The 54,198-nt window shown below is 43.4% G+C and overlaps 1 protein-coding gene across 1 annotated transcript; it reads right to left on the minus strand.

The window, feature by feature from the left end:
• Positions 1 to 5,928: 5,928 nt before the first annotated feature.
• LACTB2 (lactamase beta 2) lies at positions 5,929 to 41,130 on the minus strand. The gene is made up of 7 exons (XM_082257289.1): positions 40,962 to 41,130; positions 35,249 to 35,412; positions 31,823 to 31,949; positions 22,455 to 22,633; positions 18,952 to 19,100; positions 13,066 to 13,147; positions 5,929 to 6,421 (listed from the first exon to the last, which is right to left on the minus strand). Exons 1-7 carry the CDS (start codon positions 41,084 to 41,086, stop codon positions 6,378 to 6,380), a joined length of 870 nt encoding a protein of 289 aa, XP_082113415.1. The 5' UTR covers positions 41,087 to 41,130; the 3' UTR covers positions 5,929 to 6,377.
• Between the last annotated feature and the right edge of the window lie 13,068 nt (positions 41,131 to 54,198).

A 54,198-nucleotide genomic window follows, 5' to 3' on the forward strand; every position in this document is an offset into this window, starting at 1 on the left:
TATTTGTGAATGTTGAGATGTTATATTGGTTTCACTGGTAAAAAAAAAATAATTGAAATGGGTATACTGTATATTTGATTTTTGTTAAGTTGCCTAATAATTATGCACATTAATAGTCACCTGCACACACAGATATCCCCCTAAAATAACTAAAACTAAAAACAAACTAAAAACTACTTCCAAAAATAGTCAGCTTTGATATTAATGAGTTTTTTGGGTTCATTGAGAACATGGTTGTTGTTCAATAATAAAATGAGTCCTCAAAAATACTCATTTGCCTAATAATTCTGCACTCCCTGTATAGAAGACAATGGCTCCAGGGGAGGGATTCCCCTATCAACACTGTCTGTGTTGATGGGGGAAATCAAGCAAATTTCTTTCCTGCAACCACAAAATTTGTTCCATCTATGGCCAGCCTTAAAGGTTGTATTATGCTGGATGGAGACAAAGGTCGATAGCAGCAAGGGTCCATCCTAATCTTTTACACATCTGTGCCATATTTACTTCTGCATGTTGTATTAAGATAAGAGCCACTTCTTTGTTTCCACATCACACAGTTTCAAGGTGGATACGTCTACTTCAAGGAAAGGGGAAACATTTTTTTATAACATTTTATAAAAGATTTTTCTTCCTTATAAGGTCGTGTGACACCCCCCCCCCCCATCTCCAAATGTAAATGAGTAAAGTATGGATATATCACTAAACACAAATAGGTAAAAACTTACCTTACCAGTAGTTCGCCCAATATGCTCAGCAGTTCTTGAAGTTCAGATCCAATGGTCTTTGTCATTTCTTTTCACTGTATTTAGTTAAAGCGGTAGTATACTCCGCCATTAAACTTTTACCTACAGGTAAAACTATAATAAGGCTTACCTGTAGGTAAAATAAATATCTCCTAAACCTGCACGGTTTAGGAGATATTCGTCCTGCATTAAGCCGCTGACACAAGCGGCGAATGCGCTCTGAAGGTCCAGTGGACCTTCAGAGCTCTTTGCCAGCTCCTTGCCGTAAGGTTAACTCCTGCGCGCAGGGGAGTGACATCATCGCAGCTCCGGCCACTCACAGAACCAGAGCCGCCAAATCCAGAAGAGACGCAGAGGGAACATGACAGCTCCCTCAACGCTGTCCGGTGCGACCGTGTCGGGGCTTCATTTTAAGGTAAGTATTTCATAATAAGCTAGTATGCGATGCATACTAGCTCATTATGCCTTTGCTCTGCAGGTTATTTTTGTTTTGTTTTTTTGTTGTGAGGATACAACTGCTTTAAGTGCATTCCCCCTGCATGAAAAAAAAACCTGATATTCCAAGGCTACTAGTACCAAAGCAAGAAGACCATGACTTGCCCTGTCCCTGTGTCCTTTCAGCAACCCTCTTTCTATGGGTAGACCAAACTGTGTGCTTGTTGCTCCGGGCTGATATACAGTATTTGTCCTGCATACCCCCTTGAATTTTAATAAAAAAAAAAAAAAATACATTTTGAACCTTTTTATTGCTTTACACCGTTATTTCCCTTATAGACCAGAGCAATGCTTACATTCCTGCTAAAAGAATGTTTATTCTCCAATTACTTTTTTATTACTTGAGATAACAAAGTAATACAATAATGCAATCCAAAAAACCCCCAAAAAACTTAAAAACTCCCTTTTTACATGTCAGGTTGCTTTAAAGTGGTTGTAAACCTCAGACATGAAATATGAAGAACGCATATCCCTCTAGAGTGTGTACTTGTATCAATTAAGAGCACTAGGGCAGTTACTTACCAAAACTGGAGAGTGCAAAATCTGGTGCCGCTCTTCACAGAAACCAATCAGCTTCTAGGTTTTGCCAAAGCTTAATTGAACAGGCTGAAGTTAGAAGCTGACTGGCTACCATGCACAGCTGTACCAGATTCTGAGTGCTCCAGTTTTATTAAATCTCCCCCTAATGCCGATGTTTACTCCCACTAATACCAGGAAAATGTCCATTCCTCCTGGCCATATTCTGGCCCCCCTAAAGTCTGAACTGGACCTTTGTATAAAAGGTTTGGAGACCACTGGTGTAAAAGATAGAAGGTGTGATTGCCACAATTGCTTGTGTATGTGTATATAGGAGTATCAGGTGAGTGGTGTGGCCAGGGCTGCTGTTAGAAATCGTGGGGCCCGTACAGCCTTCCTTATGGGGCCCCCCAACCCTGACTCCACAATCTCTCCCCCCCCCTCCGAGGTGAAGTAGAACGGCGACACTAAGGCTACATTCACACCTGAGCGTAGCGTTTTCGCGCATTTTTTTAACCGCAATTTACAGGCGTTTTTACAGGCGTTTTTTGTGCAGGCGTTTTTAGATTGAACAGAAACCAATGGAAAACGCCTGTAATCTGCCCAAAAAGAAGCTCATGTACTTTTTTGAGCGTTGGGCGTTTTGCTTACAGCGTCAAAACGCTCAGATGTGAACAGGGGCCATTGAAATGAATAGGATTTGTCTTGTTGGTCGTTTTGAGAGCTGATCCTAGAGCAGAAAAACTCCCCAAAAACGCCCCAAAACGCCTAGATGTGAACGGAGCCTAACTTTATCCACCTACATCCTAAAAATTTAAGTCCCTCCTCTGCTCCCAGAAGACCTCTCTGTTGATGTCATGGGGCCCAGGGAAATGTAGTTTAAGTTCTGGTAAGCATGTAGGAGCGGGGGGGGGGGGGGGGTGGTCTAGTAAAATCAATTTATTCATTTAAGCAGACATGAACAATAAAGCTGCCCTTGGCCCCCCTGTTTAGCTGATAAGGCCTGGGCCCAGTACAACAGGATCAGTTGTACAGCTTTACAAGAGGCCCTGGGTGTGGAGATAGCATCCCTTCCTAGGTGTGTGCTGACATATAAATAATTAGGGTGGAGTGCAAAAAAAAAAGTTTAGGTTTTAGATATAGTTTAGAAGTAAATTCCAGGGCAGATATAAAAAAAAAAAAACAAAAAAAAAACCCAATTTAATCCATACGGGTTCATTAAAAATGATCAAAATGTGTTGCATAATGCTGCAACAGTACCTTAACTGACTTGATAGACTCCTGTAATCCCCTGCGCCACACTTAACAAATCATGCTCTACTTCACAGCATAGTACTGTTCATGTAGCAAGAGGAGAGAGCAAAATGATAACCTCATAAATGTGGTGCTGTTACTGTACATGATTGACTGGAGTGGGTCTTAGATTGGGCTTTTGATGAACTCTAACTATACAGTCTGTGAGGAGTAAGCAGTATGCAGTCTGAGTAGAGAGGGGTATGACAAATCTGGCTGAGCTTTTTGGCAAGGGTGTCCGATTCACTAGCCTAGCTGAGCAAAGCAACACATCCTATGGCGGGTAAAACAATACACAAGATCTAAGTATTTCATCAGAGTTCATCTAAAAAAAGAAAAAGTGTATGCGGGGTAATATTTGCTGCACTACAGCCATGACATAACATGTCTCAGGCAGGCCATACATGGTTCGAATCTTGGCCGCTTGAGCGGAAACCGGTCGAGATTCGAACCATGTATGGGCAGGCTGAACAATCGATCAACTTGGGTACAAACCAGCTTGCCGAGTTTTACCTGTGATCATCGCTAGTGGGTGCTGTAGCCACTAGCAATAATCACCGTCTTTTCCCGGCGGGGACAGCTTCCCCTGTTGCGAGAATACAATGGCTCGGCAAAATGGATTCCCACATCAACAGTGTGTGTGTGTTGATGGAGGAATTGAACAAACAGGTTGCAGGAAAGAAATTTGCTCCGTGTATGGCCAGCCTTACTCAAATCATGAAATCTGGGAGTAGCTGCCTGCTCCTCTTTGCTTATAACTTCTTAGATCACTAAAGCCTTGTATTTTTTTTTTTTTTTTTACGTCACTCGCCTGTGACTGACTTGCGAGCCTATCGCGGGCGGGCGCGCGCCCGCCGAGGCTCGTTCACAGGCAAGTCAGTGCGTGTGACCGGCGGACTCGATGTCCTCCAGTCACACTGCGATCGCTCCTGTGAAGGGAGAAAGACAGAGCAGCTTGTGTAAACAAGCTGCCTGTCAGTTCTCCCTGTGTAAAAGTGAAGATCTGTCCGTTCTGCTATGTAGAACGGTTGATCTTTGCTTTTACACCAATAGGAATGTCCCTACACAGTTAGAATCACGCCCCTAGGACACACTTAACCCCTCCCTGTCCAATAAAGTTAACCCCTTCCCTGCCAGTGTCATTTTTGCAGTAACAGTGCATATGTATAGCACTGATTACTGCAGTAATGTCACTGGTAACCCCAAAAGTGTCAAAAATGTCAGTCAAGGGTCCGATCTGTCCGCCGCAATGTCGCAGTACCGAAAAAAAAATCGCAGATCGCCGCCATTACGCGTTAAAAAAAAAAACACCAAAAATGACAAAAATCTTTCCCTTTGTTAGTAAACGCGATAACTTTTGCGCAAACCAATCAAAATACGCTTTTTGCGATTTTTTTTTACCAAACATAGGTAGCATAAAACAAATTGGCCGAAAAATGTTAAAAAATTTTGATTTTTACTTTTTTTTTGGGGAATTTCATATAAAAAAATGTGAAAAATATTGTTATTTTTGCAAAATTTACGCTCTTTTTTTGTTTATAGCGCGTGATCAAAAAATCGCACAGGTGATCAAATACCACCAAAAGAAAGCTCTGTTTGTGGGAAAAAAAGGACGTCAAATTCGTTTAGGTACAGCGTCGCACGACCGCGCAATTGTCCGTTAAAGTCACGCAGTAAAAAATCGCAAAAAAACCCCTGGTCCTTTAGCAGCCAAATCCTCCGGGGCTTAAGTGGTTAACAGAAGTCAACAAAAGTCGGAGTGAAATCGGAAAGAACTGCAGGAACCTTTTTCAAAGTCACAGTTTATGAGTAGCGCCAATTTGAACAGTTCTATTGCAGGCAATGAGCTGTGATTTGTCATGCAATTTGGAACTGTCAAATTCCATGATAAATCACACCGGCTGGAACAGGGGCTTACTGCCTGCTGCTTTAGCCAGCCGCAGTGATCACATAGAAAAAAATAAATAAAAAATCAGAGAGGCTGGTTGTACTGAAATCGATCCAGCCTGTCTTGTTTTTCATGCAACCACTGTCAGCAGCTATAGCCCATCGACACTGACTGTGTTGACGGGAGAATCAAGTGATTGAGAGCCAAATTGTATAATCTATGGCCTGCTTAACCAACGTGTTATTTTCATTTTCAATAACCGATTACTCTGAATTCATCAATTTGGGAATACGCTTTCAGTTGATCTTATTGCCTAGAAAACATCAAAGAAATGTTTTTCTTTTGTATAGTCCCCATTTTTTTGCCATAGCTATACATTTATTTCAGTAAGCTCAAAACGGCAACCACATCAATTTCAAGATAAGAGTTCAATTTATTAAAGAAAGGCAAATTCTATTTTTCCAATAACCAATGTAATTTACAACTTAATATGTTGCTATGACTGTATGAAAATGAAAGCCAAACAAACACAGCTTGTTTCGAAATGGTAAAATATGTAAATAGCAGCAACATACCTAAATATACACAATGCTCATATTGAGCGGCTTAAACAAGGCCGCAAAATGACTCACTAGAGCTCTAAAAGCATGGCGTTGTGTTTACTTCCACTGGTAGTCAGTAGAGGTAAGAGCAAGATACATACTAGTAAAGCTGCACATACATGAATCATTTTTTTTTCTTTTCCTGATCAGCCAGTAGGCTGATGAAAAAAAAAAATGGATTCCCCTAGCCACACATTAAGAGGGGGGTTAAGGGATCCTCCCTGCTGCTCTATTGTATGATTGCAAGAAAATATTCCAACAGCCCAGATTGACTTCTCTCCAATGGGAAGACCCTGCTAAACTAGCCCAATTTCTTTGGCCACCCTAGGTAGAATGGCAGGTGGCACCACGCTAAAAAAAGGCAAGCTTTAGAAAGGGCATTGACCTTTTATATCCTAAATGTTCCTTTTTTCATGCCAGCAAGATGGTACTGTATGTGGAGGATACTTGCGCCCTCATGCTGGTGCCAGCAGCTTTACCTAGGTGCACAAGCACATTTGTACATACCTTCTAATGGTGGTTGGTGGTTTAAAACCAATGAAGACAGAAAACCAGGATGTACAACCCGTGGGCAATGTTATGTCAGGTAGGACCTTTTAGGGTAAATGGCTTTACATTATAGATATTTTTTTAATTAATCGAGTAAGACGATGCTTATATTAGTATTAAAAAGAGACACCAATTAAAAATGCATCTGATCAAATTACACAGCTGCGAGTGTAATGATTTGGAGTTGGTTTGGATGGTTCTGATGCGAGGCATCTTATTCACTTATCCTCGATCCTCCCATGCAGTGAATTCCTTGTTCAGATTCAACAAAATAGATTCCATGATTCACAATCACAAGCGACTTTTCCACTGGACATTAGGACCCTCGTCTTGTACTGCAATTAAACACATATGAGCATTATTAAGATATCTGCAGCATACAGCGCAATTCAAAAAAGAATCTCATTGGAATAATCAGCTGGTGCTTTAAAGCATGGGTGTCCAACCTTTTGGCCTCTCTGGGCCACATTGAGTGTAGAGAAATTTTCTCGGGCCTCAAATATATACTATAGTTAAGGTATGTAATAAAATGCCGCCGCACCCCCCGCACTAATTTAACACAACTAGAGGATGATGAAATGAAATGGAATCAGTATACAGAGGTTTACTCCTTCTGAGAGACAATAATGGAACACTCTAACCACCATGACCACTTCAATGATTTGAAGTGGTCATAGTGGTAGGAGTCAGAAACACTGCACATGCTCGCCTCCCCCCCCTCCCCTCAGCCTCTGCCTAACGTTAGTTGGAGGCTGCTGTGGCTGTGTCCCCGACCCGACTTCCTTCCTCCCCAGCAAAAAAAAAATTGTCAGGGGGCAGTGGGCCGCATTGCCTGCGGTTCTGGGCCACATGCGGCCCTCGGGCCGTAGGTTGGACATGCCTGCTTTAAAGTGTAGCCCTAAACTGTTTTATGTTTAATACCAAAACAGAGAAGTTCGGAAAGGTAGCAAAGTGTGGGGCCAGGGTGGGATTTTAAGGGTACCGTTGTATAACTAATAAGAGAGATGTATCTACAAAAATAACTAAAAAGTATATAATTTTATTATATCACATTCGATCACATGGTAGACATTTTACTTACATGAGTATACAAGAAGAATGATCTACACTGGCATGTAGGCCAAGGCATATATGTGATACTTCCAGTGGTGGAACTGATGGTTAATGGCAAACGGAGCATAGGCGTCGGTCACCAAAAATTGTCCCCCGGGCGGGCAGGGATGACCAAATGGCAAAAAAGCCTAGACAGTGGAAGATATAGAGAATGCTGGTATATAGAATATTGTACTTATTCAAAGGCTGCAGAAATATATACTGCAGATTATACCCACAATGTAATAGCAGAAACACCTATATAATATTTCTGCTATTACATTGTGGGTGGCTACACAATGTTTTAATAAATGGAAAATTAACATTTTTGTATTGATATGTGCAAATAACCTTGTATATATATATATATATATATATATATATATATATATGTAACCATGTACACATTGGTATGCATTCCAATTTAGGCATCTGATCTCCCATTGGTGGCGTGGACCGTTCGGCGCTGGCTATTTCGGTTATCTGTGATGTCCCACGGGCGGGCAGGAGATGTACAGAGGTTCTTGATGTGCATTGATAACACATAGTCCCTTTGTCTACACGGAGTAATCCGCTTCCTAACGCCATTCCATCTGCACCCGTTCAGTGTTGCTCCTTGGCGTCCCAGGTTGCGTGGCAACCTACGGAGGGGCGGCCCTTTGTGTCTTTGACAGCTGGGCGCCGAGTCTACCGACGCGCGTGCGCTGTTGTACATCTGACTCCGTGACGTCACCGAGGCGCGCGTCGCCTGTGTGTGACGGCGGAGTTGATGATCTATTTAAGACAGGTACGGTAGCCAGCTAGTGTGCAGACGATGGAGCTCCGACATATGGATCACTAAACGGTAATAACGCTTCAGCCTCTTTATCATCCACTATCTTTTTTACCTTGCACATTCTGAATATAGCCACGTACCCTCCCTCTTGGAGATTAGGTATGGGCATTAAGCTGTACTTACATAGCATTCTGTGACCATGTATGGATTCAGAGCATGTTTAGAACTAGCCTGCCCAAGCCCTCTTTTGTTTATTTGCTACTTTCTTTTTTGAACACATTACAGAGCGGTACCAGCTGATTTGGAGACTGAAATCTGATGTCTCGCTTGATGTGCGATATCATTTCTGTGCCTCTCTGATCGCATGTTTTTTCCACCCTTTCTCCATCGTCTGACCGTCACACAAGCCCTGGCATAGAGTTTGGTAGGTTTTCATATACTCTATTGATGTCATTTTTGGTGAGCATTCCCCCCCCCCCCCCCTCCTGTTTATAAAGATTGGAGGCGCTTAAATTTATATCTCTAAATTTTTCAACACCAATCTCTATTTATATTCAATGATCTGAGTAATGTGACCAATATAATCTGCAGTATATATTTCTGCAGCCTTTGAATGAATACAATACTCTATATACCAGCATTCTCTATATCTTCCACTGTCTAGGCTTTTTTGCCATTTGGTCACCCCTGCCCGCCCGGGGGACAATTTTTGGTGACCGACGCCTATGCTCCGTTTGCCATTAACCATCAGTTCCACCACTGGAAGTATCACATATATGCCTTGGCCTACATGCCAGTGTAGATCATTCTTCTTGTATACTCATGTAAGTAAAATGTCTACCATGTGATCGAATAAATGACGTACCAGTGTCAGAAGTAGGAGGGGCTTATCGCCAACTGCTCCATACTTGACACACACCGATATTCGAAACAGCAAAACGAACATGTATATGTATATAAGCTCTTATATATGTATGATAATCACGTATCTATTTTTGTCATTCTTTAGTGGCTTTTTATCAAGTTACATCCCTTGTACCCCTGAAGAAGCGGTATTACCGCGAAACATGTCGGGTAGTGGTAATTGGACCGACTAGAGGGACACACACCAGTTCTGGCACCTCCAGACTGACTGTGACCTCTGACTAGTCCTGTCCACAATCTCAAGGAAATTATCTCTGACAATATTTTATTAATTCTGTTGTTACTATGATGATGTTTCATGTTATCTTGTAACAGTAATGTCCTTGTATTTGTATTTTTCTCATTCTATGTGATATAATAAAATTATATACTTTTTAGTTATTTTTGTAGATACATCTCTCTTATTAGTTATACAACGGTACCCTTAAAATCCCACCCTGGCCCCACACTTTGCTACCTTTCCGAATTTGACTAGGGATGAGGTACCTTAATACCTAATATCTAATCCAATGGGCTAACTTCTGCAAAACAGAGAAGTGTTAATTGGCATAATTCATTCACATAATCATATATATCATGGCACTGGATTTTTTTTTTTAGCCTCCAAGTATCCTTTTGCTGCAACGCTCGTGTGGTCACATGATCTTTCCCTGTTCTTTGGCATCTGCAGGGAAAGATCCTTGGGAGGGGTTACTATTACTCTGCTGAAGTATGCTATCTACAGTATGAGTGTGTGTTTGGCCAGCCCTGTTTGGTCACAAGACTATAAAAAAAAAAAAAAAAAAAAAACAGTTTCAGAATAGCAATTCAAATTAGATTATACATTTCAAACAACTGTTTTACTGCTCACAATAAATATTTATTGAACAAATGTACATTTTTGTGCATTAATATGGTGAAGACAGAATCAAAGATGACTGACACTAGTTTTCATTTTGTTCAGATGGCATTTGCATTCAAAGTTTTTTTTTTTTTTAGTTCACAGGTATTAGCAATTACATTAGATATATTTAATACTGATTTATATTAAAACTTTTTTGTTTAAAGAGTTTTTGTGAGTTTTCTAGTGAATGTAATCAATCAGCATACTATATCCCACCCCATAGTGTTTACTAATAGGAGAACATGGAGGAGGGAGGGAGTGTCATTTACCAAAGTGTATACGCCCACATGTGTGACTCTGTAGTCATGTGGCTGCACAGATTAAAAAAAAAAAAAGAAGAGGAAATGAAGAGCTTATAAGGGAGCTGAAACAGAGCATGCTCCATAGAGGACACCAGCTGGTCTACACAATGTCAACGTGCAGGGGGGACACAAAGGTGGTAGAAGGGACAGCTGTAAGGCATAAATCAACCAAGTATATTTCACTCTATTCTGTATTCTAAGAATTTTTCATAGTCTGGGTTTAATGACACTTTAAATGTTTCACTGCCAGAAATGAGTGTGGGGCTACCTAAAATACACAAAAAAGAATATCATTTTTGCAATGAATTCATGGTGGTGAAGCTGGATCAATGTACAAAATGTCTGTGTCCATAAAATTAAAAAGCTTTGTTTGTTTCTAACAGAACATAGAAGTTTCTAAAGAACAGAGAGGTTGCAAATACACTCAATAGGTATCTTACTTCATCATCACTGTATTTGCCACCTCTCTGTTTTTACATGCCATCGGAGGTTAAGAATACTTGGTAATTTTATGAGCACAGGAACACCCAAGTTCAAAGTTATCCCAAGCAAGTGTAGTGTAGCATCTCACAGCATTGATTAGACAGTGGACAAGGACAGTAGATCTATTTATATATCACAGCTCCTGTTACCAATGTATGCATTTGGATGACTAAGTCGCCAATGCATCTGACCGGTCTCCAGCATGGAAAAATAGAATTTGCTATTACTGCAAATGATTGAGACCAAATGTAGAGATAAAGAGGAATTTCTTGTAAATTGATTTTTCAGTTGAGATTTCTGATCTCATCTGTTCTGCAGTTTTAGCTATTTAGATCACAGGCCTTTATATATGTCGAAGGCAGCTCTATAGTTCTGTGTCTGTGTAAGCGGAACTAAAGTTTTATTTTTAAAGGTTGTGAGCAGGCTCCCTATTGTAGAACAGACATGCAGTGTCTCTTCTGCATTAAATAAACCTACCTGCCTGCTCGCAGTCTTCCTTGGAACGTACGAGTAAGGCAAGTACAGCTCAGTTTACATTCCGCCATGAATCCTGTATGGCGGGATGACTGAATCCCTGCGCATGTGCAAACGGCCACAGCCCATCGTCCGGACTAAGCTAGGTGGAAGATGGCGATGAGGGACGTCAGACCTTTGAATGAAAGGTAAGTTCGTTTAGCTTAAAAACTAAAATTCCAAGAATATTCCTGACAAAGCATACCTGAATTCTAGCTCTTTAGCCCTTTCATGACCAGAGAATGTGTCTCAGCCAATCAGGACAGAGAGTCCCAGACAACCTAGGGTCTCGTGCAACATCGCTGGCTTGAGATGGGGCTCAGGTAAATATTAGGGTGGCTGAGGGGGGGGGGGGGTGCTGCACGCAGAAGGTTTTTTATCTTATTGCATTAAGATAAATAAAAAAAAAACTTCTGCCTTTAGAACCCCTTTAAGTGGTGTCTTTTTTTTTAATGCCGTTTGATCGACTGTTTAGGAAAAGTGATCTATGAAACTCTATAGCCGTCCGATCACTTATATGGTAGTAAGAAGAGCCCAAATAGGGTGTTTGTTCTGTTTAAAATACTCCCAGAAAGTTTCACTTTAAGTCCCTCTATGTTTTCTAGCATGCTGAAATAAAGGTTCATTACATGCTACAGATTTTTGTCACACAACGATACTTGTTTTTACTGTTCACTACATGAGCATGTGGAGATAATTGCTCAAAACCGCCATAGGTCAGCCTGTTACTAATCAGAGAAGTTAAAATTCAATTTCCCAATGTATGAAAGTGCTTAATCTTTTGGATCTTTCATCAAGCTTAGTCTAACAGACACATATGATAGGAGATTTACTAAAACTTGTGCACACAGAATCTAGTGCAGCTATGCACAGAAACCAATCAGCTTCCAGGTTTTATTGTCAAAGCTGAAAGTGATTGTAAAGGCAGAAGGTTTTTTTTTTTTTTTTTATCTTAATGCATTCTATGCATTAAGATAAAAAAAAAACCTTCTGTGTGCAGCAGCCCCCAGAAAACTTACCTAAGCCCCGTATCGATCCAGCGAAATTGCACAAGAGACTCGGCTTTCCAGGATTCTCCCTCCTCAATGGCTAAGACAGCAGCGAAGTGCCATTGGCTCCCGCTGCTGTCAATCAAAGTCAGTGAGCCTATGAGGAGAGAATGTCTGAATAGACACACAGAGCAGTGGTTGGCTCGGGTGCCCCCATGGCAAGCTGCTTACTGTGGGGGCACTCAACAGGAGGAAGGGGCCAGGCGTTCCAAAGAGGGACCCCAGAAAAAGGGGATGGGGGTTGCGCTGTACAAAACTACTGCACAGAGCAGGCAAGGATAACATGTTTGTAATTTTCAACAAAAAACAAGACGTATCACTTTAATTCAGGGGTCCTCAAACTATGGCCCTCCAGTTGTTCAGGAACTACAATTCCCATCATGCCTAGTCATGTCTGTGAATGTCAGAGTTTTACAATGCCTCATGGGATGTGTAGTTCCGCAACAGCTGGAGGGCCGTAGTTTGACGATCCCTGCTTTAATTGAACAAGCTGAAGTTAGAAGCCGATTGGTTACTATGCACAACTCACCAGATTCTGTGTTCCCCGGGTTTAGTAAATGTCCCCCATAGTGTTGTATGACCAATTATATAATGCCATTCTCTAGGACATTGCTAAAAAATACTTGGAACTACCTAAACAAGAGAGTGGGTGTGCCTGACCAGGTCTGTTAGATTACAAAGGAGACTGGGCCATGCAATTCAAACTCTGGTACCCATTTCTGAGACTGCAACTGAAAGATTACTGATATGCATTCGTGAATAATAGTTTCCTATGACTACAATATATTCAGTATTGCGCCCAATACTATTAATAGCAATGTCTGACATACACATCCAAAACTATCATGTTTTACAGCACACAACCAACAACCTTCTGCTTAATTTGCATTCCCCTAGGTTACTGGAGTCTAAATATCAAACAATAGATTTTCCCACACAAGGCACATAATAAACTCACCTATTTTTCCTTCTCGCTTTAGTTTCTGTAGATGATGAGTAAGGTTGATTTCTGCAGCTGCATGTAAATATTCTGGAGTATCCTGTGGGAAACATGTCAGCTTTGTTAAACTTTTTGTTACAAAAAAGCATAAACCAGCAAACTGCCAGAAAATATATGAGAGCAAGAAATTGTTTAGTGGCAGACTGTCTGTACAAACATAAGCGGAGTGTGCCCCCTAGTGGTTTCATTGAGTTGATGCATACAGCAACTGATTACAGCATACTGAAGAATAAAAGGAAACAATAGGGTAGGATTAAGGGGTGCTTCTAATATAGTCTACTAAAAATCATGGAGAGGTAAAGGCAACTTCTTCTGAGGAAATATAGATGCTGCTATTGTTAAAATGTTACTGTCATGCTCCTACAGTTTCTTAAAAGAGGAACTTCATTTAGAAAGGGAAGTTATGCTTTTCTCTCCCCCTCCCCCCTTCCACTTTTGGAAGTTGATTTTATTTTTTCCAGGGAGTGGTACCTAGTTTTGTCAGGTATCCACTCCCACATCCTCTCAGCTCACCTGGGCGATCCAAGCGGAAGTTTGCCCCCTCCACCTCCCACAACCTTTCAGGACACCTCAAAAGGTACCAGGGGCTGCGGGTCCATTGAGAACATGCAGTGATACTTGCACATGCACACAGGGAAGCTGGCTGTGAGTTATGAGGAAGTTACATCCAAGATAGAGGTGCCGTGGACCCGAAGACCGGCGAGGAATGGTCCCGGGTGAGGACAGTGCTGGATTCCTGGATAGGTAAGTCAGGGCTTGACAAATTTGCTTTAAGCACTTAAGCCCCGGAAGATTTTATCCCCTTCCTGACCAGGGCCTATTTTGCGATTCGGCACTGCGTGACTTTAACGGACAATTGCGCGGTCGTGCAATGCTGTACCTAAACGAATTTGGCGTCCTTTTTTTCCCACAAACAGAGCTTTCTTTTGGTGGTATTTGATCACCTGTGCGATTTTTTGATCATGCGCTATAAACAAAAAAAAAGCATAAATTTTGCAAAAATAACAATATTTTTCACATTTTTTTTATATGAAATTCCCCCCAAAAAATGTAAAAATCAAAGTTTTTTAACATTTTAGGCCAATTTTTTTTTACCATATGTTTGGCAAAAAAAATCTCAAAAAGCGTATTTTGATTGGTTTGCGCAAAAGTTATTGCGTCTACTAACAAAGGGAAAGATTTTTGTCATTTTTTTTTTTTTAACGTGTAATGGCGGGTCCGCCGGGCACACGTGACCGAGCGGGAGCGCGCATCCGGCGGCGCGCGCTCGCTCCCAAAACCCTTACAGGCTAGCGACGTAGCCCTACGTCGCTCTGCCTGTGAGGGGCTGACTGCAAACGTAAATAGTCGCGCAGCAGTCGGCAAGTAGTTAAATCTAGGAGCCATCTAAAAACATTAGGAGCCAGTTTTTTTTAACTAACACAGCTTTATTTTCAATGACAAAAATAACAGATCCTAAATCTACACATAACAAATTCTAGAACCAAACATCATTTAACTTATGCAGATAATGAATATATTCTGATGTGGCACACCAGAGGTTTTGTGCAATTTATCAGTTTTCTGTTTAGAGTATAAAATGGCAGAATCAAATAAATGCTATAAGTTACTTATACTTACTCTGCCGGTCCCATGAGGCAGGAAATTATAAATCATTTATGGCTTTTATTTTATTTACAGTGCCTTGAATAAGTATTCACACCCCTTGAAATTTTCCACATTTTGTCACGTTACAACCAAAAATGTAAATGTATTTTATTGGGATTTTTATGTGATAGACCAACACAAAGTGACATATCATTGTGAAGTGGAAGAAAAATTGTAAATTGTTTTCAACAATTTTTTACAAATAAATATCTGAAAAGTGTGGCGTGCATTTGTATTCAGCCCCCTTTACTCTGATATCCCTAGCTAAAATCTAGTGGAACCAATTGCCTTCAGAAGTCACCCAATTAGTAAATAAGAGTCCACCTGTGTGCAATTTAATCTCAGTATAATTACAGCTGTTCTGTGAAGCCCTCAGAGGTTTGTTAGAGAACCTTACTGAACAAACAGCATCATGAAGGCCACAGAACACGACAGTCAGGTCAGGGATACAAATGTGGAGAAGTTTAAAGCAGGTTTAGGTTATAAAAAAAAAATATCACAAGCTTTGAACATCTCACGGATTACTGTTCAATCCATCATCTAAAAATGGAAAGAGTATGGCACAACTGCAAACCTACCAAGACATGGCCGTCAGAGAAGCAGCCAAGAGGCCCATGGTAGCTCTGGAGGAACTGCAGAGATCTACAGCTCAGGTGGGAGAATCTGTCCACAGGACAACTATTAGTCGTGCACTCCACAAATCTGGCCTTTATGGAAGAGTGGCAAGAAGAAAGCCATTTTTTGAAAGAAAGAAAGTCCCGTTTGCAGTTTGCAAGAAGCCATGTGGGGGACACAGCAAATATGTGGTAGAAGGTGTTTTGGTCAGAGGAGACCAAAATTTAACTTTTTGGCCTAAAGGCAAAACGCTATGTGTGGTGAAAAACTAACACTGCATAGCACCCTGAACACACCATCCCCACCATGAAACATAGTGGTGGCAGCATCATGTTGTGGGGATGCTTTTCTTCAGCAGGGACAGGGAACTTAGTCATAGTTGCTGGGAAGCTGGATGGAGCCAAATACAGGACAATCTTAGAAGGAAACCTGTTAGAGTCTGCAAAAGACTTGAGACTGGGGCAGAGGTTCACCTTCCAGCAGGACAACAACCCTAAACATACAGCAAGAGCTACAATGGCATGGTTTAGATTAAAGCATTTTCATGTGTTAAAATGGCCTAGTCAAAGTCCAGACCTAAATCCAATTGAGAATATGTAGCAAGACTTGGAAATTGCTGTTCACAGACGCTCTCCATCCAATCTGACAGAGCGTGAGCTATTTTGCAAAGAAGAATGGGCAAAAATGTAGCTCTCTAGATGTGCAAAGCTGGTAGAGACATACCCAAAAAGACTTGCAGCTGTAATTGCAGTGAAAGGTGGTTCTACAAAGTATTGACTCAGGGGGACTGAATACAAATGCACGCTACACTTTTCAGATACTTGTTTGTAAAAAGTTTTGAAAACCAATTATCCTTTTCCTTCCACTTCACAATTATGTGCCACTTTGTGTTGGCCTATCACATAACATTCCAATAAATTACATTTTTGTTTTTGGCTGTAACATGACAAAATGTGGAAAATTTTAAGGGGTATGAATACTTTTTCAAGGCACTGTAATTTATTTAAAAAATCAAACAGCTGTCTCATTCAGTTATAATACTACTGAAAGAGACAGCTTTCTCACTAGGTAAATTCAAGGGATGCATGTCCCTTTAACCACCTCCCACCCGCCGTATTGACAAATGACGGGCGGGCGGCGGCTCTCTTGTTCTGGGACAACGTCACATGTCCCTATATGTCGCTCTTTCCCTGGGACATGGCGCATCACTGATCTCAAGAAAGAGCCGATGACAAGGCTCTTTACCCATGTGATCAGCTGTGTCCAATTACAGCTGATCACATGTAAACAAGGAAATGCCGGTTTTTTGGCATTCCTTTCCTGAAACTGACAGCGTGTGAGGAGAAGAGAGCTGTTTAGTGACATTTCCTCACACAGGGGATATCTGCACAGATTATCAGTGCCCTAATTATCAGTACAGCCCCAACAGTGCCCACCAAAGATGCCAATCAGTGCTGCCTATCAGTGCCCATCAGTGCTGCCTATCAGTGCCTCCTCAGGAGTGCAGTCTATCCATGCCCATTAGTGCAGCCTCATCAGCACACATCAGTGAAGGAAAAATATTACTTATTTACAATATTTTAAAGACGGAAAACTAAATAAAACTTTTTTTTTTTTTTTTCAAAATTTTCAGCCTTTTTTTTAGCAAAAAAAACAAACAAACAAAAAAAAACCCAGTGGTGATTGAGTGCCGGTTTACACTTGTGCGATGCGGGAAGGCTGCTAATATGCAGCGTGATCCCGCATCGCATCCGCACATCTGGCAGTTCACACTGCAATATGCGATACGCAGGGGGTGTCAATTAAATGTTGACATCTCCAGTTTGATCGCATATCGCAGTGCGATCTGACAGTTCGCACCGAATCGCATCGCACAAGTGTGAACCACTGTGCAATCCGATTCTGATGCGGCTGAAAAAATGCCTCCTGTGCATCTTTGGTGCGGATACAGTGCGAATTCAGCCATACATAGTGTATGGCTGAACTCGCATCCGCACATGAGATGGCATGTAATGAAGAAGCAGTGCGCTACGAATTACATGCGATCTCGCAAGCCGCACAAATGTGAACTGGCACTAAATACCACCAAAAGAAAGCTCTGCCTGACAAAAATTGGGTACAGCGTTGAATTATCATTCAAATTTCGACAGTGCTGAAAGCTGAAAATTGGCCTGGGTAGGAAGGAGGCCAAAGTGCTCAAGTAGGCAAGTAGTTCAGCCTGGGTTCACATATTTTCAATGTCAGAACTCGCATTGGATTAGCACGAAAAAGGTGCAGGAACCTTTTTTTTCCCCGCATTGGAATCAGATGCCTATGTGATCCAATTCCTGCCCGAATTCACAGTTCGCACTGCAATCTACGAACGGACTTGGGGGGTGTCATTAACTTTGTGTTGACACCTACAGCGTTTCGCAAAGGGCAGTGTGAACTGCCTGCGGGGGAGATGCGGTGCGGGAACCCGCACTAGAATCACGCTGCTTCCCGCATCGCATATGTGTGAACCCAGGCTTAAACTTTCAAAGTGTGAAGATTTAACCCTTGAAGTTGTTGGGGCTAAAATTCTTTAGTGTGTGTGTTGTAATCACATGTAACACACTGTATGAGCTAATCTCTGTTCATCTCTCTGATTGTCTCCAGCACCGCTTACGGGGACTAACAGGGGGGAGGGGATGCGAACCACGATGTACATGGAATAGCTAATGCCGAATGAAAAGAGGAGCATGGGGGAACCTTTCCGCACAGCACCAGCTGATCTAATGGGGAAAGGGGCCGAGAATACACGGAGGTGCTGGTATGTTTTTTTGTTTTTAGATGTTAAAACTAAATCAGCTGCCCTGCACCCAGAGCTGCATGTCCTAGCGCGTTGGGCTATAGGAATTGCTCACGCCTGCTGCCAACAGTAAATGGGCTGACAAAAGCCCAGGTGCCAGGATGCAACTTCTATTCACCATGGTGACCTGGCGCTTTGGATTTGTCGAAGCCCTAGGGTAAGTTCATGTTTAATAAAGGTCAGCAGCGACAGTATTTGTAGCTGTTAACTTTGAATTTTTTTTTCTAGAGTGAACCTCCTCTTTAAGTACATTCGGAGTTCAAAAAGGATGCAGATCAGGAGTTCGGACTTCACTGAAATTAAATATCACTCAAAACAAATGTGCATCAATCTTTGTCAGAAAAAAAAACAACAACACTTGACTGTAATGCTGGCCATACATGGCTTAAAGTTTGGCTGATACCTGCTGAATAGCCTTGTCTGCACCTCCCGACTTGACAAACTTTGATCTGAAAATCGCATGAGCTGGGCAAAAAACTCTCAGTGACTGCAGCTAATCAGCTGCAGTCACTTTCAGGAATTCTGAGCAGCACCTGTCAGAATACAATAGCTGGCAGAGGGGATATTCCTTCATGCATGCTGTTTTAGCATGGATGGGGAAATGTATTTCTCTCCTTCAGCCCTTGATGTTGAAGGAGAGAGATTTTAACGTGTGGCCAGACGTACAATGGTTTGACAATCTGCTTTCGCTATACCATTTAATACCATTTAGCCCTTTCTTTTTGTAGAAGAGCTCTTCTTTGTCATCTTACCTTGTACACAATTTTAACAAGTTCCATGGCAGTCAGGGATTTCCCAGAGTTCTCTTGCAAAACCTGCAAAATTTGTTGTTCTCGAGCCTGTCTGTGAGTAATATACTCCCGAATTTTGGCTCTTGCCTCTTGAATCACAGGACCATGACCTGCAAGTGAAGAAACATGGTGTCCACCCATGATCCAAATATCATATAACAATAATGTGCTAAAGACTAATTCAACATAAGTAAAAGTGTTACTCTGCATTTATGTACTGGACAAAATATTTTTTACAAGGAAGTGAAAGCTGAACTCTAAGCAGATATAAAAGACCAATAACAGACGCTGTAATGTATTAAAAATTAATGTGCTGCCCAGAATCTTGTGTTTGCTTCACACCCTACCTGTGCATAATCCTCTGTCGTATTTCCATTCACTTAGGACTGAGTTTAGCCACTTTATTTGGCAAGATAAATCACCTCGCATTAGTAAAGCCATGCTGACAAGATCTAAAGACAGAGGTGGGGTGAGCTTATCAGACCCTGCTACGTATTGTACAGCCTCTCAAATGACATGAGTTAATAACTGGCACAAACATGGAGCATTCAAACTATGGGTCTCACTGGAACAAGACATTTTGCCGGGTCCCTGTTGGGACTTCCATGATCTTGTCAGCTCCCCACTTTCTCTCTTCAGAAACATCCCGACAGGACCTACATTGCGGGAAATGTCCAGGTATTTTAATATAGTAGGTAGCAGCGGCTTTCCTTCGCCACTTACCCCGGTACTGACTCACCCAACGTTTCTCCCTGGTCTTACTGATAAGAGTGTTTTAGGCTTGGGCTGCTAACAGCCTCACTTTTGCAAGGGACTTTGTAACGGGGACAGTGTGGGCTGATTTTTCTCACTTATCGGCAGCTTGTGAGGCCCCCGATATTAGGCCACTGGCTACAACTGTCCCACTTTTTGCATTCCCTTCCTGTGCCACAACGTTTCCTCAGAGACATAACGCCCTTTGAGAAGACTTGCACGACTGGGAGTCTGTTGTGGCGGACGTTGTCAATTTCTTGCAAACAGCTTTTGATTGCTCATTCTCAAGGTGACCCTGGGTTCCTGTGTAAATGGGAGAATGATTTAGGGACTACTTTTTCAGAACAGCTAAAATTTGGAATAAATACCTAGGAATTTCTTATAAAAGATTATTACCAGGTGGTATAGAACACCAGCTAAACTGGCTAAACTCTTCCCTCACCATTCCACACTTTGCTGGCAATGTGGAACTGAGGTTGGGACATTCTTGCATGTCTTTTGGGATTGCCCGACCTTACAAACTTTCTGGTAACCGGTCTTAGAGATTATACATCACACGACAGGCCTCTTTTTGCCGGATGATTTCGTGGCTATCTTTCTTCATTTAACCACCATGTCTCGTAAATGCTACAAGAAATCTTTTATTTTGCAGCTATTAAATGAAGCTATTTTCCCCAATGTTTGGAAAAGCAGTTCTCCTCCGACTATAGGAAAGTAGTTTGCCAGAGTAAATGATATCCAGAAAATGGGAGGACCTTACGGTGGCCCTTGGGGACAGGACAATTGAAATGAACCAGAAATTGTTTTACCTGAATGACTTTAGGTACTCTTCCAGATACAATTAATGGCTGTGAGTTCCTGACGGTTGTTTGCTTGGATGATAATCCTCTTACATTTTTATCCCTTATGTGTCGGTGTTGTAATTAGAAGCCTTATGAGACAGTACCTTGAACCTTGATGGATCCCTTCTTATTGACATCTCACCTTTTCTTCTTCTTCTACCCTTTCCTCCATATTATTCTGGTCTCTTCCCCCCCACCCACCTTTTTTTTCCCCCCGTCCTTTGACAAACTGAGTCGCCTGGGCAGTGGACCAGAACCCCAAGACTAGTCTATACTGAAGACTCTTCTATACTAGGATCTATTCTTTCAGCTACGCTGGGGTATCCTACCAATAATAGGTTTTCTTGTTTACCAAATAAAAATCGTGAGACACCTACACACTGGAAATATATCTTTGTTTCTCTATTTGTACTTTATAATGTATTTGGAAGCTCAGATTGCATTAAGTTATGTAAGCCAACAGATGCCTTCTAACCTGCACAATCGTGCTTCTTGCTCTGTTCTTCCTGAATAATTTGATATATACACTGTTTTTCTGCAAAGCATATGAGGTCTGCTACTTTCTTTAAATAAAGAATGTTCAAAAAAATAAAAAATAAAAAAGACAAAATAAATGCAGTTCCGTATTCATTATCACAGGAATTTCAGGTATGGATATTTTATATATAGTTATATTGGTCCAGCTTGTATCAATGTAACTATGCACATACCACACCTTGGCGATGCCCCTGGAAACTAGTAATCACTGAAGTAGACACAGCTACTCCAGTGATCTCCACTTGCTTTTGTTTTTTCCTTGTTGTCTCATTGGCGAGAATGCCTTTTACTTCCTTTCCCACAGACACAGCAGGAAGTAAGAAGAAATCCCTCCAACATTAGAAAACTTTGTCTCAGACCGCTGTTACCAGAACAAGTGTCCCCATCAACTTCAGTCATAAGAACAAATGGTCACCAGGGCACAAAAAGGGTGAACCTCTCCATTGCAGACACAGACAGCAGTAAAAACCTAAAATGTGCTCTAGCACTTCCCTGCTCTATCCACAAACTTAAAGCGGAGCTCCATCTGAAAGTGAAAGCTCCGCTTATCTGTCCCCCCCCCCCTCCGGTGCCATATTTGGCACCTTTCGGGGTGGAGCTGTGTTTTTGACAAGTACCCGTCCCCACTTTCAGGAGACCTTGCCGTGGCGAGATCACTGGGAAGTTCGGACCCCTCTCCTCCTTCCCCTGCCACCAGGCCATTCAGAAAGCAAAGTGGGCGTTGCGCATGTGCAGTAGGGAACGAGATGGTAAGCCGCAAGGCTTCACTGCCAGTTTCTCCTAGAAGCAATGGCGGCGGCAGCACCCGAGAGCAGATGTAAAATTTGACTGGGGTGCCGAAAATTGCGGCATCCCTGGACAGGTAAGTGTCCTAATATTAGAAGTCAGCAACTACAGTATTTGTAGCTGCTGACTTAATTTTTTTCTGAAGGAGGCTGGAGCTCCTCTTTAAAGAAAAAGTTTTGGCTTTCCATATACTTTAATGATTGAATATACAGTTGGCTTGTGTAGAATGCTGTCCAATCAAGAATTAAATATAATTTTGCATGCACATAGAATTGTAAAAAGTAGCTACTCATAGAATCCAGTCAGTCAGAAAATCTTGCTGGCTGTACTCGTCACATTTTGTAATATCCCAACTAATGCTATAGATCAGTGATGGCGAACCTTGGCACCCCAGATGTTTTGGAACTACATTTCCCATGATGCTCAGCTACACCACAGAGTGCATGAGCCTCATGGGAAATGTAGTTCCAAAACATCTGGAGTGCCAAGGTTCACCATCACTGCGTATAGATGATTATATGCTTTACATACTACTAGATGTTATACCTGGGTATATCTTGTCAGCCTTGACATCTAATAACCTTTCTAAAGACTTCATGTAATCATACAGCTCCTCAAATACTGCTGTTCCTTCTCCAAGAATACAGTCCCCACTGAAGATTGCATTTTCTTCCAATAACACCAGTGCCATGTGATCATCTGTATGTCCAGGTGTGTACAGGACTCTATAGGAAAGGAAACAAATCACATCCCTTTAGAATCTGATGTGTAAGTATATACAGTGCTCAGCATAAATGAGTACACACCTTTTGAAAAGTAAGATTTTAATCAATATCCCAACACAAGAACAATTTCCAAAAGCTTGTCAAAATCGAGTTTTAAAGAACATTTGTTTAGCTCATTACATGAAAGAAAGGTTAAAATAACTTAGATTACAAAATCTTCAGTTTTATTCAAATTAGTTGTTGCAAAAAATGAATGCACCCCACAACAAACTACTACATTTAGTATTTTGTATAACCTCTATGATTTGTAAGGACAGCACCAAGTCTTCTAGGCGTGGAATTAACAAGTTGGCGACATTGCAACATCTATCTTTTTTCCATTCTTCAAGAACAACTTCTTTAGAGCCTGAATGCTGGATGGAGAGTGATGCTCAACTTGTCTCTTCAGAATTCCCCATAGGTGTTCAGATCAGGAGACTTACAGTACTTGGCCACTGAATCACTTTCATCCTGTTCTTCTTCAGATATGCAACAGTGGCCTTAGATGTGTGTTTTGGATCATTGTCATGTTGGAAATGTGCACAACGACCAAGGGCACATGGTAGCATCTTCTCTTTCAATAAAGAGCAGAACATCCGTGAATTCATGATACCATTAATAAAATGCAGCTCCCTGACACCAGCAGCACTCTTGCAGCCCCACAGAAGGACACTGCCACCACCATGTTTCTTTGTAGGCACCATGCATTTTTCTTTGTACTCCTCATGTTTGCGACACCATACAGTTCTGAAGCAATCAGTTCCAAAAACATTTATCCTCTGCAGTGTACACCGTATTGTGTTACTGGAAGTTTGGCTTTCTACTTCTTTAGCTAACTGCAGTGAACTTGCATTGTGATTTTCTTCAACCCTTCTCATCATCGATTTTGTCGAGGTGTTAACTTCTGTGGATGGCCTGGACATTTCTGTGAGATGGTTGCAGTTCCATCTTTGTTACATTTTTGTATCACTTTTGTTACAGTATTCTGACTGATAAGTAAAGCTTTGCAGATTTTCTTTTAATCTTCACCTTATTTGTGTAAAGAAATTATCTTCTTTCTCTGTGTAGATAAGCGAGTTTGGGGTGGGAGGAACTTGACTGGCCTGCACAGAGTCCTGATCTCAACCCGATAGAACCCCTTTGGGATGAATTAGAGAGCAGACTGCAAGCCAGGCCTTCTTGTCCAACATCAGTGCCTGACCTCACAATTGTGCTTCTGGAAGAATGGTCAAACATTCCCACAGACACACTCCTAAACCCAGACTTGTATAAAGTACTCAAAATTTCTACTTGAGTAAAAGTACAAGTGCTCGATCAAAAAGTGACTTGAGTAGAAGTGGAAGTGCTCGCAGAAAAAGTTACTTAAGTAGAAGTACTAAAGTATTCAACATTTTTTTTACTTAAGTATTGCAAGTAGTTTTTTCAAAAAATTTGCTACTTAAGTACTAAAAGTAAAAAGTACCAGTAGTTTTGAAAAAAGATTTCTACTCAAGTACTGAAAGTAGAAGTACAAGTACTGTGTTATGCAGTTATTAACCACTTAAGCCCCGGAGGATTTGGCTGCTAAAGGACCAGGGGTTTTTTTGCGCTTTTTTACTGCGTGACTTTAACGGACAATTGCGCGGTCGTGCGACGCTGTACCTAAACGAATTTGACGCCCTTTTTTTCCCACAAACAGAGCTTTCTTTTGGTGGTATTTGATCACCTGTGCGATTTTTTGATCACGCGCTATAAACAAAAAAAGAGCGTAAATTTTGCAAAAATAACAATATTTTTCACATTTTTTTATATGAAATTCCCCAAAAAAAAAAGTAAAAATCAAAATTTTTTAACATTTTTCGGCCAATTTGTTTTATGCTACCTATGTTTGGTAAAAAAAAATCGCAAAAAGCGTATTTTGATTGGTTTGCGCAAAAGTTATCGCGTTTACTAACAAAGGGAAAGATTTTTGTCATTTTTGTTTTTTTTTTTTTAACGCGTAATGGCGGCGATCTGCGATTTTTTTTTCGGTACTGCGACATTGCGGCGGACAGATCGGACCCTTGACTGACATTTTTGACACTTTTGGGGTTACCAGTGACATTACTGCAGTAATCAGTGCTATACATATGCACTGTTACTGCAAAAATGACACTGGCAGGGAAGGGGTTAACTTTATTGGACAGGGAGGGGTTAAGTGTGTCCTAGGGGCGTGATTCTAACTGTGTAGGGACATTCCTATTGGTGTAAAAGCAAAGATCAACCGTTCTACATAGTAGAACGGGCAGATCTCCACTTTTACACAGGGAGAACTGACAGGCAGCTTGTTTACACAAGCTGCTCTGTCTTTCTCCCTTCACAGGAGCGATCGCAGTGTGACTGGCGGACATCGAGTCCGCCGGTCACACGCACTGACTTGCCTGTGAACGAGCCGCGGCGGGCGCGCGCCCGCCCGCGATAGGCTCGCAAGTCAGTGACAGGCGAGTGACGTACCGATACGTCACTCTGCCTGGCCGGGGCTGACCGCCGCAGTATATAGTCGTGCGGCGGTCGGCAACCGGTTAAAGAAAGAAGTCAAAAGTTTGAACATCATATTGTTTTTTATTATTTCAAATTATTTATTCAAATGATTAACCTGTGTTTGTTAGTAGTTTCTTGATGCACTTTAAGCGCTGTAGCACCATTTATTTGTTTGTTTCATATTTTCTTTTTATTGGAAAGATTTGGTATAGCAGCTTTTATTATACACAGCCTTTATTTTCGTATGCGCTGATTTACAAATGACATTATACACATTTTTTTTGAGCTTTATGCAACCTGCCATCTACTGTTCTGGCAGTGGTAATTTTTTTAAAAGTAACGAGTAACTATGCAGCACAAAAAAAAAATACTTGAGTAGAAGTATCGAAATCATCGAAAAAATGTAGTGAAGTAAAAGTAGAAGTAGGAGAAAAAAATTCTACTCTAGGAAAGTACAGATACCGAATTTCGGTACTTAAGTACAGTACTTAAGTAGTTCTACTTCGTTACTATACATCTCTGCCTAAACCTCATGGACAACCTTTGAAGAAAGTTTGAGAAGATTTGAAGCTGTTATAGCCACAAGGGATTGGCTGAACTGACTGAATATTAATCCCTACGGACTAAGACTGGGAAGCCATTAAAGTTCATGTGCGTGCAAAGGCAGGTGTTCCAAAACTTTTGAAAATATAGAAGGTATGTGTGTGTATATATATATACACACACACATACACACACACACACAGTATACTGTATATGCTATTTGTATTAGACATTTCTATTGCATAGTGCAGCTCTCCTCTGTCTGCCCCATATTGGCAACATCCAATAAAGTATGCCACAAGCAATGGTGTATTTGCCATTTTGCACAGCAGAGTAGGGACTGGCCAGAGAGGGGGTATACTTTGACGCAGTTGGCCAGCTTGAACATGTATTGCAATATTTAGAAACCAAAAAATCCCTGTTTTCATGCAAAAGTTTGCTTGAAATATATGTGTACAGCAGTGCGCAGAGTGTTAATTCTAAATTTTAAAGGAAAACCAATTAATTTTAGCATACTGAATAAAGTAGTAAAATAATGAAATTTTATACAATAAATCGCCCTCTTCTTATCTCTTAATAAGCTTGACTGTAAAACTGAATTTCCGACTGGTTGACACTGGTAATGGTGTTTTACACATAATCACCCTTTGCATGGCAGCACTGAGTAGACCTAATTATGAAAGGAATGGAATTTATAAGACACTCCAGTGAAACAATAAAAGTATCTTCAGATGCAGTAACAACTTAAGGCCATTTTCACACATACGGATTGTTTGTTCATTTTTCATCCATCCGTTGACGGATGAAAAATGGATATGAATACATTCCAAATCCAATGGAAAAACAGATGTAAATGGATGATCATTCATTTACATTCGTTTTCATCTGCTTCCATCAACATCTATTTTTTTGAACATATCAAATCCCTATTTTTCATCCGTTAAAAAAATGGATCGGACGAAAAACGGATGACAAAGAATGAAAAACTGATGTTGACTGAAAAAAACTGATGACAAAAAAACATTTTTCAGTTTGTCAGTTCTTCAGGCGGATCTGAACGGATGCCCCATGCATCTCCATGGGGCAGCAGATGTCAGCGGACACCCGCTGCCATCCGATCCGGTCCGTCAAATCTGGACGGATGGAAACTCTATTTTTCATCCGTCCAGCGGATCGGATGAGAACGGACAGGTGATCCGTTCTCATCCGATTCCCCCATAGAGGAGAGCGGGGATCTGACACTTCCGTCTCTGCACACAGAGCGGAGACTGAGCTGTCACCCCCCTGCTCAGCTGGGGATCAGCGGATCGATCCCCCGCTGAGCAGCACGGCTCCATCGACGGAACGGAGCCATGTGAAAGGGGCCTTAAAGTTTTTTTCATCCAGGTGATGTCAGTGTGGCCACCCACAGCTCAATAGTTAAGCCGTGCATGGCCAGCTCAAGATTCCCATTTTCTATTGCTACAATTATACCTCCAAATATGTGCCTGATCTTTACTTTACCTATGCGTGTTACTAATGTTAAAAGCAAAATATTTTTTTTACCCTCTCTTCCGCAGCATATGCACCCCTGACGCTCCATTCAGCACTGGCAGCTGAAAGAAAATATCTGGTAATTCTGGGTATGAAGGGTCAATCAATGCTTTCACAATCTACACAGAGCCTAGAATTCACTCCCTTGAGCTTAGTTATTAGTGTGGGTAAGGTTTAGAAAAATTATCATGAGGAAACGAGTTTGGAGAATCAAAAATTGGAGTAAAGATTGGATGAAATTTGCACGTTTTAAAAGAATTAGCCTACATAGTGATTCCAGCTGTTACAGATGCATTCACCTACATAGCACCCTGGTGGATCTCCTGTGGTGCTGCCCCAAACTTCACAGGTATTGGGAAGGTTTGGTTTTGACTTTTAATGGGGTCTTTGGTGCAAACCTGGTGGCTGATCCTCAGACATGTATCCTGGGATATTCTGATTGTCTTCCCCTGATGAAAAACACATTTTTTTCCCATTTTTGGCCCATAAAATAATAGCTTTAAAATGGATTTCCTCAATCCCTCTCCCAATGGACAAGTAGATTTGTAAACAGAACAGAACAGATGCATACTTACTATCTTTACAATACCAATTTGACAATATATGGTCTTTTGATGAATTAAAGTGTTACTAAACCCACAACAGTAAAATCAGTCTGTATATGCAGTAAAGCATGCTTGTTATACTCACTGTGGAAACTAAGGTGTTAATCATTTGCAATGTGACGGCTGTTTGATCCTGTCTTCTCTGATCTTCCCCCTTTTTCCACTGTCCCCAATCTATCTTCTGATAAGACAGAGCCTTTGGAGTCACTCTGCATGTTCCCAGTTTGGTGTGTACTGCTAAAGACCTTTTTTTTCTCTTGGGAGGATGCATGTGATGAGCACTGGGCCAATCAGCACTGTCCAAACAAAGGGTCAGGGGTCCTGCAGACTTTTAGGACAGTCAGAATAGAATAAAAACTCCTCCTACAAGCTTTAACCAGACACTGATATAAGTCCACAAGACTGCTATAACCTGCTGATGAGAAAAGGTATTTAGCAGTTTATATTTACTGAAATAATTGCATTTCCATGTTCTGTGTAATGTAGGAGACCAGATATACTGAATGCAGGCTCCTGGGTTTAGTAACACTTTAACTGCTTTGTTTAACCACTTCCTGCCCACCCTATAGGCAAATGACGGCGGGAAGATGGTTACATTATCCTGACCAGACGTCATTTGACGGCGGCAGGATAATGCGCGCAGAGCGGCGATCGGTGATGTGGCGTGCCACTCTGACACACTGCATTTCCGATCTCGGTAAAGAGCCTACTGACGTAGGCTCTTTACCATGTGACCAGCTGTGTCCAATCACAGCTGGTCACATAGTACACAGGAAGAGCCGTTGATCGGCTTTCCTCAGTTCGTGCCTGACAGGCACGAGTAGAGGAGAGCTGATCTGCGACTCTCCTGACAGGGGGGCGTCTGCACTGGTAATCAGAGAATTGATTACCAGTGCAGACCTTTGGGGGGGGGGGGGGGATGCCACTAGAGCCACCAGGGATGCCCACCCATGACCCCAGGGATGCCCACCATGGCCACCAGGGATTGCATTTAGGGCTCAGGGAGCCCGCCAGTGCCCTCCCCATCAGTGCTGCCTGCCAGTGCCCTCCCTATCAATGCTGCCCACCAGTGCCCATCATTTCCATCTATCATTGCAGCCCACCAGTGCCGCCTATCCGTGCTGATCAATGCTGTCTATCAGTGCCCGTCAGTGCCGCCTATCAGTGCCCAGCAGTGCCGCCTATCAGTGCCACCCCATCAGTGCCACCCCATCAGTGCCACCCCATCAGTGCCACCCCATCAGTGCCACCCCATCAGTGCGGTCTCATCAGTGCAGGAAAATAACGTATCTATTTACAAAATTGTATAACAAACAAAAAACGTTTTTTTTTTCAAATTTTTCGTTCTTTTTTTATTTATTTAGCAAAAAAGAAAAAACCTTGCGGTGATCAAATACCACCAAAAGAAAGCTCTATTTGTGGGAAAAAAACCCATAAATTTGGTTTAGGTACAGTGTTGCATGAACGCAAATCGTCATTCAAAATGCAACAGCGCTTAAAGCTGAAAATTGGCCTGGCCAGGAAGGGGGAGAAAGTCCCCAGTATTGAAGTGGTTAACAAGCCCCTTCTTGCTCTATTATGTTTGTAATATTTGTGAGTACTTGCTGTCACATCTTTTGTCAATTATGGAGCTGCACTTCTATTTTCTTGTTAAAGCGGAGTTCCGGGCACAGATGTCATTTTTTACTAAACATATCCCCGGGACAGTCAGGGCTAGCACATTCCACAATGGCTAGCCTCTCATCTGTCCCGGTTCGCACTTACCTTTTAGAAGAAATACTTACTTATAAAATTTCTTCCACAGCGTTTCCATCTCTCTTGTGGGCAGCTGAAGCCGGCGCGGTCCTCTGTGTCTTCTTCCACGTCTTCTTGTCCCACAATGCGCCTGCACCGGCCCCTCTCGTCACTTCCGGTGCGGCGCCGCATTCCTCCACAGCTTCTGGGCATGCCCAGAAGCTGTTTAGCAGGGGAATGCGGCGTCGCCCGGAAATGACGAGCGGGGCTGGTGCCGTCGCATTGATTCCTGGGAGCTGTGACGTTCAGCTCCCAGGAATCATAGCGAGACAGGAAGTGACGGGGTGAGCCGCGGCTCCGAGGGAGGAAGTACTCTGAGGTGAGTATCTTCAATCTTCAATTACAAGGTAAGTAAACAAAAAAAAAAAAAAAAATAACTATCCAATTCCTTTTCAGGTGAGGTCTACCTAGCGGAGGGGCACAAAAAAAAAAATATCGTTTTTGTGCTCGGAACTCCGCTTTAATGGTTTGCAAACTGTATTTCTTGCCCAGACATGCTTGCAGGGTTGTTTCTATGTTAGTTTGTCTGTAAAATTAAAAAAAATATATGTATTGCAGGAAGAAAAGTTAAAATCATAACTAAACCCATCGATTTTAGTTTTCGAAAACCGTTACATTCCCTCCACGTGTTGGGAATGTAACTGTCACATTGGTTGTGCTCTCAACCAAACTGTCAAACCATCCAATGGCTGGTGTCACATCTGATCACATGTGCAGCATCATGGCGGCTGAAGATCAAACAGAGGCCAAAATAGCATAGGAGGGTTTCGTTCCATTTTAACAATAATTGAGACACTGATTACACGATCCTCCTGCAGCAACCGATGAAGGCCTAAAAACATCTGATCAAACATATCAAAGAACAAAGCGAGAAGTTCTTCTTGAACACCAGAAAGACATAGATTATGACCATTACAAGGGATAGATACATCAAAACAGCAACTAACGGTGAGGAGATAGAATGTATGCAGAATTTAATTTTCCTGGACTGAAGATTGACCGAAATAGTCTTTGTAGTCTAGAAATAAAGCATTGTATTGCACCAGAGTTGCACAACAATGATGAGCATGAACTGAATATGGAAAAAAATTAAATTCGCAACCAAATGCAACCGCCATTGTTTTCCTCATACCAACCTACATTTGTTAAAGTTAGATCATGAAAAACCAGATATAGGGAAAATTGAGGTGTTTCAGCTATGATATGCAGTAAAAGAAAATAAAGGGCAGCGCTATAAAATTACAAGTAGTGCATAAAATCATTCACATTAAAATGTATAAAATGCACAATAAAAAGCATGTGGACCATAAATCATAAAGTCCTTAAAAGCTGATTTCCAAAGTGAAAAGCAGGAATAAGTAAAACAACACTGCAAACGTGACTCCTCCACCACAGATAATACAGCCTCTCACCTCCTGTATTTGACCACTAGGGGTCACAACACTTTGTATCAGTAAGCATCAATATGGAGAAAGCCAGAAGATCTGAATATCCAGGACCCAACAGGTTCTCAGAAACTCATGTATGGCAATCCGGAAAAGATAAATAAAACGATCTAATGCTCTCCGCTTCATAAAGGACATTTATTAAAGTAAAAATAAAGCATCACACTCACAAGCAAAGCACTGTCACAGTGCCAGACGAAAGCGAAAGTGCAGACATGTGTTCCAGGATCTCAGAGAGCTGCGGGTGACGTCAGACTCCTTCCCAGCTATGATGTTGGAAAAATCCTCTGAGCATTCCCTGTACAGCAGAGATGTTGTACTGGATGGCACTATTACAAAATTTGGGCTCCCCTATTTCAAACATGTCATGAGATTGAACTCACTGGGAGAAGGCAATTTCGCTTAAAATTGGTTAGCGGCAGAAGAAAGCCAGGCCGCCAAAGAACACGATGGTTAGACACCATAAAAGTCAACACCGGCTGGAACATGAAACCACCAATAAAAGCAGTACAAGATCGGGAAAGGTGAAGACAGAGGGCCCATGGAGTTACACAACTCAATGGGTAACACACAAAAGGTTTAGAACTTCTACTTTTATTGCTGTCTCTGGCAACCTAACCTAGTAACACCCCCTCGCCCCCCCCTCACAGTTTCTGGTAGGGGTGTGTGTGGTATCTTTTTTCTGCACTGTAAACAGTTAATACGTATCTTGTAAATGACAGTGCACTTACTTCAGTGTAGCTCCCTCAGTCGTTATCATATCTCCATCTTTTAGATATTTGTACTTTTGCTCTCCTGTGCCGATGACCTCTTCTTTGTGTGGATTCCTCGGAAGTTTACTAACGCAAACACCAGAGTCTATGACAAGAACAACTATTTATCACTTAAATGAATCACAAAATTATTCTATGTATAGAACAACTAAAGAATGACAATATTTTAGTTTATCATTACATAAGATACACTCTATGAGCAACTACTAGTAATTTGCTACAAAAAAAAAAAAAAAAATATCCAGGAACCAGAACTCTTCCAGTACAAACACCCCCAGATTGCTAGAATGTAAGGATTGGACATTCACAATTTTGTCAAGGGATTGCAAAAATTTTTTAAATGACAAACATGTCATACTTACCTGCTCTGTGCAATGGTTTCTACTCTTCTTGGGTTCCCCACCGGCACTCCTGGCTCCTCCCCCCACTGAGTACCCCCATAGCAAGCAGGCTGCTATGGGGGCATTCGCGTATGCTTGCTCCCGGGTCTCTTGACACACTGAGCTGGCTCAGCCCCACTCCCTCTCTCTCCTCACTGGCTGTGATTGACAGCAGGAGGAGCCAATCTCCAGAGGAGGAGTTTGGAGGTGGAGATACACTCAAAAGTCTTTGACCTTAACCACTTCTGGACCCGAAGGATTTGCCCCCTTAATGACCAGGCCATTTTTTGCGATTCGCCACTGCGTTATTTTAACTGACAACTGGGTGGTTGTGCGACGCTGTACCCAAATAAAATTGACGCCCTTTGTTTCCCCACAAACAGGGCTTTCTTTTGGCGGTATTTAATCACCTCTGCGGTTTTTTGGTTATGTGCTATAAACAAAAAAACGCGTCAATTTTGAAAAAAAAAAAAAAAAAACGGTATTTTTCACTTTCTGCTAGATAACATTCCCAATAAAAAAAAAAATTAAAAATCTAATTTTTTTAATCATTTTTGGCCAATTTGTATTTTGCCACATATTTGTGGTAAACAAGCTCCCAATAAGTGTATTTTGATTGGTTTGCGCAAAAAGTAACGCGTCTACAAACTAGTGGAGAGATTTGTCATTTTTATTTATTTTTTTTACTAGTAATGGCGGTGATCTGCGATTTTTAGCGGGATTGTGACATTGCGGCGGACAGATCGGACCCCTAACTGACATTTTTGACACTTTAGGGGGGACCAGTGACCTTACTACAGTAATCCGTGCTAAAAATATGCACTGTTACTGTAATAATGACACTGGCAGGGAAGGGGTTAACACCAGGGGCGATCAAAGGGTTAAATGTGTACCTAGGGGTGATTCTAACTGTGTTGGAGCCAGATTTGGTGGATGCAAACAAGGCTCCTGTGTTCCAAAATAACAGGAACACAGGAGCCCTGTTTCAATCAGTGACAGATGAGCGGTGTGCCGTGTTTACAATGGCACACCACCTTCTGTCAGTCCCTGCAGTGACCCGTTGCTTAGCTGCAGGGTTAGAGAGCGGGCGCGCCCGAAACCTGCTCCCGCCGTACAGGTAAGACGGTTTGCGCAGGAGAGCCAGCTGGCCACAGTATATCTGCAGCAGCTTGTCTTTAAGCGGTTAAAGTATACCTATGGCTCCATTCACATATAGGTGTTCAGATTGCGGGCAGAATTGTCACGATTCTGCCCGTGATCCCTAACCACTGCAAGTCATGGAAGGCCTGTGCAATTCCCGTGACTTGCAATGGCACCCCAAAAGCGGCACAATATTGCTGCGAATGTCGCCTGATGAATTGCGGTAAAATCGTGGGATGCCTGTTGCCCAAAAGAAGTTCTTGTACTTCTTTTGGGCGACCGGCGTCCCGCGATTCTGTTTGCACGATTTTACCGCGATTCGTCTGGTGACAATCGTGGCAGCGCGTTTGGGGTGCCATTGCAAGTCACAGGAATCGCATGGAGCCTAAAGGGAAAACTTTTTTTGGGGTTTGGGCAGAGTGGAGAGGGATTAGAACCCCTGTAAATTTTTATTGCTGTCTGTGCCCCCGTTAGGAAGATTCAGCCTCTCGATTTGTCCTGTTTACCATCATCATTGAAAGAGAAAGTAAAATAAAATCCCAAATTTTGGGTTGTCCCTAGAAAAGTAAAAGAGGGGAAATCGTCCAATGGGGATTCTGATGACCTGGGGGTCTCTAAGGAATTCCCATAATTTGCAGGGATTTCCTCCCACTCCCTGTTTGGCTATGGGACAGGAGGTGAAGGGAAATCTCCACAATGGGACACAGATGGTGGAGAGAAAAAAAAAAAAAAAAAAAACTGACGGGGGTTATAACCCTTACTTAACTTCTTCAGATCCGCGCTATAGCCGAAGTGCGGCTGCAGCGCGGACTCGAATTTCCGGGAGGCCGTCTTTATACGGCCTCCCAGAGACAGGCTCCCCGCGTGCTCCCGCGAGCGCGCATCAGGGAAAATCTGTGTCACATTTACCACGTGATCGGCCCATGCAATGAGAGATGATCTCATATGTAAACATATGAGATCATCTCTCATCGCCAGCTCTCCTTCCTTACACAGAGACTGCAGTGTGAGGAAGGAGCAGAGCCGATCAGCCGTTCGGGGACACAGAGGAATGTAATCAGGGCACTGATCACCAGTGCCCTGATTACACAAGGTAAATAAAATACACTAAATGCCCACCATCAGTGCCCGCCATCAGTGCCCCCCCATCAGTGCCCATAGTGCTGCCAGTCAGTGCCTGCTCATCTAGGCACTGATGAGCACTGACTGGCAGCACTATGGGCACTGAGTGTGGACACTGATGGTGCTGCCCATCAGTGCCGCCCATCAGTGCCACCCGTCAGTGTCCATCAGTGCCACCCATTAGTGTCCAGCAGTGCCGCCTCTTAGTGCCCAGCAGTGCCGCCTCTCAGTGCCCAGCAGTGCCGCCTCTCAGTGCCCAGCAGTGCCGCCTCTCAGTGCCCAGCAGTGCGGCATATTAGTACCTCCTCATCAGTGCCACCTCATCAGTGCCCATAAGTGCCACCTCATCAGTGCAGCCTACCAGTGCCCATCAGTGTAGCCTATCAGTGCCCATCAGTGTAGCCTATCAGTGCCCATCAGTGCCGCCTCATCAGCGCACATCAGTGAAGGAGAAAATTTTATTTTTAAAATTAATTAAAACCCTGTCAGTTCTTTTGCCATTGGTGCCCCATTAGTGAGATTTCCTGTTCTGTAGAGACAATAGGAAGCAAGATAAAATCTCTCTAAAGTGAAGGAAAAGTTTTCTTCTCTTCTTAGACAGCGGTCTCCATTGATAACCACTCAAAGTTGTTGACTTTTCCATCACTTTCAGTCACAGACACATACAGCAATGAAAACCTGACAGAGATTCTTACTGCTTACCACTCAAAACATTTTGGGTTGGGAAAGACTTTGCACCTACCATTTAAAATATCTCTGCATATATCTGTTATACCACCAGAATGGTCATGGTGCCAGTGAGTCACGATTATTTCCTGGATCGCCATGCTGGATTTATTAAGTACTTGCTTCAAATTGCTAATATATTCTGGAATAGAAGGCTCTCCCGTATCTATAAGTATTCTCCTACAAAAACAAATAGAAAGATATATTAGAGTGGATGTAAACCAGTGTGATTCATGAAATTTGACCTAAGCACATCTATCTGCAGTGTTTTCTTATCTCTGTCGAAAGCTCAAGTCCTGTTTCTTTCTCCTGCTCAGTTCTTCTGTTATCAGCATGATAGCTTCTGACAAGCTTCTGGTAGCTTCTCCTTCAACTGAGATAAAAACCAGGCTGAAATTTGTGTTGTGGGAGGTTGCTATAAACAGATTAGCAGACAGCTGGTCTTGTCACAGCACAGCTCTTCCTTCCTCTGCCTATGTGGAGTCGGGGTGTGTGCCTTTCCTCCAATCAGCTGTCACACACTGCAAGGGCTCTTTCACACAGGCGGACCATTCAGATCCGCCTGTCTGTTTTTTTTTTGACAGATCTGAATGGTCCCCCCCTGCTTCCCTATGGGGCATCGGATGTCAGCGGAGATATGTCCGCTGACATCCGATCCGTCAAATCTGGACGGATGGAAACTCTATTTTCCATCCGTCCAGCGGATCGGATGAGAACGGACCGACGGTCCGTTCCCATCCGATTTCCCCCATAGAGATGCATGGCACACAGCGTGGAGACACAGCTGTCATCCTCCTGCTCAGCGGGGGATCGGCAGATCGATCCCCCGCTGAGAAAAACGGACTCCGTGTGCGAAAGGGGCCTTAGGCCTAACTACACTCCCAGTGCTCAACAGGAAGGGAAAATCTCTAACATGATGTGAAGAATACAGGCATACCCCAATTTTAAGTACACATTGGGACAAGAGAATGTATGTAAAACAAAAATGTACTTAAAGTGAAGCAATACCTTTTTTCATTTCTCAATGCATGTAAATACACTAGCTCCATAGGAATTCTTGGTCAGCTTGACATGGCACTGCTCCCAAACCATAAGTGACAAGGACACCAAGCTTGGGGAGCATGTTAAGGGGATCCAGGACTATGACATGGTAGATTACCTAGGCAAGCTGGCCAGCCACAAATAGGATATGTTGTAGTCCTGGGTCCCCTCTCAGTGCTCCCCAAGTTTGGTATCCCTGTCACTTATGGTTTGGGAGCAGTGCCATGTCAAGCTGACCAAGATTTCCCATAGACGCCAATGTTAAAAACCGGGAGTAGTGCCATGCAAAGCTGACCAGGCTGTGTCTGTACTCGCGAGTGTACGTAAAGTGAGTGTACTTAAAACGGGGTATGCCTGTATATAGGGCTGAAGACAGCAGATATGCATGTAAAACTCAAGGAGGGAGATCTGTTTCATCTCTGTGTATCATCTGAAGCTGTTCCCTTCACTGGGTATTTATGAGGGTTTACATCCACTTTAAAGGTATTACGTGTACAATCACAGCAGCCTGCACACTATAACACATGCACACTTGTGTGTGTTGTCTTGGGTGAGATGCGTTGTTACAACACATTGCACTGTTTACTTTTTTTTTTTTTTAGCTTTATTAAATTGTCACAAAATGACAGCACATAATGTAACAAATTCAACCAGCCATCAAAAATAGCTAAATGGATGTGTCAATCTATATCCAAATGTTTCAGTTCTTACAGGTTCAATAGGAACGGTTGGCATTACATTGCACTGATCTGTTCAGTCATTACATTCCAAGCTGGCAGCAAGTATTTAGAATTGCTACAAGTATGGGCAACATAAGGATTGTAGTTTACACTGATCCATAAGATCTAGTTTAATGTTCATCCATGCGAAGTGCTTCATATACTGATTCTGACAGCAAAGCACACTGCACCCTGCTACACTACTCCCGCCCTGTACAATGCACCCCTTGTACACTACCCCCCCCCCATTTACACTACTTACCCCTTCTACACTGCACCCCCTGTACACTACTCCCCCCTACCATGTACCCTTCTTCCCTCCTTATATACTATGCACCCCCCCATAAAGTACTACCCCATGGCACACCTCACCCCCTGTAAACTACCTACACTACTTCCCCCTTTACAGCCATGGCCAAAAGTTTTGAGAATTACACAAATATTCATTTTCACAAAGTCTGCTGCTTGTGTTTTTAGATCTTTTTGTCAGATGTAACTATAGTATACTTACAAGCATTTCATTTGTGTCAAAGGCTTTTTTGACAACTACATGAAGTTAATGCAAAGAGTATGCATATGCAGTATTGACCCTTCTTTTTCAAGACCTCTGCAATTGGCCCTGGCATGCTGTCACTTCTGGGCCACATCCTGACTGATAGCTGCCCATTCTTACATAATCAAAGCTTGGGGTTTGCCAAAACTCTTGAGGATTGGCCACAAGTTCTCAATGGGGTTAAAGCCTGGGGAGTTTCCTGGCTATGGAACCAACATTTAAGCCACTTAAGCCTAGTACACACGCAACGAATTTCCGCCGACCGGTCGTCCAGCTTTTGTCCAGAGTGGTGTTTTGTTGGTTGGAATGTGCTCTAGACTGCACACGAATTTTCCCGCATGACAAAATTCTACTTCAGAAGTGATGTTATGTGTTGGTTTGCTTTCTTTGTGTTCTTTCTTCTCTGAGCATGCCCAGTCTTGCTCATAAGATTTTTCCCTGTCGAAATCTGTACTGACTGACGGAAAATCGGCCGTGTTTTGACGGAGGACAAAAATTTTATATACCAGATTTTTTTCGGCCGAGTCGGTTGTCGGAAGCATCATACTAACAAGCCGAAAATCGGCAGATCGGTCGTCGGAAAGAAAATTCCCGGCCGAATTTCGACTCGTGTGTACGGGCCTTAAGTTATCCCTTTTGCCTTATGGCAAGGTGTTCCATCATGCTGGAAAAGGCATTGTTCATCAAACTGTTCTTGAATGGTTGGGAGAGTTGCTCGGAGGATGTTTTTGTACCATTCTTTATTCATGGCTGTGTTCTTAGGCAAAATTTGTGAGTGAGCCCACTTCCTTGGCTGAGAAGCGACCCCACACATGAATGGTCTCAGGATGCTTTACTGTTGGCATGACACAGGGCTGATGGTAGTGCTCACCTTTTCTTCTCTGGACAAGGTTTTTGTCTGGATGCTCCAAACAATCGGAAAAGGGATTCATCAGAGAAAATGACTTATACCAGTTTTCAGCAGTCCAATCTCTGTACCTTTTGCAGAATATCAGTCTGTTCCTGATGTGGCTTCTTTGCTGTGCTTCTTGTCACTTGGCCATCCTCCAAAAGTCTTCTCCTCACTGCGTGTGCTGATGACCTCACACCTGCCTGCTGCCATTCCTGAGCAAGCTTTGCATTGGTGGTGCCCCAATCCCACAGCTGAATCAACTGTAGGAGACGGTCCTGGCACTTGCTGGACTTTCCTGGGTGCTCTGAAGCCTTCTTCACAAATGCAGTGGAAATGTTTTTTTTGGGGGGATTAAGTTCATTTTTATTGCAATGAGGGACTTTGCAATTAATTGCAATACATCTAATCACTCTTCATAACTTCTGGAGTATATGCAAATTGGCATAATAAAAACTGAGGTAGCAGACTTTATGAAAATGAATATTTGTGTCATTCTCAAAAACTTTTGGCCATGGCTATACACTGCACCCCTTGTACATTGCATCCCCCTGTACACTGCACCCCATTGTACATTGCATCCCCCTGTACACTGCACCCCATTGTACATTGCATCCCTCTGTACACTGCACCCCTTGTACATTGCATCCCCCTGTACACTGCACCCCCCTGTACATTGCATCCCCCTGTACACTGCACCCCTTGTACATTGCATCCCCCTGTACACTGCACCCCTTGTACATTGCACCCCTTGTACATTGCACCCCTTGTACATTGCATCCCCCTGTACACTGCACCCCTTTACATTGCATCCCCTTGTACACTGCACCCCTTGTACATTGCATCCCCCTGTACACTGCACCCCTTTACATTGCATCCCCCTATACATTGCATCCCCCTATACACTGCACCCCTTGTACATTGCATCCCCCTGTACACTGCACCCCTTTACATTGCATCCCCTTGTACACTGCACCCCTTGTACATTGCATCCCCTTGTACACTGCACCCCTTGTACATTGCATCCCCCTGTACACTGCACCCCTTTACATTGCATCCCCTTGTACACTGCACCCCTTGTACATTGCATCCCCTTGTACACTGCACCCCTTGTACATTGCACCCCTTGTACACTGCACCCCTTTACATTGCATCCCCCTGTACACTGCACCCCTTGTACATTGCATCCCCCTGTACACTGCACCCCTTGTACATTGCATCCCTCTACATTGCACCCCTTGTACATTGCATCCCCCTGTACACTGCACCCCTTGTACATTGCATCCCTCTACACTGCACCCCTTGTACATTGCATCCCCCTGTACACTGCATCCCCCTGTACACTAGACCCTTCTGTAAACTACTTTTCCCCAGTACACTGCACCGCCTGCAAACTATTTCCCCATGTACAATGCACTTGTGCTCTCCTGTAAACTACTCCCCCCCCCCCCCCCCTGTACAATGGACCTCCCATACCCTACTTCCCTATTACCCTACTTCCCCCGTTTTATACAATACCCCCCTCCTTTCCAACACACATATACTAAACCCCCTGTACAATGAAACCCCCCCCCCCCCTGCAAACTACTTCCTCCCCTATACACTGCACCCCCCATACAATGCTTCCCCCCCTTGTGCACCACATTCCTGTATGCTACTTTCCCCTTGTACAATGCACCCCCCCCCCTTACTTAACCACTTCCTGACCGCCCCACGCAGATTTACTGCGGCCGGGCGGCTCGCCTGCGCATAATCCCGTACATGTATGGGATTATGTGCACGCGGTCTCTGAGGCGCATGCTACCACTGTGATTAGACACAGCGGGAGCCAGACTGCGGGAGGAGCGGGCTCGATTGCTGCCGGCCTCCCGCAATCTTCAGAGAAACTGACAGGAGAGCCGCCTGCCTATGTAAACAAAGCAGATGGCTCTTCTGTCAGACAGGCACAGCGAGATTGTGTGTCTCAGCTAAGCTGAAACACCGTCCTCTGTGTGCCTGTCACAGATCAAATTCCACCAATAAAAATTTGTGGGGAAAAAAAAAGGACATCAACTGTATTTGGGTACAGCGTCGCACGACCGCACAATTTTTAGTTAAAGTAACGCAGTGGCAAAAAGCAAAAAATGGCCTCGTCATTAAGAGGGTAAAACCTTCCGGAGCTGAAGTGGTTAAACTACTTCCCTCCTATACACTGCATCCTATATTTAACGCCCCCGTCTACCCCATATACACAAGACCCTCCAGTACATTACTCCCCACCCACCCCTGTACACTGTTCCCTTACACTACACCATTGTACACCTCCCCCTCTACACTGTCCTATGACATGCCAGCCTCACCATCTCAGCAGAGAAGACAATACTGAACACACATAGTTGGGTGCAGAGTCCAGCTACAAGGACCCCCTACTCCAGCCATACTGGCACTTCCACACACAGGTGGTCACAGCTCCCTATACCAGGACTGTGTTTTGTGTTACACCATGCGTCCGCTAGGGGCGCTCTATTCCCCACACATCTCCGTTTACCTTCGCCCGGTGCCCACCAGGTAGGTGTTGGTACCCTGCAAGGTCATGGAACCCGGGTTACACCCCAACACCCGGATCACCCTGGAGGATAATTGCTCCACACGGGGCAGATAGGACAGCGCCATTCTACCGATCAGCCCTGGACTCCGGAACAATGGCGGCTGACGGCACAGGGGGGCGGGGTCTCCGGCGGGAGGGGCGGGTCAGACACTTAACTCCGTCACTGCTGCAAAGTGTCAGTTGTGCGGCGGCATGTCATGGTGTTGTGATGACACGGACATGTCACTCTGTGTATAGTGGACTGATAGTAGTTCCTATGGGCGGGGATCAGGCTGTCCTCTCTGGCCTGTACTCTGCAGATCTATAGGAAGGATTAGAAGTGAGGAATGCAATCATTATTGTAGAGTTACAAGCAAAACTTTTTTTTCATTTTTCATTAACCACTTCAACTCTACGGCACTGAATTACTTTAACCGACAATTGCGCAGTTGTATGATGCTGTGCCCAAATACAATTTATGTCCTCCCTCCACAAATAGAGCTTTATTTTGGTGGCATTTGATCACCTGTGCGGTTTCTATTTTATGCGCTATATACAAAAGAAAGACCAAAAATTTTGAAAAAAAAAAATATACTTATATAAAATACAACCAATAAATGTAAAAAATCTGATTTCTTCTTCATCTAGGCCAATGTGTATTCTGCTACATATTTTTGATAAAAAAAAATCCCAATAAGTGTATATTGATTGGTTTGCACAAAAGTTATAGCGGCTGCAAACTATGGTATATTTTTATTTATTTTTTTTACTAGTAATGGCGGCGATCAGCGACTTATAGCGGGACTGCGACATTGCGGCCGACAAAGCAGACACCTAACTGATGTTTTTGACACTTTTTTCGGACCAGTGACACCAATACAGTGATCAGTGCTAAAAATATGCACTGTCACTGTACTAATGACACTGGCAGTGAAGGGGTTAACATCAGGGCGGCTCAGAGGGTAAAATGTGTCCCTAGTGTGTGCTTGCTAACTGTGGGGGAGGTGCTTTGACTGGGGGAATGTAAAGGTCTGTGTTCCTGCTTAGCAGAAACACAGGATCAGCACATTTTTCTCTCACAGAATGGCGATCTGCCGGACCCTCTGATTGGCGATAGGCTCCTGCTGTGTCCAATCACAGTGGGAGTGGGTCAGTGGCAGCACACGCAGGCGTCGCAGACCCAGGCATGTCAGATCATGTACTAGATATGTGATCTGGCACAGAGCGGCTGCCCCAGCTGCAGTATATCTGTGCGGGGAGGTCGCTTAGACGCAGAAAAGTTTTGCCTTTTTTTATACCTTAACCGCTTGGTGCCCACGCTATAGCCGAAAGACAGACCGAGTGCAGGCTTCCTTTGCCGGGAGGGCGTACATGGATGTCCTCCCGTTCGGCGCGCTCTGTGATCGCCGAGTCCTTGGATCTCAGCTGATCACCGATCAGGGAAAAGGGCCAATCACAGCGGGCCCTTTACCACGCGATAAACTGTCAGCCAATGACAGCTGATCATGGAAGTAAACAAAAGACGGTAGGCTTTTTTCCCCTCAGGTTGACAGCATGAAGGAAAGAAGAGAGCCAATACCCAGCTTCTGTTAGAAGGACATCGGTCCACTTAGTGCCCATCAGTGCTGCTAATCAGTGCCCTCCAGTGCTGCTAATTAGTGGCCATTAGTGCCACATATTAATGCCCATCAGCGCCACCTATCAGTGCCGCTAATCAGTGTCCACCAGTGCCACCTATCCGTGCTGCCAATCAGTGCCCATCAGAGACTCATCATCAGTGTCACTTATTAGTGCTGCCTACCAGTGCCTATCAGTGCCACATAACAGTTTCCATCAGTGCCCATCAGGCCTGGCTATTAGTGCCACCTATCAGTGCCACCTCTCATTGCCGCCTATCAGTCCCCATCAGTGCCACCTATCAGTGCAGCAAAATGAGGGACAAATGAGGAGGAATCAGGTGCATACACACAGCCACATCTCAATGGGGGAGGTCTCTATGGCAGCGCCCGTCCTAACAACAAATGTTGCTATGGATACGGCTCCAATACCATTTCCTGCGCCAAATCCATTGAAAGTGAAAGTAAGGCAAATCTCAAGTTTTGCCAGTAAAGTAACAGAGTGGAAATTGTCCAATGGGGACATTAATTCTGTTGACCTGGGGGTCCTCAAGGAATTCCCATAATTTACAGGGATTTCTTCTCACTTCCTGTTTTGCTATGGAACAGGAAGTGAAGGTAAATCTCCACAATGGGACACAGATAGCGAAAAAAAATCTGACAGCAGTTATAATCCTCCCTTGTATCCAAAATAAAAAAAAGTTTGCTTAAAGTTCTACTTTAAGACATTTAAGTCAATGATGATTTGGGGAACCATGTCATCTGCTGATGTTGGTCCAAATTCTAGAGCACTTCATGCATCCCTTTATGGAGGTGCTGATTTCATTTTGCAGCAGGACTTGGCACCCGCCCACACTGCCAAATATACCAATACCTGGTTTAATGATCATGGTATCACTGTGCTTGATTGGCAAGCAAACTCGCCTGACCTAAACCCCATAGAGAATCTGTGGAGTATTGTCAAGAGGAAGATGAGAGACACCAGACCCAACAATGCAGATGAGCTGAAGGCCGCTATCAAAGCAACTTGGGCTTCCATAACACCTCAGCAGTGCCACAGGCTGATTGCCTCCATGCCACGCCGATGACCAAGTATTGAATACATACTATTACTGTACATGGACATACTTTTTAGTAAGCCACCATTTCTGTATTAAAAATGCTTTTTTTATTGAGATATTAAATTTTGTGTTTTCACTAGCTGTAAGCCATAATCATCAAAATTAAAAGAAAGAAATGCTTGAAATATATCACTCTGTGTGTAACACATCTAAATACAATATGCGAGTTTCTCTTTTTGAATTGAATACTACAATAAATTAACCTTTTGATGATATTCTAATTTTATGAGATGCACTGGTACCTGGTGATTATCCTTGATTTTCTTTATGGTTTGTACTAGGGGTTCAAACCCCTGCTGAGGGTTATTCACATGGTGGCTGCATTATACAACAGCGGACGGTGTTCTGCCGAACTTGCTGAGATCTCCAACGTCATTATTGCCGGTGACTGTACACCAGGAATAATTGGAAATTTCGACCACTTGCTGTTTTCACACAACACCGGCAGCCTTTACAGTCCGGTAGATGCTATAACTAGTGCAGATTGGTAGTCCGCCCGCTAGTTGTCGCCGCCTTGGAGGCGGCCATGTTTTTGGTTACTAGCAGGCAGACAAACAATCTCCACTAATTATAGCATCTACCGGAGTGTATAGGCTGCCGGTGTTCTATCAGAAAACCCTACCCCATCAGATTTCCCTACCTACGTCATTTCTGTCAGCGCAGTGTGGGCCATGGAGATTGGATGGATGTTTGTTATCAGAGATCCCGCTGCCCGACCCGTTGGTGCGCATGCGCCGGCACATGCACACTAGGACTTTTGCCTGACCCTTACGATGTTATCAAAATGCCCTACCTATTCTGCGCATGCGCAGTAGGACTTGTGATGCGGCTACAGCTGATTCATGACGAAGCCACAGCTGAGCCGCAACCAGAAATGACGGAGGCAGGGGTGGACTGACCATTCGGGGATTAGGGCACTGCCCGAGGGCCCAGGGTAAGTAGGGGGCCCCATGAAAGGCTACACACTACAGAAAAAAGCCAGGAACTTCCATGCAGGCTATGCTGTGGTAGATATTTAAATGCCCACTCTATGTAGCTGAGCTGCAATTTGTAGGTGGGGCTTTGTGTGGCTTGAGTGTGGACACAGGGGGCCCCATGATCTCTGATTGCCTGAGGGCCCCATGAGTTGTCAGTCCACCCCTGGACAGAGGTATGGAATTCTGATAGGGTATGGTATTCTGACGGAACACCGGTGTTGTGTAAAAAAATACCAAGTGGTCAAAATCTCCAATTATTCCTGGTGTACAGTCTCCGGAATCAACGCTGTTGGATATTTCGGCAAGTTGGAGTTTTCGGCAGAACACCGGTGTGTGCTGTGAAGGGAGCAGTGCGGATGCTTCATGAATGATACATCATGCTGTTTACATTTTTTTAATTATTTTGAAATGACACAAAGTGACATTTTCTTCAACTTATGCAATGGATTCTGTGTTGCAACACACTGCGTAAAAAAAAGTCGCTTGGGTCCTTTTTTTTTTCAATTGTAACACAGTGATGTGAACTGAGCTCAAAGGATGCATGGCAATTTGCCTTGCCTAACGCAGCCCAATGCGTATGGTGCAAACAGACCCTCAGGCCCTAATAGTTTGATCTCTAACCATTACTCCACACTTTGTACTGCATCCAGATCCAGATACTTACAAGACCAGCTTAAATAGACCTTCCCTTTGATGATTAAGTTTGGTCTAAATTCAAACACACCTATGCTAAATCGATTATCTCCTCCAAAAATAGAATTATTCACTTAAAGGTATTCCACCATAGTTACTTCTCCCTGGCCATACTGCCAAATAACTGTTTTCGAGGCTATGGGGTGAGCAGTCATTTTATACATTGTGTGCGGAACTTTCCAGACGTCTCAGCTTTCTGGTCGGAGGTGAATACTTTTATTTCTACTGCTTTTGGTCTGCCTGGTATATTGTACCCCAATAATTGTTTATTAGGTCTATTATGAATTTTGTGCCAAACTTTTATGCCAAAAAGGGAATTTTAATGACATGGATGGGCATCCCCCCTCTATCCATAGATAATTGATATAGCATGATTAATGGTTATCTCCTATTATTTATGTTAACCTTTGAACTTAGGAAGAAACCTCAAACCTTTAATAAAGTTTGGAATCACTGGATTGAGAGTCCTCTTACTTTAGCCTCTTCAGTTCTAACATTGTAATGTTCATTTTTCTTTCTGCTTGGCATATTCTGTATTAATGTTTGATACATGTGACACCCCTTTTGTATCAGTGGTCATATTGGGGGACATTTACTAAAACTGGAGCACTCTGAATCTGGTGCAGCTGTGCATGGTAGCCAATCAGCTCCTAACCTCAGCTTGTTCAATTAAACTTAGACCATAAAACCTGGCAGCTGATTGGTTACTATGCAGAGCCTCTGCACATCTGTGTCTAGGTGTAAGTTGTTGGAATCATATTTTTTGGTATGACTCACTGGAGCGGTTTTGTATTTTTTGCAAAACTTAAAGGGGTTGTAAACCTCAGTTGTGGAATTTGAGCAAATCACATATCTGTAGTGTTTACGTATCTCTCTCCAAAGCTCTAAGTGTCATTTCTCTCTGGTGCTTCGTTCCTCTCTTATCAGCATGAGATACTTCTAAGAAGTTTTCCCGACACATTTGTGTCGGGGGGGGGGGGGGTAGCTCAGAACAGAGCTTGTCTATTCACAACATAGTTCTTCTGCTTTGTGGAGTGGGGTGTGTTACTTTCTTCCAATCAGCTCTCACACATGGTAAATGTAGTCACTCTACCTTCTCCTCTATGAGTGTCTGAGCCTTGCTCTCTTTGTTTTATTGATACAGAGAGCTGGCTCAGGAATGAGCATGCACGAGTGCCCCCACAACAAGCGGCTTGGTATGGCACTTGGCAAGGGGGGAGGGGCCCAGAGCACCGTCAGGAGACCCGAGAAGAGGACGATAGGGGCTGCTCTGTGAAAAACCATTGCACAGAGCAGGTGAGTATAACATGTTTGTTATTTTTTTTTTAAATAACATTTTTTCCCTTTACAATAACTTTGTCCTGAAGAGCTTTGTACACATAATCTCCTATTTAAATGGACTTTGCTCTTGTGGCTCTAACTAATACTACTTTTGCTGGCATCTACTATTTGTTTCAAGCCCCAAATGCATTATAGCTTGCTCAGAAAGGAAGACCAAGTCCTCAAGTTGTACATAATTCTTGTTTTTGGAGTATCCCACCACTTCCCTCAACCCTATCAAAGTTCTCCAACAATAAAAACCACAAAAAAAAAAAACAACATTCCCTAGACTGGTCCTTGAAGAAAGAGTGAATAAGCCTGTTGTGTCCCTCGCTGCGGGCCAGAAGTTTTGGGAAGACCTGGACAGTAATCCTGTGGCTCCTACGGGAGTAGTGCTACACTTATATACATAGAAGAATGCTCTAAAGTTCCATCCAACTATTGTAAATCTCATCAGCAGGTACAGGAAACATTTGATGGTGGTTATCACTGCACAAGCAGGTTTTACCAGTTACGGAGCCCAAGCATTTTTTTTTCTTTACTTTAGTCCTTTTTCTGAACTCTTCTGGACATTTTTGTGTACAGCAAACAAAAACTCTGGAGGAAGCATATGCTGGGTTTGTTGAAAGGAAGGCAAGGATAAGTAAGGCTGTAATAGCTGAAATATGTCAGCATCGATCCTATGTACTGTATATATGATGTAGCCATATAAAGGATTATACTAAGGAGTTATCTGCAAAATTTTTTCTTAGGATGTACGAACAGGGGAGTGGGGATCCCCCAGCCTGAGTACTAGATCTCAGCAAGTATTTTTTAATTGTGCTGTTGAGCTTGGGTATCTTCTGTTTGTAAGGGTGAAGGGAAGGAGGGATCTTTATTCAAATGATGTCTACATACAGCTGTGAACACAGGCTTAACTTTCCTTTATTTATTTATTTTTTGACACAACTTAGGCTGGCCATACACTATACAATTTTCTTATTCAATTTCCTTTAGATTTACCTTAAACTATGTAGTGCAAGGGCCTGCCTGACTGCATACAAATCGAAAGTGTTTAGGTTTGACCCTATATTACATGGTTTTGGTAAATCTAAAGGAAAGTTGAACAAGAAAATTGTATAGTGTATGGCCAGCCTTAGGCTTCCTGGTCACTGTGGCAATAATTACATCAACTCCACCACTAGCTGACCAGTCCCAATAAATATATTTAGCACTGCATAGGGAGATACCAACAAACAAATAATGGGGTTAAAAGACTGTTCAAGTGGTCAGTACATAAAACGTTTCTCACCTCTACCAGTCCCCCCCAAAACAAGTATACAGTATATAATAAAGCCCAAAGAGGTAAAAAACTACTGAGACCTCTTAAAATGACTTTGCCACTAACTCAAGAAACAACTGGAGTATTGGGTCTGCACTTTAAGGCCTTTATCTTCATATTTCCACTGTATGTGACAAGTAAATAACCTCTTCACCTCCTCTTCTTCCTCCCTCTGTGTTCGACTTTTTGTACATGATTATTAAGCTCCTTGTTTAAACTCCAAATACCAGTATGCTTCTTTATTTTCAAACCATTGGGGGTGTTTGTACTACCTTGGCATTTTTCATTTAACCACTTTACCACCGGAGGATTTTGCTCTCTTACGTCCAGGCCACTTTTTGCGATTCGGGACTGTGCGACTTTAACTGACAATTGCGCGGTCGTGCAACGTCGTACCCAAACGAAATTGACGTCCTTTTTTTCCCACAAACAGAGCTTTCTTTTGGTGGTATTTGATCACCTGTGCGATTTTTACTTTTTGCGCTATAAACAAAAAAAGAGCGTAAATTTTGAAAAAATAACAATATTTTTCAAATTTTTTTATATGAAATTCTCCCCCAAAAAAATGTAAAAATCTAAATTTTTTTACATTTTTGGCCAATTTGTTTTCTGCTACCTATGCTTGGTAAAAAAAAATCACAATAAGCGTATTTTGATTTGCTGTCTTACGTCCAGGCCACTTTTTGCGATTCGGCACTGTGCGAATTTAACTGACAATTGCGTGGTCGTGCAACGCCGTACCCAAACGAAATTGACGTCCTTTTTTTCCCACAAACAGAGCTTTCTTTTGGTGGTATTTGATCACCTGTGCGATTTTTACTTTTTGCGCTATAAACAAAAAAAGAGCGTAAATTTTGAAAAAATAACAATATTTTTCACATTTTTTTATATGAAATTCTCCCCCAAAAAAATGTAAAAATCTAAATTTTTTTACATTTTTGGCCAATTTGTTTTCTGCTACCTATGCTTGGTAAAAAAAAATCACAATAAGCGTATTTTGATTGGTTTGCGCAAAAGTTATTGCGTTTACTAACTAAGGGAAAGATTTCTGTCATTTTTGGTGTTTTTTTTTAACGAGTAATGGCGGCGATCTGCGATTTTTTTTGCGGGACTGTGACATTGCGGTGGACAGATCGGACCCTTGACTGACATTTTTGACACTTTTGGGGGTACCAGTGACATTTCTACAGTAATCAATGCTATAAATATGCACTATGTTACTGTAAAAATGACACTGGCAGGGAAGGGGTTAATTTTATTGGAGAGGGAGGGGTTAATGTATGCCTGGTGCTTACTGACGTGTGTGGGGGGAGGTGACTGAGTGACACAGGGACACAGGGACAGATCGCATGTTCAGCTATGCTGAACCCTGCAATCTGTCACTGTTTGTCACTTAGGAGATCTGCCCGCTCTGTTTACACAAGCGGGCGGATCTCCAGACTCGATTCCCCCGACGATCGGGGAAGAGCGGCGGCGATCGCCGCTGCTCCTCCACTGCTCCTCCACTGGCCCGACTCCCGCTGTGACTGAAAACAGCGGGAGCGAGCCTCCGGCGGTGCACGAGCGCTGCCCACAAGGGGAGGAGTCCAGCGACGTAGGTCTACGTCGCTGGCAGTGTTAATTTTGGCAGCAAATTTCAATTTAGTTTTAGTCTTAGTCTTAGGACTAAAATGGCATTTTAGTTTTAGTCCCATTTTAGTCTTCTGCAAGTGTTTTAGTTTTAGTCGTATTTAGTCGACTAAAACTCCAGTATATTTTAGTCGACTAAAACGCCCTACATTTTAGTCGACTAAAACTCATTTTAGTCATCTATAATCAAATGGGTGTAGTTCAATTGTAATTTGTAATGCATTATTTAAGCATTTCTCTACAATTTCCAAACTCATTATATACTACTGCTGGTCCTGGAGTGAAAAATCTAATATGTTATTATTTATGCTTTGAGCATGCACCAGTGTTAATTTTTGGCAGCAAATTTCGATTTAGTTTTAGTTATAGTCTTTTGACTAAAATGCCATTTTAGTTTTAGTCGTATTTTAGTCTTAAGACTAAAATGCCATTTTAGTTTTAGTCGTATTTTAGTCACCTGAATTGTGTTAGTCGACGAAAACGTTTTAGTCGGTTTTAGTCGACGAAATTAACACTGGTCGCTGGACGGAATCGAGCCACTTTGCCGCAGTACAGTCAACGTGACTGGTCGGCAGGGCCGGTGCAAGGACTTTTGACACCCTAGGCGAAATCTAATTTTGCCGCCCCCCCCCCCTGGCTCTGCCCCGACTGCACCCCCTTTCCCCTGCCCATGTATACGGTGTAGGTGGCAGGGGTCAGAAGTGTGTAATGCACAGAATGCAGGGGAGTGCAGGGTTGCGGGGTGCCCTACATACTGCGTGCAGGGTTGAGGGATGCACTACGTACTGCGTGCAGGGTGCTATTCGTACTGATTGCAGTGTTGAGAGGTGCGCTAGGTACTGCGTGCAGGGTTGAGAGATGCGCTAGGTACTGCGTGCAGGGTTGAGAGATGCGCTAGGTACTGTGTGCAGGGTTGAGAGGTGCGCTAGGTACTGAGTGGAGGGTTGAGGGGTTTGCGCTAAGTCTTGAGTGCAGGGTTTTGGGGTGCACTAGGTACTGCGTGCAGGGTTGAGAGGTGTGCTAGGTACTGAGTGCAGGGTTGCGGGGTGCGCTTTTTGGATAGTGCAAGATGGTGGGATGCGCTAGGTACTGAGTGCAGGGTTGAGGGGTGTGCTACATACTGCATGCAGGGTTAAGGGGTGTGCGTTAGGTACTGAGGAGGGGGGGGGGCTGGAGAGGGGGATGGAGAGTAGGAGGAATGGAGGGGGGGTGTATACCTTGCCTATAGGTAGCGCCGGCCCTGCTGGTCGGCAAGTGGTTAACTGAAGTAAGGGTTCAACTGACTCTATTGGGTAGTAATTGTTACTTTTTTTTTGGGCATGCAGGTACAGGCATGGAAACCTTTGGTGATATTACAAGATGTATTCTGCTTTGCAAATCTGTCATCCTTTTAGAGGGAGTCAGAGGTGCTGTGAATGTGTGCTTAAAAGTAATAGTATCTTGCATCTCAAGCTCTAGATCCGCTCTGGACAACCTTTTTCCACTTAAGGGCCGTATTCAATGTATGTGAATGCATGGAGGGCTGCATTCACCTGATAATAAATTAAGATAATAATAATCCTAACATAGTAATAATAACAGTACAGGTTTACCTCACTTTAAGGTGCTTCAATAATACTAAGCCAGTTCACCCTGATGTAGTATGTGGCTGGGGATTCAGATTTTACTGCCCCCTCCCCCATCCTGGCACCCAAGGGTGGCTGATGCTAGCCCTGGCAGCCAGCATGGTCTGGAGATGGGGTTCCATTCCCCATGGGAACTGGGATCCCTGTCCCCAGGGGAGATGGGTCCCCTGTCCCCAGGAAAGAAGGGGTCCCTGTCCCCAGGTGAGAAGGAATCCCTGTCCCCAGCAGAGATGGGGTCCCTGTCCCCAGGGGTGATAGTGTCCCTGTCCCCAGGGGATATGGGGTCCTTGTCCCCAGGTGGAAAGGGGTCCCTGTATCCAGGGGAGATGGGGTCCCTGTTCCCAAGTGAGAAGGGGTCCTTGTCCCCAGGGGAGGGAGGTCACTGTCCCCAGGTGAGAAGGGGGTCCCTGTCCCCAAGGGAGATGGGGTCCCTGTCCCCAGGGGTGACAGGGTCTCTGTCCCCAGGGGAGATGGGATCCCTGTCCCCAGGTGAGAAGCGGTCCTTGTCCCCAGGTGAGATGGAGTCCCTGTCCCCAGGGGTGATAGGGTCCCTGTTCCCAGGGTTCCCAGGGGAAAAGGGGTCCATATCCCCAGGGGAGATGGGGTCCCTGTTCCCAGATGAGATGGGGTCACAGTCTCCAGGGGTGATGGGTTCCCTGTTCCCAGGGGAGAAGGGGTCTCTGTTCCTAGGGGAGAAGGGGTCACTGTCCCCAGGGATGATAGGGTCCCTGTCCCCAGGGGAGAAGGGGTCCCTGTTTCCAGGGGAGAAGGAGTCCCTGTCCCCAGGGGAGAAGGGGTCCCTGTCCCCTGGGAAAAAGGGGTTCCTGTCACCAGGGGAGATGGGGTCCTTAATAGGGTCCCCCCCCAATTGCAGTGTCCTCTGTCCCCCTTCACATCACTCCCATAGTGTCCTCTGCCCCCTCCCCCCATAGCAGTTTCTTGTGCCCCCCAAAGCAGTGTCCTCTGTTCCCATGCAACCCCCTACTGTAGTGTCCTCTGTACCCCCGTAGTGTCCTCTGCGCCCCTTCACCCCACCCCACACAATCACTATGTAGGTGGAACTCTCCTACCTTACACAGGTGTACAGCAGAGCAGAGATTTGTCGATATCACAGGGCTGGATGGGGGTGGGAACTGCTGAAGGAAACTTTTCACATTAACAGGCTGATGATTGGTTGCTAGGATTGTGAAAAGTTAACTCCAGCAGTTCCTGCCCCCATCCAGTCCTGTGATACCGGCCGCTGTCCAATGAAGAGGAGAGCGGCGAAAATGTCCGCAGTCCAGTTGCACCTTAATTAATCACGGGCACTGACGGGTCGGACATTTAGCGGTGGTGGGCCGGGTGCGCCAGTAGGTTGCTGACCCCTGCTCTAAATCATGGAGACTACACAAATGTTATTTGTCCTGCTTGGACAAATAATTTAACTCTCTGCCCTGCTGTACACCATGGTAATGTAACCTCTCATGACATCTCTACAGAGGAGGCAGCTATCCCCCTCCCTCTGGGACTCTGCTCTCCAGCCAAAGACCCCACAGAACATGTGCTCCTGGCTTTTATACAGTATCCCAGAATGCACCAAGGTGACCTGCCCTCTGCCAGTCACTAGGACTGTATCAAAAGCCTATGCACCCATTTGTCAGGTTTTCTCCCACTGTCCAACGTGCCTCCCCATTGGACCAGCGTTAAACACACTTCAGACTGAATGAATCACATACTGAGCACATTGAGCAGACCTCACTAACAGATCCTGCTCCCTGATAGGCAGAGAGCAATATAGATTTACCTGCAGCTCCTCTGGTCCTCAGACAGAGCTCAAAACTTTACTCTCTCACTAGCACCTACCTAGGAGGGTGCTACACAAAAAAAAAAAAAAAAAAAACTGAAGTAAGGGTTATTTTTTTTTCTATAGTAAAAAAATAAAAACCCCAGTGGTAAATAAATACTACCAAAAGAAAGCTCTATCCACCTAAAAAAAGATACAAAATTAATTTGGGCACAGTGTTGCATGATGGAGTAAATGTCAGTCACACTATCACAGTTCCTTAAAGTAGAACTATAGGCAAAATATTTATTTTAATTTTGGAAAGAATAAGGGAGGGTTATAACACTTGGAAGACTTTTTTCGCCATCTCAGTCTCTATTGTAGAGATTTCCGCTCACTTCCTTTCCCATAGCCAAACAGGAAATGAGAGGAAATCCAAAAAGTATGGCACAACTGCAAACCTACCAAGACATGGCTGTACACCAAAACTGACAGGCTGGGCAAGGATAGCATTATTCAGAGATGCAGCCAAGAGGCCCATGGTAACTCTGGAGGAGCTGCAGAGATCCACAGCTCAGGTGGGAGAATCTGTCTACAGGACAACTATTAGTCATGCACTCCATAAATCTGGCCTTTATGGAAGAGTGACAAGAAGAAATCCATTGTTGAAAGAAAGCCTTTTAAATTCCCGCTTGCAGCTTGCGAGAAGCCATGTGGGGGACACAGCAAACGTGTGGAAGAAGGTGCTCTGGTTAGATGAGACCCAAATTAAACTTTTTGGCCTAAAAGCAAAACACTATGTGTGGCGGAAATCTAACACTGCACATCACCCTGAATACATCATCCCCACTGTGAAACATGGTGGTGACAGCATCATGTTGTTAGGATGCTTTTCTTAAGCAGAGACAGGGAAGATAGTCATAGTTGATGGGAAGATGATTGGAGCCAAATATAGGGCAATCTTAAAAGAAAACCTGTTAGAGTCTGCAAAAGACTTAAGGCTGGGGCAGAGGTTCACCTTCCAGCAGGACAACAACTCCAAACATACAGCCAGAGCTACAATGGAATGATTTAGATCAAAGCATATTCATGCGTTAGAATGACCCAGTCAAAAATCAGACCTAAATGCAAGTA

Source organism: Pelophylax lessonae (genome assembly GCF_965119305.1).
Source record: "Pelophylax lessonae genome assembly, chromosome: 5".
Classification (NCBI taxonomy): domain Eukaryota; kingdom Metazoa; phylum Chordata; class Amphibia; order Anura; family Ranidae; genus Pelophylax; species Pelophylax lessonae.

Coding starts and splice junctions, on each gene's coding strand:
- LACTB2 (XM_082257289.1), bottom strand. CDS start 41,086: ATGGCGCTGTCCTATCTGCCCCGTGTGGAGCAATTATCCTCCAGGGTG. Junction 35,413..40,961: donor CTGGTGGGCACCGGGCGAAG/GTAAACGGAGAT, acceptor TTGTTTTTGTAG/GAGAATACTTATAGATACGG. Junction 31,950..35,248: donor ATGCAGAGATATTTTAAATG/GTAGGTGCAAAG, acceptor TTCTTGTCATAG/ACTCTGGTGTTTGCGTTAGT.